At 38.4% G+C, this 72,089-nt stretch overlaps 1 protein-coding gene across 1 annotated transcript; it reads right to left on the reverse strand.

Annotated features, from left to right (window-relative positions):
- Positions 1-24,767: 24,767 nt before the first annotated feature.
- LOC134532879 (putative transcription factor SOX-14) lies at positions 24,768-55,534 on the reverse strand. Its single transcript, XM_063369884.1, has 2 exons — positions 55,081-55,534; positions 24,768-33,663 (listed from the first exon to the last, which is right to left on the reverse strand). Exons 1-2 carry the CDS (start codon positions 55,204-55,206, stop codon positions 32,554-32,556), a joined length of 1,236 nt encoding a protein of 411 aa, XP_063225954.1. The 5' UTR covers positions 55,207-55,534; the 3' UTR covers positions 24,768-32,553.
- Between the last annotated feature and the right edge of the window lie 16,555 nt (positions 55,535-72,089).

A 72,089-nucleotide genomic window follows, 5' to 3' on the forward strand; every position in this document is an offset into this window, starting at 1 on the left:
TCCAGCACATGTTCGACCAACGGCCTGCGTGAAGTTTAAAAATCGTTTTATTGTTATTTTCCGTGTTCGGTGCACCAGTTACAAAAGGAGAAAAAATGAAGAAAATTTAGTCGAGAAAATTTGAATAATTATATGGCATGTGAGATCCGAAATTCAGCAGACTTGATGGCCTTGTGACTGGCCGCAGACAGATGGTCCTCAGCAAAAGAGACGCTCAGATTTTTCTCAAGCCAGACGACTGAAGGTCCTGCAGGTGAATAACCGTAAAGACAATCACCAATGACGCAGCCCCACTATTTCAGGTCTATTCTAAGCTTATCGTTACGATAGAAGATCTCAATGCTTATTCGTTATCGTTTATTCTCGACAGTTCCATACTCTCAGTTTTTCCGAGATGTCACAATGTCGAAAATCATTGAAAAGCTGTGTTCTTCTGAACAAGAGGGCATGAAGCTAGCGAAACGAATAAAGCATAAGAATGGTATAAATTAGATGATTTATTTTATACTTAACATTTCACGTTATGTTTGAGCTCGAACTCAAGACTCAAGAGAGGAGATTAAATAGAATAATCCGAATTGCCCAAGCGCCCAAGTGTTCCCATCAAGGGCTTATTCTTAGGTCATAATTATATCCATCGAGTCATCTCGCAATCTAGTTTTATTGATGTTGTGATGTCTCGATGAGTGTAGCGGTGAACTTAGAATAAGCCTAGCGGTTTACTACACCGTTAAAAATTGTTACCTTCAATTTACGAAGAACGCTGTTTACAAAGTATCCAGGGATCCTCTTAAATTTAAGGACACTGAGTTCATTTATTTTGAACATGATTCCAAAAGAAAATTATTGGTATACTAACAAAACATTAAAAAGAATCGCTCTTCTTTGTCCACGCGTGTGTTTACACATGTTTAAGACGAAACATACATCTCGGAAGTCGAAATGCAGCGTATTTTCGACGAAGCTTCAGTAATTTGAAATTACGAAGAACTATCTGTATATCTGAGTTACATTCTTCATTGAAAAGTCCGTAAATTTACTATAATTTCTAACAGTGTAGAATGGACCAGGCTTTTGCCTATTCTGGCCACCTGTCAAAGCTGGAGAACTGGATCAACGAGTTTCTTCCTTGATGTTCGGTACATTTAAGGTGTAGAGCCACGCCATGCGGCTGTTTGCTGCCGATGATGAAACTGACTGTGATGTATGAGAATAATTTATTTTTAAACACCCCTCTCCACGCCCTAGCTCTTCCCGTTGCAGTTAGCACAGAAACACGGGATGCTTCGGCCGAGTCATTTTGAAGTGAAACTTCTTTGTGCTAAGGGGGCTAAAATATTCGAGCGTTACGAAAATTCTGATCACGTGAGGGGAAATAGTTAGGTACATGGTGGGAGAATCGGGAGAGGAGGGGAATGGTTAGGTATCTGACATTTGTTAACAGTGTTAGTTATTAACTATATTAACTACCAAATAATTATCCCGTAACAACTAATCAGCAATTTGTAAGCATAGTTTTTCAACATTTAAATAAGGGATATATATATATTTATTTATATATATATTTAGTTAACCATTCTAACCACGACACGTGTATTTTATTTACAATTTTTTGCTAGTGACGTATAAGTGATAAAATTTTTTTTTTAAAGCAGGAATTGCAAGTAAGCATTGTAATAGCTCGCCAATTTCTTGCTCCATTATGATTGATAAATATGAACAGTTCTCTAGTTCAGCCAAAATGGCTTCCTAATCTACCCTTCTATGCGTACGACCGTCCTATGCGTTATTGTGAATCAGTATGTGGGAAAAGATGGCAGTCAAATCTTGTGCGCACGAACTACTGTTACTGTTACTGTTTTTTTTTTTTTTTACGTGACAACGTTTAATAAATCGATGAACGCCGGCTGCACGCACGAAAAAGGAATACTCGTTGTCCCGTTACGCACATTGTCCCGTTACGCAGTGTCCCGTTACGCTCATTGTACGCTTGCGCCGCATCTATCTCTCTTCCACTCGATTGGAACAACCATCAATTTGACTTTCTCGAGGCACATTAAACTTAAAACACTCCCATTCGTTTCCTACTTTTCCTATCATCGTCCTATCCTTAACAGATTAACACAGATTGGAAGAAGTTAAATAGCAAACATGTATAAAAGTTATAGTTAAAATAATCTCTTCGTTAAAGTAATAAACATATTTGAATTAATGAGTGCAAATAAAAGTAAATTTATCAATTAAATTGTAGATTTCATTTCACTCCTTCTTTGTATCCATACAAAATAGTGATAATTCAATAAAAATGATTAAATTTTATTCATAAAAGTATTCAATCATTTCATCAATGTTTTGTATTGACGTTGTCACGTTAAACTATCGTCCGTAAACCGACTTTACAGGCAACCATTTTTTTTTTTTCAGTTTTGCACCCAGCTTCAGAGGTTGAATTTTTGTTTACTGCGCAGCTCGCGCGCGCAGTCTGGTTTATCCCCGTCATCAGTCTATGACTCCGCGGTCGGGGCAGGCCGGCGCGTTGGCCTCGGCGGGCGCATACGGCCAGGGGCGGCGGCTGGCCTTCGGCGGGATCTCGGCCGCATTATGCAAAGCGGCGGGCAATTAGCCGCGCGGACACGCACACGTGACGCGCTGCGGTCGTAATTGCGTGACCCCGCCTTCCGTGCCGTGAATACAGGCGTCCCGCAGCCCCCCTTCCTCCCTCCGTGTGCAAACGATCTCTCGGTTCTGGATCGCCCGTACACATGCCACTGGGTAGCCCCTACCCCCTCCCCCACACCCCACACCAAACCCGACCCCTTTTCTGATGCCGACAGGGCGAGTCTGAAAATTAGCGCTAATGTAACGATTTTGTAATCAACCTTTCAAAAAAAAAAATCCCTGTCCGTGAAAGCATGTGATTTCAATCAAGCTTGGATTACGTCCGTGATTTAAAGCTAATCAAGTGGCAAAAAAAAAAAATTGTGCTGTAGTCTGAAGTTTTGTGGTGTGGATTTAAAAGAGACAACTGGTTCTGCAAACTAATTTAAATGTTTACTTAACAGAAAATGTTTATTTTCAAGGATACGTTGAATAAAAATTTTAATTAGCGTAAGATATTCACAACTATTATAATTAGAATAAAACAGTTTATATAAATTTTAAAAATTTGTCTAGATAATGAAATTGGCTATAAAATTGTTGTCTCTCCTCACAATTGCTTAGAGTAATTAAAAACAAATATATTGTTAAAATTTTAAAATAAAATATTTAATGTAATTTCAAATCAAAAATTAAAATACTTCGAGGTAAAATTATTTCAGTAGCTATATACAGAAACGTTTTGATGTATACGTATACATTTTAAAATAATTATTGAATTATAATATGATGTAATACCCCAGTATTACAGAGTACTGAAACTGTTTACGTTTTGAATTACCGTCGCCTAGCGACAAACAACATCGTAAGTGCTTATTTTGACCGTCTGAGGATGTTTGTTTACTAACTGTGTTCGGTTTTAAACCGTATTTAAAGACTATTGAGAGACGTTGACACTGTTAATTTCATTTAAATTATTGTGTTATGAACATTTTCAGCCGTTATGTTAGGTTTCCTTTTGATTTCTCGGACGGTGCCACGTGATTGGCTGAGGCTTGCCGGGGCCTGTAGCGAAGTGACTTGGCGCGGAGGATGATGGGAAATGGAACGTTTCTACCGCTTGGTCCAGTGAGACGGCCCGTCAGGAGATACTGGCGGCCGGGATGATTTGAAGTGTAATTCGCGTGTGCGGGCGCGATCGCGGCGTTGCGTTGAACCGCGACACTACCACGGAACTTTTGTGGTAAAAATCATAACGGAATACTACCGCAAACGCCTACAGTGAACTGATCTGTAACTGGTCCAGAGACAGCACCAGGTAGGCCATGTTGGAAAGGTCCGTTGTCGCAAATGCTAGTGACGCCAACGCATTGTAGGCCCTATTGTGGTACAGTAGCAGTATTATTTATTGGTTGTTCATTACATGGCCAATTGTGCAAGTAATTAAATGTTAACGTTGTTTTATGCCCCGTGTCTTTATTATATAAATACAAATCTTTAAATCCAAGGCCAGTAGTACAGAGGGTACTGTTTTGTGTAATACCGATTTTCAACTAGTCTGAAACTTTAAAGATACATTGAGATACTTATTTATTTGAAAACTGTGAGATAAAGTGAAACATAAACTTTGGTAGCTAACTGTGCCCAATATATTCAGAGAAATTTTTAGATTTATAACCTTTTTTTTTATTTGTCTTAACCATTTAATTTTCTGAGAGAAAAAGAATTATTTTTTGATCTGTCATTAAGAGAGAAAATATTCTGAAAACAAAGATGATTTGAGAACTTATGTTTGATAGATTACTAAAACTTCCACCTTTAAATTAGTTCATCAATTAATCATGCTATTTTATGTTTTACTATAATGTTAGTGAAACATTTTACGTAATAGTTAAGCACACGTGTTGCTAAATAAATAACTGTTTAACGTTAAGGTGGGGTATCTATGTGTTGCATGTTATCCGTTGCGTAGATATAACATGCGACAGTGCAACGATGTTGGAATTCCCACCGTGTCATTCGTCCGTTACAGCGTATCCGTAATAAAAAAAAATGTTAGGTTCCGTAGACACACCAGAAGGGCTGATGATCAGTAGCCGTGAGCGCAGATTCGTTTGTATACACCTCACGTTTAAAAGAATAAAGAAGAGAAAATCACCTCGTAGGTATTTACAAAACTAGGGAGCTGTACGGCGGTTCGAGTTTGGTGACTGATTTGAATTTTCAGGCAGTGAGTAGACTGTAACCAGAACTTCACGAGAATGCATTCGGCGGAATTCGAATTTTTTTTCTGTGTTCAGTTGGGACAAAATAATAATAATAATAATAATAATAATAATAATAATAATAATAATGACACGCCACCCTTCCACGCTGGTTCTTCTGTCGACCCGAAACTTCCTTTGATGTGACGGCGAAAGACCGACAAATGACAGATCGTGCCCGATGCGTATCTTCCTGTTCAAGTTTTTTGACACGCAACTCTGCAACGAGTTCCTTCCGCACGTGTACGATGTGGTTACGCACGTGGGCTACGTTGCGAGTAGCCACCTTTAAATCAGCGCAGGATCTTGAGACGAATAATTTTGCGCGGTTTTAAGTTACGAAGACTTTAAGGGTGGATTTCCCGTTCTAGGTCATTATGTTATATTAACATTCCACATACTTAAAATTGTCGGATTTTTGAGTGGCTGAACTTTCACAAAAAAAAAAAAAAAAAATCGCATACTTTTTGCATGATTAGCTGTTAAAGAACCGTTTTTAACATTTTTGTGCAGTGAAATTGAATAAAAAAACTGGATCTTTTTAATTTTAAAGTTAATTTTACAGCCTGTTATGTGATATGGTTTAACTTCCTTCAGAAAAATAATGTCACTTTTTACCTGGCCTTTTAAAATCGACATAATTGTTATTATTTTAGAAATCTGAATAAAATAAATTTTTTTTTGTGAAATCATTTTAAACCATGCCTCGCAGTAGCCTCCAGTATTGCCTTTAAACGTAAAAATTTTCAGTTATTTATTCCATTTGGTTCTCCTTATACATACAGAACAAAAATGTTAAAATTTCAACTTTTCCAAATAATTATGCAAAAAGTGTGCGTGCGCTATAATCTATTTGTTTTCATTTTTTTGAAGTTTGGTAACTGAAATGTCTACCAGTTTAACAGTGTTATAAACGTAAAAATTGAAATAATGACCTGAATCGGGACAAACCTCCTTAGCCTTCGGCACTACAGTATGTTCCGAAATACTAGGAGGGGCAAGCCCTCGTCACCGGTGGCAGACACAGCTTCGAGTTTCAGGGAGGGCGAATGAGCAGAAAGTTTTAGCTGCTAGGATACCTTCCAGCAGGACCGTGGCCATGATTTTGTGAAGTAGGGGGTCCAGTATAACTATTATATAAGTTTATCTTTTTATTGTGTTTTAAAATAAAACTGTCACACTAACATCTCAGGGAACAGTAGAATTTTATAAACCCAACGTTTACACATAGAAATTTCAGAAATGATTTTGCTTGAGAAAAGAAAACTGAGCACTTCATAGTTCGGTTTTATTTTGACAGTTTTTAAAACTTTTTTCTTAAGTCAATTGTTCGAAGTTTTCGTTAAAATACAATGTTATTTAATACATGAAACACAAATATCAATTACGTATGAAAGACATGCTTAAACACGTTGGCAAAGAGGCATTAAATATAAACTTCTTGCAAACAATTCCTGCCGCTTGTGTGTATCAGCCATGGTAGGCTATATGTGGGAGGAATTGCACTATAAGGATTACAATAATCCTTACAAATAAAGTTCTTGTTAACCTTATGTGGCTAAGTTGCTGAAATTTTCTTATTCTGTCTTCACTAGTTTTTTTTTTTTTTTCATTTAAAACCTTGAAGGGAGGGGTTAAGACCCCGTTGACCTCCCCCCTACCCCCCTAACTCCGGCTTCCAGTTAAATGGGGAGTCAGGCATTTCGTTAATTATGATGATGATATTAGCTCCTTATAAGCCTATTTTAACGTAATTCTGAATTATTGAAAATTAATCTACCAAAACTATTGTTTTATATGATTTTTAAGAGTACCTAAGTTAAAATTAATTTACACATAGATCACTAAAACTTAAAAAAGAAATCTATTGCTCCAAAAAACGAAAAAAAAAAAAAAAAAAAAACATGAAAGCAAACAGCGGGAAATGTGGTTCTATTACCCCCTTCCCCTTCGAAATGAAATTCTGTGATGAAATTCTCTGTAGCTCACTCCGTACTGAACCGACTTCAGATTACGAGCGCGGATAGCAGAATTTAATTTTTTTTTAATATTTCCCCCAATCTATTTTCTAATCCTAAAGGGAAAAAGGAATGAATAAAAGAGGGGGGCGGAATATCGTCCACATCGCGCTCTGGCTTTGCACGCCCGTGTGTTTCCTGGAATCGTCCGGTCGACTGACGAACGAGTGACGGCCGCCCATTGGCCCGCGCGTCGACAGTCCACCAGTCACGCTTTGACTATCACACGACTGCCGGACGTGCGAGAGTACATACAGTCGTTCCCCCGTGACGTCACAGCGTGATCCGGTTTAAGCTCCCGCGCCAAGGGGTACTGAATTATTTTCACGGCATTATTTTCAAGTGGGACTCCTTCATAACCGGAAGGCTAGGTCACGGCGATCACTCAACAACAGAACAACAAAAAGCGCGCGAAGGATCAGGAGTGGAGCGCTCGATGGCGGAGAGGAGGAGAACAGAATATTGAGCGACTCCAATTCCACACCAAGGGCGGATCCAGAATGATGGCCAGGGGAGGGCCGAATGAAATTCTCCAATACAATTTCAGTTCATTTAGAATCGAAACATTTAGTACATTTTATTTGTGGTCCAAAGAGCCCTATCATCCATAGCACTTTAGAAATTTTGGTACACTATTAAAAGGAATTAGGAATTTTTTTTTTAATATTTTCAGGGTTGGGGGGTGGCATGTCGCTATACAACCCCCCCCCCCCCCCTTCCCTCCCCAACACACCAACTCTCGGATCCGTCACTGGTTCTCACTCGGGCAATCGTTAGTGACATTTTCCGTTACACTGGTAAAGGCAAAGAGTTTTCTTATTTGAAAATTTAATTAAATTTTTTCAAATTATGTATATATTTCTAATATGTTGGTAGGTTTTTTTAATTTTGGATTTAAGGTTTAGTTTTATGGTGCAAATGAATTATTGAATATTTGGTTTTATCTTTGAAGTACATTATAGGAGTGTGAAGTTTCATTTTAAGTTCCCGTAGCTGCCGACATCCCCTCCTTTTTTTGTGTGTGTTATTACAATTCCTACGGATTATTCACGACATAAGCATTACAAATCCTTTATTTGATGTGAGTATTGGGTTAATTTATATCTCGCACATTATCAGCTACAGTTAGAAAAACATTCAAGATTAAAAATTCTTCCCAACATTTTACAAATAGCAGTCGACGTGCAGTCGCAAATTTTAACACCGAAACGTAATTTGCAAACGCTAAAAAGTTTGATTCAAAAATCCTCAAATGAAATTGAAGGTTATGTCAGGACTACGGGAACATTTTTTTTATTAATATAATCTGGATTTCGCAAACTCAAAATGTCTGATGACGGGCACCCGCAAAATTTGGACAGCGTTGTCAGTACAGACAGGTGTGCTGCGCTTCACCGTAAATAAAATAGTCGTCTGCCATCTTTTGAGTGTGGATCTCCGTCCTACATCGGCAACGTTCGCGACTATTTGCGAGCGAGTGAGTTGGGACTTGTCACTGGAGGACGATCTCTTTCTCTTATTGCACTGTAATCTGTTCCCTGAATAGCTCATAATAAGCATGGTACAACAAAATGTCGAATATTCTATTATTTTTCTATGGTTTTTAAAAAAAATAATGTTTGAATGAAGCATCAAATCAAATATACAATTATGCGCAAATTTTCTTAAGACATAATCAGTATTATCTCGAGAAAAAAAACGTATTTCGTATATGCAAAAATAACCATGGCCATGTGTTGCATACAATTACAAACTATTTCTTGGAAACTGGTTTCCAAAGGAATATTTTCTAAAACTACTGATTTTTTTTTGTGCAATAAAAAGGCTATTTGTTTCCTCGTTGGTTGAGATAAGTGCGCGATGAAATCCTTTCGCCGATCAAAGCCAATAAGAAAATGAAAATGAAAATCGACACGTAGTTTCCCTCTCAGGGCAGGGTCTGCATGGATGGGACAGACCTGTCGTTCCGGCCAGCCTGGAGAATGCGCGTGGTGAGATGAGGAGGGGCGTGGAGCAGCGACGGAATGAATTGTCAAAAGGAGGGTGGGGGGAACGGGAACACCCCGAGAAAAACCACCAGGCCACGGCAACGACTGCCACGTTCCCCCACTCGCCGGTAATCGAACCCGGCTCGCCTTGCTGGGAGGACACAACTCGACCGCCTCGCCTCTTGGCCAACAAGAAAATAAGCGTTTGAAGCCTTTCAATAACTAAAAATGTTTCCCGAGATACATAACCATCCAGTGAATTTATTTATTTTTAGTTAATGCCAAGGCGAGAGAAGTGAAAATATCAGCCAAGTAAAAAAACAAGCTTGCTCATTGCCCGGATAGTTTATTAAAACTGTTGAAATAAAAGTCATGGCGAGGACTTACGGGAAAAAATATTTGCATGCACGTTGCGTATGATAAATGATAGCACATGCTGGACGTTTCTACTGCAGTGTGACATTTGGGTGGAATAAAAAGGTGAGTACGTCGAGGAGGTGAGTAGGGTTGTCCGAAGCGAGTTTTCTTGGCACACTTCGCAGTCGTTGCTGTCTCTCGCTGTGTACGAGCGCACATTTAGCGCCGTAGATGGCGCAGGGCGTACGTGCGCTGCGAGCCGTACGAGCGAGCGTGGAACTGTTATCATTGCTTATTAAACCAACTGCCTTGAAACACCACCGAGGTGGACGACCTTACCACCACCACGCTTACGTAACTGCTAAACCACAAGCAATCGCTGAACGCCCAGGAACAAAAAAAAAATCGCCTTTCACTCACTGAAATATAAATGTGATGTGTTCGGGCATCTTTCATTTTATTCTTAACCAGCCCACCTAGTCAGGGGTGTAAGCTTCGACCGGAAATTTTTTTTCTCGCTAAAGTCAGGGTATGGGAATGCATGTCAGCTGCCGGGACTGGAATTCTACGTTTCCTTGAAGGGACTATGGATTCAAAAGAGTAGGTACATGTGCACACTCTGTGAGAACATGCTGCCCTCTGGACGCAGGCTCCACCAGGGTTTATTTTGCGTATCAACAGGACAACGCACCTTTGCCACAAGTCTTCGTGCAAACCATCGCCTGGGCTCCAGGAAAATGAAATCGCTTGTTCTGCCACGGCCTGCTCGAAGCCCAGACCTCAGCCCAATAGAGGAATTGGACAGCGTCTTGCATCCTTATCAACCGACATCGGTAGCAGAACTGCACCAGCAAATATCTCGTTAAGTGTGGAATGGGAGCAGCCAGGATATGTGCCTGAAATTGGGTCAGTAGCGTATGCCATCACGTGTTCGTGAATGCATGCAACGCAATGGTGGTTCTATAGACTACTTACTAGCCACTTACAATGATGTTTTCCATACATTGTATAATTTCTGTATTGCACTGTATTCACATTCCGTAAATGTAAAATAAAGTTTTTTTTTTTTTTTAACTTTATGGGGTGGTCTTAAACTTTTGACCGGTACTGTATAGAAACGCTTACAGTTGATACTGTTGGAAATTTTACAACTGGGGAATTTTTCTTTTTTACGGACAGCTCCGTGATTTTGTTACACCTGTCGTCGCTGTCACGCTCTCGCCTGTGTCGCTGTCCGGCGTCAGTGCGTAGGTGTGGTCAGGGGCGTAGCCAGGGGGGGGGGGGGTTAGGGGTTAAAACCCCCTCCCCCCCCCCTTAGCTCCAAATATTTCATTAATTTCTTATTCATCACTCAAATAAAAATTAATAAAACATTTTTACCATTACAATATTTAAATTTAAGAACCGAAAACTGCTAAAATAGCATTATTTTACACCTTAAAATAAAAATTTTTCCCAGAACCCCCCCTGCTTTATTACGGAGGAGGGGGAGGGGGGGGAATGCTTCTTAACACCCCCCCCCCCCCCCCATACACAAATCCTGGCTACGCCATTGGGTGGTGTGTGGTGCGCGTGCGCTCGGCTCGCCCCCGGGGGGCAGTCGTGTTGCGGACGCAGCTCACACGCGCGCGCGCGCGGGTCTCTCGCCGGCGCCGGATGTCACGACCCTCCGGCCAGGCGAGGAGGAGGACTGCTTCGAGGCGCGGCCGCCAGGAGCGCGCGCCGCGCCGCGCCTGGCTGTTTACACGAGCGCCTTCCGGTGCGAGCCGCCCACACGCCTGCCCCCTCTCCCCTCCCCCCCCCCCTCACACACACCACCTAGCTCCCAACCGCCGACACGCGCGGTCGGCTCTTTTCGTTCTTATTTCGTTCCGGATTGCGGCGACCGGCTGGCTGGGTCGCCAAGCGGCGTGTAGGATCTCCGGGCGTGCATCCATTTTTTTTTAAAGCGAAACTTCTTATTGGCCGCAGATGAGACTAAAATTTCAAGGTCGAATTATTTTTTAATGCTACGTGTTCGTGAAACAATGCTTTTGAAACGTTTCCTGACGCTAAAAAGGACGGAGAATAGGTACTTGGCCGAAGATACTAAAAGGAAAAAAAAGAAGAAGAGAGAGAGCACTATGGTATACACGTTTCTGGGCTCTTTTTTCTTTCTCCTCTTTTTGCAGTGATTCGTTTCACGGCCGAGGGAAAAAAATTGAAGCCAGAGAGATAGATGAACGAAAGAATAAGACAGAGATTGTGCGCATGCTCTTGTTTCAGATAATACTTGTAGGTATCCTGTACATACAGTGAGCTGTGAAAGCCTTGAATTTTTTTTATATTTGCTACCAGCGCGCTCGCGTCCCTCCTTGTTTAACCAGCAGCGCAGAGAGCTCTGTTGAGACAGTCCCTGCATTGATAGCATTGTTACCTGTTATGAATTTCATATTTCGTTCAGAGGTACGGCATATTCCAAATGGCAGAATTGTTTGAAGAAACATGAACAAGCATAGTTTTCCTTTATGGTGTATTTCAACAGTAATATTTATTGTTAATAAATCATTGTTTGATCAATAGTTATTGTTATCCTTAACAGTTATTTTGAAGAGAGTGATGATTTTGGTAGTTCATGTTTATTCATTTAATTTTAATGGAATTTCTAATAAACACAAAAAAAAAGGCTAGGATTCTTAAATACTACAAAAATTAATGAATGGCAAAACCGCTCTGTGTTATCTTGTTTCTAATCATTGTGTAAAATGGCATTACAATATTTTTAAGTGGTTTACCAGTTTTTTTAAAGTGGTTTAACAGTTTAATGATTTGGTTAGTGTAAACGCCTGGTTACGTTAAGTAGCTTTATTAAAAATATTGTAAAAAAAATGCGTGAATGGCTGCTTACGTTATTTTAGGTCAGCTACATTAATAACATATTGAGTATTCAATACATATCTATTATATAGGTTTAATTTAGAAAAACAAAGTCTGTCTTCTTTCTCTCTGCCGTCTTTACCCTTTCACGGTATACTTTAACGAGTCGAGGTTTGAATTGCCAAAATAAGTTTCACTTCTATCAAGAGTACTGTGTTGCACGAGCTCTTTTGACGTGACAACGTCTAATAAATTGATACACGCCGGCTGCACGCTCGAAAAAATGCCACGTAACGCACATTGTCCCGTTACTCTGTGTCCCGTTACGCTCATTGTACGCTTGCGCCGCATCTATCTCTCTTCCACTCGATTGGAACAACCATCGATTTGACTTTTTCGAGGCACATTAAACTTCAAACACTCCCATTCGTTTCCTACTTTTCCTATCATCGTCCTATCCTTAACAGAATAACACAGATTGGAAGAAGTTAAATAGCAAACACATGTATAAATGTTATAGTTAAAATAATCTGTTCGTTAAAGTAATAAACATATTTGAATTAATGAGTGCAAATAAATGTAAATTTATCAATTAGTAGTATATAATAGGGGCTACTAGATCAGGATGCAGGTAGTGGATTGAAGATTGTCGGTCCGCCATCTTGGATTGTGACGTCACGGCGGCCATCTTTGACTCAAAATTCCTCAAAATTCCTCAAAAATGACTCAAAATGACTCAAAATTTCCCGTTTTCGAGGGAAAAATTCCCGTTTCGAGGGAAAATTCCCCGTTTTATTCCTTAAAAATCCCAGCGGCTGAAAATTCCTAAAACTGGCTTAAGCATCCTTAACTCAAGCCAACGTTAAGCCATTTATAGGATTATGACGTCACCGCTGCAGTTTCCGTTACGCCCGCCATCTTTAAATTTACTATCCAATTTTAATGAAATAGAATTTTTTTTAAAATTTATAAAAAAATTCAATTAATAAAATTTTAATAAAAAATATTTTAAAAACATACGTTAACGAAACGGAGCTCGGAGTCCTCGGTTCGAACCCGGTGAGGGCGAAAAAAAATAAAAATGGCGACCGATCCTTCCACCACGGAAGTCACCTACAGACTAACCTACCACCACCAATAACAAGGTCAACTAGTATGATGTCATGTCCGCCATCTTGTCTTCGTCTGCTGGTAGCCATCATCATCTTGTTATCGTCGGCGAGAGTGCGCTGACGCCATGTTAGTTTAATTCTTATCCGCTAGAGTGCAGTAATCATTTATTATTGCTGTGTCACCCGCCATCTTGTCATTTGGCCGCCATCTTGGAATCGTGTAATTATTTAGCTAGAAATTCGGGAAAAATTCCAAAATTCATTAAATAAATCACTCATTAATTTACAGATTGATTCGATCAGTTCCAGTCCTTGGTTCGATACCCGATCGATGCAATAATGTTTAATTTGATGTAAAAAAATAATAATTTCATTATTCCATGTTCAACATTCTTAAAGAGACATTAAAACCTCTACTGTCATCATCATCCTATAAGCCATCAACACCAACATATTGGTAATTCATAATTTTAATGCTAAAGATTCGGGAAAAAGTTCAGAAATCATTAAATAAATTTCCAATCAATGTACTGATTAATTAGATCGACTTAGGTCCTTGGTACGATTCTGGACGATGAAAAAAAATAACAATTTAACATAATAGTGACAGGATCGAGGAAAAAACAAAAACAACACAAGTTCTTTCACAAACATAATATTTATTACATAATATATATTCTACTACAGGATCACTTACGAAAGCCAGCAATCTTATAATCATTTAGTTCCGCAGCGGTGTGAAATGACTAATTCTTAGCTCCAATCGGTTTATACTAGACAGAGTCCAGCCAGAACCTTTACAGACATAGTCCACCTCTTCTTGACAGAGTTTCTGGATACCGTATTTAACAGTTTGCTTCACATCGTTAGAACTGTAAATTACTGCAGCCGATGTCTTGAATGCACACTTCTTCACTTTGTCATCGAACGGATATGGCTTTCCATATATACAGTCCAACCACAAGTTATATTTCAAAGGTCCGTTTGTTGCTACATCATCAGTAAGCTGATTGATTATCTTCTGTCTGATATCATCAAGAAAATTACAAATGTCCTTTGACTCACCGAACGTATTTAGATAATAGTAGTCTTTCAACGTTCCACGAAATGCAGACTGCGCCAAGTAGAAGCCATTATCGTTCACTTGTAATGCTCCGAACACAGTCTTAGGTTTAGTTCCATGTTCAGACGTCATAACAATCGGTTGCTGGGCATCGGTTTTCTTGCTTGTACGCTTTCGTGTCTCCAATCTAAAGCGAGGAGTCGAAATGTCGGCAGGTAGTTCAGCAGTAGGAGCACAGACTCCACCTTTACATTTTTTCGCATGATGTCGCAAACTGTCAATTCGATTAAACCATTTAAGGCACTCATCACATCGAAACTTCATGCGAGATGGATTCTTCGTGCATTTGCTCCGCTCATGTCTTCGTGCATCATGGGAAAATGCGAACGACGTATCACAGTAGCTGCAAGGATACCGTGGTGATGAAGACGATCCTTTCAGACCCGATCCAGATACAGGCGTTGCAACAGTAGTACCATCTCCAGGCATACTCTTATGCACATCGACGCATCGTTGTTGTGACGAAACCTTTACTTTCTGCCGCACAGCAGGACCTTTGCATGCCTTCATGTGCGTTTTCATATTATCTTTTCTGGCAAACTGCTTATGACATTTCTCACAAACAAACATTTTACGATATAGGTTCTTGGCACATTCTCTATTCTCATGTCGTCGAGCATTGCTGTTGTTTGAGAAAATCTTGTTGCAGTAACAGCACCGATGTTCGTTAGTTGTTGTCGATTCGGCATCCATTGAAGTCTCCATTGATGGTGAACCAGCGTTCGCCGAGTTTCCCTGCACATCCAGCTCAGTAGTCATTAAGCTATCTTCTGCTGGTGGTATCACATCTGTTGAAATCTCCTCCAATGTTGACGCCGTCGTTGCCAACGGGATCTGCACCTTCTCCATCGTAGCTGTCGTCAAGGTTCCCGTAGACGATGTTACAACCTCCGAGTTCGACGTTAAAGACGGTAAAGATGCCATCGAGGTCTCAAGAACAGCTAATTGACACGACTTATGCACCAGAAGAAACAAACTAGGTGATCCTTACACCGCCGACGTCAGTAACAAACTGAGCGTCCTACTGTCTAGGACTCGCTTATATACATGCACCGTATGGAATAATACGCTAGTCAAATCAAGAACCATTTACAATAATACTAGAGTCAAATCTACAAATTAAAAAAGAGGATCATTTGATCGAAAAAAATATCGATCTCTCCAATATACGCCAGGTTCCAAGAGCTACAATTCACGTCATCAGATCCATCTACATTTTGCTCCTATGCTTCAATTGACCATTAGCTGCAAGTGCTCCAACAGCTCCATCAGCTTCAACACGTAATGTACGCAATGTACGCGCAATACATGCAATTTACACGCAATAAATGTAATGATTACACAGTACACACAGGAAACGGAACGTACACACAGTACACACAGGAAACGGAATGTACACACAGTACACACAGGAAACTAAACGGACACACAGTACACACAGGAAACGGAACGTACACACAGTACACACAGGAAACGGAATGTACACACAGTACACACAGGAAACTAAACGGACACACAGTACACACAGGAAACTAAACGGACACACAGTACACACAGGAAACTGAACGTACACACAGTACACACAGGAAACGGAACGTACACACAGGAAACGGAACGTACACACAGTACACACAGGAAACTGAACGTACACACAGTACACACAGGAAACTAAACGTACACACAGTACACACAGGAAACGGAACGTACACACAGTACACACAGGAAACGGAACGTACACACAGTACACACAGGAAACGGAACGTACACACAGTACACACAGGAAACTGAACGTACACACAGTACACACAGGAAACGGAACGTACACACAGTACACACAGGAAACTAAACGTACACACAGTACACACAGGAAACGGAACGTACACACAGGAAACGGAACGTACACACAGTACACACAGAAAACGGAACGTACACACAGTGCACACAGAAAACGGAATGTACACACAGTGCACACAGGAAACTGAACGTACACACAGTACACACAGGAAACGGAACGTACACAGGGTACACACAGGAAACGTAATGATCACACATACAGTAGCGGAAACACACAGGCTTAGTTGGAAATCAGAATACAAGAAATAAAAAACATTAAATTTTTACTTTCAATAATTTATTACTTCTCAACATTACACAAATACAAGTAAAAGAAGCCATTATTGTATGTAGCCAGCTTTCCTCAGTTCTTTGAGTATGAAGGATATTTCTTTGATGCACGGATAGTTTCCTGCACAAAGCGAGCCATGTAGAAGTCTTAGCCGGTCAACCAATATGTTTGGATCTTTCCATGATGTGTAATCAATCTCTTCTACCACCATCTTACTTGCTTGTTTATTATAAATACTTTTAATATCACAATCATCCCAGTGATCATAATAAGCATTATCAGATTTATTTATTATAACACGACGTTTCCATCGTTTCGGTCTCAGGACATCGCCACATTCTTCGATCTTGTCAGCTCTAGGTGCTTCATCACAGTCTATGCCTTTGTCAACAGCCTCAGAGTCACTGTAACAATCACTGTAGAAGACATCCTCTTCACCCAGATTACCGTATGAATTCGCTATCGATGATGTCGAAGTGTCTTCATCGTCTTCATGCTTCCTTTTTAGGAGTCCATCATTTTTACAAAGAATGGAGGATCTACTGAATATAGGCTTGAATGTATTCTCACTTTTCACGGTGTTGATACTTCCATTAGTTTCAGTCTTCCCGAAGCCATTAGCATCCTTCAATTTATGTTCTTCCTCACGATCGGGTGAGCTAATACCATCACGCTCAGGACAAGGAAAATTATTGTCATAATGCAGATCACTCTTCTTTAGTCTAGTGGATCCATCGGTGTCCTCTATGCCGTAAGTAGTCTTGACTTTACATGTTCTACCATGTCTTTTTAAGCTGTCAATTCGTGTTAACAACCTGCTACAACGATTACAGCTTAACATGTTGCGAGTGGGTTTCTAGCACAATCATCCTCCTCATGACGTCTAGCATTCCTTCTCATGACAAAATCCTTGCCACAGTATCTACAGCGGCTTCCTTCCGATTCAGCTATAGATAACAAACCACGATCCATGGTAGCTTCTGTGACTAATGTTAGATACAAACTGTCAGTTTCCTCCTATTGGAACCATTTCTTAAATAGAGTTTTTGAAATATTTCATCAGCGAGAGTTAAGTTATCTAATGCAAAGCAAATTGATGCAAGTAGTTCCGGCTGTCGTCAACAGATGGCGCCACGTGTTGCTTGCAGGTAAATAATATATATTTCATTAATGTGGGATGCGGAACGCTCACTATCGATCGCAAAGGGAGGTTGGCTTCGATAGTATCCAAGGAGAAAAAAGTTCGTCCTTCCTGCTAGTGCTTCTCAGATTTCTCACGATCCACAATCTAGGATTACGACGTCACAGCGGCCATATTGGATGGGTGTGACCTTGACCTTTGACCGAAACCGCAGGAATGATCGCAAGCACACGGATAAACCATCAAAATATAGATAAGAATAATCAGGAGCACACAGAGAAAACCATCATAATATTGGCAAGAATAATCAGGAGCACACGAAGAAAACCGCTACAAGTTTTCTTTGATATCATTAAAATACAAAAAAAATTAATAAAAAATAAAAACGAAAAAAAAATTCAAACATTCTGGCTTGTACTAGAACTCTATCTTTGCTCAACAATGAGAAGTTCACCAGCTAGCAGAATGTTTGAATTTTTTTTTCGTTTTTATTTTTTATTAATTTTTTTTGTATTTTAATGATATCAAAGAAAACTTGTAGCGGTTTTCTTCGTGTGCTCCTGATTATTCTTGCCAATATTATGATGGTTTTCTCTGTGTGCTCCTGATTATTCTTATCTATATTTTGATAGTTTATCCGTGTGCTTGCGATCATTCCTGCGGTTTCGGTCAAAGGTCAAGGTCACACCCATCCAATATGGCCGCTGTGACGTCGTAATCCAAGATTGTGGACCGTGAGAAATCTGAGAAGCACTAGCAGGAAGGACGAACTTTTTTCTCCTTGGATACTATCGAAGCCAACCTCCCTTTGCGATCGATAGTGAGCGTTCCGCATCCCACATTAATGAAATATATATTATTTACCTGCAAGCAACACGTGGCGCCATCTGTTGACGACAGCCGGAACTACTTGCATCAATTTGCTTTGCATTAGATAACTTAACTCTCGCTGATGAAATATTTCAAAAACTCTATTTAAGAAATGGTTCCAATAGGAGGAAACTGACAGTTTGTATCTAACATTAGTCACAGAAGCTACCATAGATCGTGGTTTGTTATCTATAGCTGAATCGGAAGAAAGCCGCTGTAGATACTGTGGCAAGGATTTTGTCATGAGAAGGAATGCTAGACGTCATGAGGAGGATGATTGTGCTAGAAACCCACTACGCAACATGTTAAGCTGTAATCGTTGTAGCAGGTTGTTAACACGAATTGACAGCTTAAAAAGACATGGTAGAACATGTAAAGTCAAGACTACTTACGGCATAGAGGACACCGATGGATCCACTAGACTAAAGAAGAGTGTTCTGCATTATGACAATAATTTTCCTTGTCCTGAGCGTGATGGTATTAGCTCACCCGATCGTGAGGAAGAACATAAATTGAAGGATGCTAATGGCTTCGGGAAGACTGAAACTAATGGAAGTATCAACACCGTGAAAAGTGAGAATACATTCAAGCCTATATTCAGTAGATCCTCCATTCTTTGTAAAAATGATGGACTCCTAAAAAGGAAGCATGAAGACGATGAAGACACTTCGACATCATCGATAGCGAATTCATACGGTAATCTGGGTGAAGAGGATGTCTTCTACAGTGATTGTTACAGTGACTCTGAGGCTGTTGACAAAGGCATAGACTGTGATGAAGCACCTAGAGCTGACAAGATCGAAGAATGTGGCGATGTCCTGAGACCGAAACGATGGAAACGTCGTGTTATAATAAATAAATCTGATAATGCTTATTATGATCACTGGGATGATTGTGATATCAAAAGTATTTATAATAAACAAGCAAGTAAGATGGTGGTAGAAGAGATTGATTACACATCATGGAAAGATCCAAACATATTGGTTGACCGGCTAAGACTTCTACATGGCTCGCTTTGTGCAGGAAACTATCCGTGCATCAAAGAAATATCCTTCATACTCAAAGAACTGAGGAAAGCTGGCTACATACAATAATGGCTTCTTTTACTTGTATTTGTGTAATGTTGAGAAGTAATAAATTATTGAAAGTAAAAATTTAATGTTTTTTATTTCTTGTATTCTGATTTCCAACTAAGCCTGTGTGTTTCCGCTACTGTATGTGTGATCATTACGTTTCCTGTGTGTACCCTGTGTACGTTCCGTTTCCTGTGTGTACTGTGTGTACGTTCAGTTTCCTGTGTGCACTGTGTGTACATTCCGTTTTCTGTGTGCACTGTGTGTACGTTCCGTTTTCTGTGTGTACTGTGTGTACGTTCCGTTTCCTGTGTGTACGTTCCGTTTCCTGTGTGTACTGTGTGTACGTTTAGTTTCCTGTGTGTACTGTGTGTACGTTCCGTTTCCTGTGTGTACTGTGTGTACGTTCAGTTTCCTGTGTGTACTGTGTGTACGTTCCGTTTCCTGTGTGTACTGTGTGTACGTTCCGTTTCCTGTGTGTACTGTGTGTACGTTCCGTTTCCTGTGTGTACTGTGTGTACGTTTAGTTTCCTGTGTGTACTGTGTGTACGTTCAGTTTCCTGTGTGTACTGTGTGTACGTTCCGTTTCCTGTGTGTACGTTCCGTTTCCTGTGTGTACTGTGTGTACGTTCAGTTTCCTGTGTGTACTGTGTGTCCGTTTAGTTTCCTGTGTGTACTGTGTGTCCGTTTAGTTTCCTGTGTGTACTGTGTGTACATTCCGTTTCCTGTGTGTACTGTGTGTACGTTCCGTTTCCTGTGTGTACTGTGTGTCCGTTTAGTTTCCTGTGTGTACTGTGTGTACATTCCGTTTCCTGTGTGTACTGTGTGTACGTTCCGTTTCCTGTGTGTACTGTGTAATCATTACATTTATTGCGTGTAAATTGCATGTATTGCGCGTACATTGCGTACATTACGTGTTGAAGCTGATGGAGCTGTTGGAGCACTTGCAGCTAATGGTCAATTGAAGCATAGGAGCAAAATGTAGATGGATCTGATGACGTGAATTGTAGCTCTTGGAACCTGGCGTATATTGGAGAGATCGATATTTTTTTCGATCAAATGATCCTCTTTTTTAATTTGTAGATTTGACTCAAGTATTATTGTAAATGGTTCTTGATTTGACTAGCGTATTATTCCATACGGTGCATGTATATAAGCGAGTCCTAGACAGCAGGACGCTCAGTTTGTTACTGACGTCGGCGGTGTAAGGATCACCTAGTTTGTTTCTTCTGGTGCATAAGTCGTGTCAATTAGCTGTTCTTGAGACCTCGATGGCATCTTTACCGTCTTTAACGTCGAACTCGGAGGTTGTACCATCGTCTACGGGAACCTTGACGACAGCTACGATGGAGAAGATGCAGATCCCGTTGGCAACGACGGCGTCAACATTGGAGGAGATTTCAACAGATGTGATACCACCAGCAGAAGATAGCTTAATGACTACTGAGCTGGATGTGCAGGGAAACTCGGCGAACGCTGGTTCACAATCAATGGAAACTTCAATGGATGCCGAATCGACAACAACTAACGAACATCGGTGCTGTTACTGCAACAAGATTTTCTCAAACAACAGTAATGCTCGACGACATGAGAATAGAGAATGTGCCAAGAACCTATATCGTAAAATGTTTGTTTGTGAGAAATGTCATAAGCAGTTTGCCAGAAAAGATAATATGAAAACGCACATGAAGGCATGCAAAGGTCCTGCTGTGCGGCAGAAAGTAAAGGTTTCGTCACAACAACGATGCGTCGATGTGCATAAGAGTATGCCTGGAGATGGTACTACTGTTGCAACGCCTGTATCTGGATCGGGTCTGAAAGGATCGTCTTCATCACCACGGTATCCTTGCAGCTACTGTGATACGTCGTTCGCATTTTCCCATGATGCACGAAGACATGAGCGGAGCAAATGCACGAAGAATCCATCTCGCATGAAGTTTCGATGTGATGAGTGCCTTAAATGGTTTAATCGAATTGACAGTTTGCGACATCATGCGAAAAAATGTAAAGGTGGAGTCTGTGCTCCTACTGCTGAACTACCTGCCGACATTTCGACTCCTCGCTTTAGATTGGAGACACGAAAGCGTACAAGCAAGAAAACCGATGCCCAGCAACCGATTGTTATGACGTCTGAACATGGAACTAAACCTAAGACTGTGTTCGGAGCATTACAAGTGAACGATAATGGCTTCTACTTGGCGCAGTCTGCATTTCGTGGAACGTTGAAAGACTACTATTATCTAAATACGTTCGGTGAGTCAAAGGACATTTGTAATTTTCTTGATGATATCAGACAGAAGATAATCAATCAGCTTACTGATGATGTAGCAACAAACGGACCTTTGAAATATAACTTGTGGTTGGACTGTATATATGGAAAGCCATATCCGTTCGATGACAAAGTGAAGAAGTGTGCATTCAAGACATCGGCTGCAGTAATTTACAGTTCTAACGATGTGAAGCAAACTGTTAAATACGGTATCCAGAAACTCTGTCAAGAAGAGGTGGACTATGTCTGTAAAGGTTCTGGCTGGACTCTGTCTAGTATAAACCGATTGGAGCTAAGAATTAGTCATTTCACACCGCTGCGGAACTAAATGATTATAAGATTGCTGGCTTTCGTAAGTGATCCTGTAGTAGAATATATATTATGTAATAAATATTATGTTTGTGAAAGAACTTGTGTTGTTTTTGTTTTTTTTCTCGATCCTGTCACTATTATGTTAAATTGTTATTTTTTTTCATCGTCCAGAATCGTACCAAGGACCTAAGTCGATCTAATTAATCAGTACATTGATTGGAAATTTATTTAATGATTTCTGAACTTTTTCCCGAATCTCTAGCATTAAAATTATGAATTACCAATATGTTGGTGTTGATGGCTTATAGGATGATGATGACAGTAGAGGTTTTAATGTCTCTTTAAGAATGTTGAACATGGAATAATGAAATTATTATTTTTTTACATCAAATTAAACATTATTGCATCGATCGGGTATCGAACCAAGGACTGGAACTGATCGAATCAATCTGTAAATTAATGAGTGATTTATTTAATGAATTTTGGAATTTTTCCCGAATTTCTAGCTAAATAATTACACGATTCCAAGATGGCGGCCAAATGACAAGATGGCGGGTGACACAGCAATAATAAATGATTACTGCACTCTAGCGGATAAGAATTAAACTAACATGGCGTCAGCGCACTCTCGCCGACGATAACAAGATGATGATGGCTACCAGCAGACGAAGACAAGATGGCGGACATGACATCATACTAGTTGACCTTGTTATTGGTGGTGGTAGGTTAGTCTGTAGGTGACTTCCGTGGTGGAAGGATCGGTCGCCATTTTTATTTTTTTTCGCCCTCACCGGGTTCGAACCGAGGACTCCGAGCTCCGTGTCGTTAACGTATGTTTTTAAAATATTTTTTATTAAAATTTTATTAATTGAATTTTTTTATAAATTTTAAAAAAATTTCTATTTCATTAAAATTGGATAGTAAATTTAAAGATGGCGGGCGTAACGGAAACTGCAGCGGTGACGTCATAATCCTATAAATGGCTTAACGTTGGCTTGAGTTAAGGATGCTTAAGCCAGTTTTAGGAATTTTCAGCCGCTGGGATTTTTAAGGAATAAAACGGGGAATTTTCCCTCGAAACGGGAATTTTTCCCTCGAAAACGGGAAATTTTGAGTCATTTTGAGTCATTTTTGAGGAATTTTGAGGAATTTTGAGTCAAAGATGGCCGCCGTGACGTCACAATCCAAGATGGCGGACCGACAATCTTCAATCCACTACCTGCATCCTGATCTAGTAGCCCCTATTATATACTACTTCAATTAAATTGTAGATTTCATTTCACTCCTTCTTTGTATCCATACAAAATAGTGATAATGCAATAAAAATGATTCAATTTTATTCATAAAGGTATGCAATCATTTCATCAATGTTTTGTTATGACGTTGTCACGTTAAACTATCGTCCGTAAACAGACTTTACAGAAAACCAATTTTTTTCTTCCCTTCTTGTTCGCACTTTTGATATTTCGCCCTCCTCAGTTCGGCGGCGTGACGTCAGGAAGCCAGCGGGGGACCGCGGTAGCCGACTTGCTCGCGCCAGTGCGACCGGGCGGGATTCTCGGAAGAGCCACGCCATAAACGCGGAAAAGGGAAGCAAAAAAAAGAAGAAAAAAAAAGGAAAGAAAAAGAAAATGCGCGCGTGACCGTTTGCACGGGAGCCCCCCGCCACTTGCGATCCGCGTTCGAGACGCCGCGCCAGTCGTTATAGAGAAGGCTAGCTCCGCGTGATGCATTCTAAGCGGGCCCGGGCCGCCGGTTAGCCGTCTCACGAAGATCCGTTTCATAAACATAACCTTTTGCATGCTAAACGCCGCTTTAAAGCGGCCACAAACGTCGGAGGAAGAAAGGAAGGAAGGAAGGAAGGAAATAACGCCCGCTCGACAGTTGTAGCTTTGGGCTTCGCCCGCACCGTTTCCAAGGCCCGTTTTCAACAATGACGCGTAAACGTAAAAATAAAAATGATTATGGAAGGAGCAAGAAATTTTACGTTTGCCTAACGTTACGAAACATTAATTCAATAGAAAAATATTTAGGCAGGATGACTTAAACATGGTTGGTTATACACATAATTGTAATAAAAAAAAACTTAAGTAATTATAGAACTTTGACAACATACAGATATAATTGTACATGTAACAATTTTTAACGTACGTTAATAACCATTAAAACCTTTTTTTTGCGTAAGTTTTCTTTTTAATTGCGTTTTAAACGTAAATTGTCACACTAAAATCTCAGGGAACAATAGCCTTATATAAGTCCAATGTTTAAACACATAAATTTAAACAATGATTATGCTTGAGAAAAGAAAACTAAACCTTTTATCCAAGTTGGCCATCGAAAGTGACGTAATCTACGAAGGCCGCCGCGGAATCATGGATCTCCCAGCACCCGCCGGTGCATCAGAACCTACTATATATTCCTACTTACAGATATTCGTAAATTTGTACATTTACTTGAAAAACAACTGTTTCACTACAAAAGAGTGTTCGCAGTGATACTGGGTTCGGATTCTTAACGGGGAATTTAGGCTGTGTGTTATCCCAGTATTATCCGGTATTAATTGCGCACATTTATAAGCATAATAAAACAAAATAAAAGTCAAATTATGGTATATTCGATAATCTTTTTCATGGTTTAAAAAATTCCTGATAAAACATCAATTAATATACAAAATTATTCGGTATTTTTCGCAATACTCCGTATTATCTCGAAAAACTTATTCATATAATGTAAAATAATCATAGCCATGTGTTGTAAAAAGTTAGAATATCTTTATTACTATTTCTTGGCAACTGGTTTCCAAATGAGTCTTTATTAAAAGAACAGATTTTTTTTCTGTGCGGAAAAAATATCACCGTTTCGATGATCTCCATGATAGACAACACGGTCCTCTGTATACTGGCGCAAATAATGCCAGTTAATTGGCTGCTGACTTATAAATCGTCTCAACTGGTTTGCCTGTAATTCGGGACTTCTGTGGTTAAGGGTTTCTCATTGGCCCAGATTCGTCCGGATCAACAGAGAACAAATAGCAAAAGCAGATTGAAGCTATAAGTATTTGAAATTTAACCTATCGCTAAATGAATCTGCGATTTTTTTGGTCTCTAAATATGATCATTCGGCAACAGACTAGACAATTTTTTTTTTTTAAAGATATTGGTTCTATCAATGATTCGTAGGTTGACAATGACAATGTTTTTGACCAATCGCGAGCAATTACGACGAAGGGTGAAATGCGGCCTCAGCAGCCAAAAAACAAAGCACATCGTCCCGATTATGTATAGGGAATTAGAGTTCACCCTGGAGACAGAACTCGAATTTTGTAGGACTCTTGTCTTATTTATAGACACGGAAAAAATTCGAACATTGGTTTAGTTTACTTAGCTGCTTTTGCTATTGGTTCGCAGTTTGTTTGAAGGTGTCACGAAAAATTTAGGAACATTTAAATTATAATTATAGCTACGTCCATTTCTCGGATTCATTGGGTACCTAAGTAGACTGGAAACAATATACATGTTCTTTATGTCGATGATTGGACTACAGTGCTCTTCACAACCCTGAAATAGTTTAAAAAGGAAGAGGTTGTTAAGAAATCACTTAAAACCCTCTAAATATGTGAATTTTTTTCACCGACCAATGATAAGGGCCGGTAGTTTACGTGAAAAACTCTTGAACGCATACTAGACTGCACAACGGTATGTCTACAATGGATGATACTTATGATTGAATTGCCAGTAGTAGACATGAGCCTGAAGTAAACTCAGCCATCCTCAAAACACAGTCAATGCTACAAAGTTCTAACACTTAGGTGGCAAATCTTATAGCGGAAAAAAAATTGGCCCTACTTGCGTTATGCGCAGCAGGTCACGTTTCAAGTTTAGGCCATTAACGGGTTTATATAATCTTTTGGATTTTTTTACACATTTTAAGTTTTGGCCATTAACGGGTTTATATACTCTTTTGGATTTTTTTAAAGTACGATATTTGAAAAGTTGAATATTCAGGGATGGAGATGAACCCCGATAAAAGTACAGATATTTGTAAATTTGTACAATTAAATGAAAACTGTATCACTACAAAATAGTGTTCGCATTATTACACGGAAATTTATGCTTTGTGCTGCCTTAGTGCCTCCAATAATTATAAGTTATTTGTAAATCGTTCCCTGAAGAGATTTTCGGTAATAACTGCGCACATAATAAAGTATGATACAACAAAATAAAGTTAAATAATTGATTATCTTTTCTATGGTTTAAAAATATATATGCCCCAAAAGAACATCAATAATCAAAACATGCGTAAATTTTCGTAAGAAATACTCAAGTATTATCTCGAAAAACTCATTTCATACATCCAAAAAATAAAAATTGCCATGTGTTGTACTAAGTTCCAATAATTTTTTTGTAGCATTACAAACTATTCTGGGCAACTGGTTTCCAAAGGAATCTTTTTGTGAAAGTACAGAACATGTTTGGCGTGTAGTGTTTCTACAGAAAGGCCCTTCTCAGGGTTACGGGTTCTTGCCCAACCTTGCGGCTCTGACTGCTGCGTGACCGCAGTTACGGCCGATAATTCGTTCCATTCCTACGTCAGGGTGGACTCAAATTGCTTTTATAATAATCAAGCCTTTTAAGAACGCTGATTGGTCGATGACAATGATACACACTTTCGAGGGTCACACATGACTGGGTAATCTCTTCCTGTTCACAACTAGCTCAGGGCCGCCAACAGCACTGTAGTCTAATCCATCGACGTGAAGAACATGTTTATTGTTTCAAGTCTACTTTGCTAGTCAATGAATGCGCGAAAAATGTGGCTATCACCAACCATAGCTAGTTGCATTCTGTACTGTTTAAATAATTTTTGTCACCAGGCACCATTGGTCATTTGTAGAGACCTGCAAAATTTGCGGATTCATTGACCTCTAGGATAGATTCCACAGTCCTTTAAATACTCGCGGAAATGACACCTGTTCATTTGCTACCGTCTCAACTAGGCTATCCGTAATTCGGCACTATCTTGGTTTAGTGTTTCCCATTGGCTCACAGTTCCCAGGATAAAATGTGGGCTAATCGCAGAAGCGGTACGAAGGTATAGTTGTTTTGATGCTAGCCTATCGCGAAATGAATCCGCGAATTTTGCATGTCTTTAGTCATTTGTGTTACAGCAGGATAATGCACGAGCCTGGTGCAGGAGACAGATTCTTAAAAGAATGCTTGATGTGTTAGAATAAAATATTTGATTTAAACAATTTAATTAAAAAAAAAAACTATAATTCAATGTCTGCAGGCACCAAATTATATGCGGAAAAAATATCACTTGATACCGCTACACATCAACAGGATGCGCTGGTTAAAACAACATTCATCTCTTAACACTATCAGTTTCGCTGCAGTACTCGAAGGCACACACAACAGCCCTATCGTATTAAAATGTATGCATGTATTGTAATATGCAGCGGTGTTATAAAAAAATTCAATAACCACACATGATACGCAAACATTACAATAGAATGTTTTCTTACATATTTACAATATTTCATCATTACATAACCAACTATAAGCCTGGAAAAAAAACAAATATATTTGTTTGATCACAATCTAAAAGTTATATTACTGATCATGAGGCGAAATATTGTATGTTTTCTCATCTACGAAATACGTTTAAAGTTATATTCTCAAATCTTTTAAAGATGCTACAATGTAGTACATTATTTTTGACTTTACATAGTCCACAAAAATACCTCACTCCCTTATTGACACCAGCACATTTTAAATGTACCCAAGAATAATTACATTTAATACACTGGATCAATTTGAACGTGTATCTATCAGCTTTTTTTTTCTCCTTTATGTACCTAAGTCAATTTTTGTGATTTCCTTTGCACAGTACAGAATCCACTTTCATCTACGTTGTAAATTATTGTAGCACCATAGTTATCAGTTTCGTAGTTTTTTTTCTAGAAAGTCAAATAATTCACCGACATTGAGACCGTAATTACCATTTTGATATGTTGAAACTGCCATGCTAAGTTCATCTCAGTTACATTTCCAATTTTTTTTCCGCGCTAAGCCATTCTAAAAGAAACACACCTTACAAAAATATTTTAAATTAAAAAATTTGGTTAAAATATGTATTACAAAAAATAAAAAATCCAATAAGTAAATCACAAAACCTAGCCTATTCCAGTGTTCAACCATCCTAGAGTCATTTTAACTAACTTTATGTAGATTATGAAATATAAATCCATAAAAATAACTGCTCAATGGTGATTAATTGTTAATTTTGCTGAGGTAGATTATGTGCCTACTGTAACGAATAAAAAATTAGTTTATGATTAAACTTTAGGGTCATAATACTAAAGTAATTTATACTATGTTTCAAATTAAAATCCTTTTAAGGAACTCATTTATACTAACGAGTATATTTTCTCCCAAAGTAAACTAAAAAAATGTTTTATGTTATATTTTCGAATTAAAAATTTAACTTAATTGGACCGGTCCATAGTAGGAAACTGGCAATGTTTTCAGGTTATCACTGAATAAAATATGCTAATAATATTGTCGTATATAATATCGAAATTAATTGAAAATGCGTTCTGATTACGAATACAAATCAGAAGAATTTTATCCCTAAAATAGTTGTTTTTCTTAGAAAAACACATAAAATATTACTTTCAATGAACCGAAAACACTCTTTCTTCACACACTAGAGTCCACGTCCGTTTCAGCCCTCGCAAAGGTACGAATGGCTCAGTTGTGCAAGTAGTTCATGTTGATGCCACCTCACTCCACAGACTTGCTATTTAGGCCGGTGGTACAATTTAGGCATTGGTCCAATATAGGCGTCTTTCCCCTATATGTTTCAAATTGTTAGTATCCCTTATATTTAGTTATTGGTAATAAAATTTGGATAAATTATTAACAGCACATGAATTAATGATTAAAATACTTAAGATTTATTGAGAAATGTGCAAGCAGCTACTCATTCATGTTTAAAAGTGGACCAAAAAGTTGGTTATCTTAAATGAACAATTTCTGAGACATTAAGAGAACTCAACTGATCACGTAGTATTAAAGTAACACCATTCCATTCTCCTAGGGAACTTAGCCAATACTTAACCCAAATCGACCAAAGTGTACTTATTTGTCTAACCTGTAAATATTAGTTTTTTTTCATATTAACAATGTTCTTTACTTACAGACAGTATACATTTTTGTTCTGATTAAATATATCTGTGATTATTAAGAGGCGAATAAATGTTACCAACCATATCAAATTCTTCAAATATTACGAGAGTTATGGTAAAAATATTTCGTTCTTTTGGAACAACTTTTTTTTTGTAATTTGAAGTAAATTAGTTTTATGACAATAAGAAACAAAAATTTAAATTTTGTAATAACCTTTAGAATTGAAGCTATTAAATTAGTGTGAATAGGACATACCTAGAGCAGTAAAATAATATTTTTTTATAAGTGTGCAAACACAACATTCAAAAGTCCCCAACTAAAGACCTCTATGAATATGGTGATAGCAATTTAAGGTCTTTGCAAACTAGTATTTATATTGAACAAACTTTATCTGCATATGCTTATTATTAAGTCAACTTTGTGTATGTTAAACTCTTGTTTTAAAATCCGTTCAGTGTATAAATAGTTTGTAAGTCTGCATTAATTAAGTGGAGAAAAATTTTACAAGCACATAATATTAAGTGGCTATATTTATCTTGATACTTTTTTGAACGGGAATTCAATATATGACAATTCTGTAGGTGAAAACTGTTCAGAAATCAAATACAAATACAGGAAAAAATAAATATGATGTAAAAAATGAGGTGGTACATACATACCATCATGTATTTATAAACAAAGTACAATACAAAATGTACACAGGATCAACTATAATTATATAATATATATAAGAATTATCATACATTGGCTGTTTACAAAATGGTTGTTACTGTTACTTTACACTACCTTTTCACATTATATGCAAAAATATTGCCAATATGTTTCATAAATTATCTCCTTTAAATATTTTCAGATGTGAGGCCACTCACAACAACGCAACAAATAAAGAGGAAAACTAGAAACAAAGCATAGAAATAATTATTATTAACAAAGTGAATAAAAGAAACAATCAAGAAACAAATATTACACTTAATATGCTGTAATGGAATAATAAATATGATCTATTACTGTAACATTCCTGTAGAATACAAACTGACTTAGAAACAACAATGGCACATGCCATTACACAAAGATTTGCAAAATTAAAGGAAATCCCTAATAGGTTCAGCACAACTATAATACAAACAAAATTATACAGTCATTGTGGCTGCATCCATAACGGTTAATTTATCACAATATGTAGTACATACCATTAATTTTGGAACTTACTATATTGACTCTGCAAATACTTAAAATGAAGTGCTGATAAAATAAAATGATATTTTGGTACAAAAATCTGAGAGAGAATAATGGAATACATTTAATTCCAGATTAGGTTACGTGTCTACTGTGTATTTTAAAAAAAACATAACCATTCTGTAAAAACTAACAGAGTACAAAATGAAGAAAAACACCACACACTGCCCCTGTGACTGTACAAGCTGTGTAACTCCTGTCATTTAAAACCTTTCTCAACTAGACACTGCAAGATGCATCACTACACAAATTTTAGTACCAACATGTTCACTTAATTCTTGCAGACACACATGATTGACTATGAAAAGCCAAGACTTCCCAAATGTACATATTCAAAACTCAAACCTATTACAGTAAAACAAGTACAGTACATAAAAGAAGACAGCAGTAACAGTCAGTATTTTATCACATACATATTTTCCACATGAAAACAAAATGAACCACAGTTCAGTGAGCGCCTAAAATTGTGGTATATGAACGTTAAAAGTATAACCTTAAATTTTTTTGTCTACTTGTAAGTTATGAAAACTACTTGGCTAACATACAAATGACTATTAGTTTCAACTATAACAAAATTCAGTTACATAAGCGTATAATTGACTTCCTTTCCTGAAAAGGAAGTTTAAAGAAACGGAGAAAGAAACTTTTCCCGCATTCAAAAAATTTACAAAATGGTGGTAAAATAGCACTATGCTTTCATGCCATATCTTATTTGGCTGGAATAATTCACCTGAGACATTGTAACAACCTAGCACAGTTAACTAGGGAAATAATTTTATACTGACCTAAATACACAATGTCTGATAAAAAACATATTGTACAGAAGTTTTTAAAATCCCATGACCCTTTTTCCTTTGAAAAAATTAATAGCATTAATGCTAGATTACTAATAATTACAAATTTCACCGCTATATAATCTTCAAACATAGAAATATTAATTTAGATATTTATATTGGATACATGCCACACATTTTATACTTCAAACTGTTATCACACATATATTTTTAATAAAAATTAAGAATAAAATCAAATGTGCTGATATAATTTCGCAAAAAAAACTAGCACTTACTGGTAAATACGTAACATCATATTTTAAGTACATATTTAATAAAAATAATTACAAAATGTGTTCATAAAATCATTATAAGGAGTCCTGGCACCAATTCACAACAGCCGTTCAATGACTCATATGTGAGGATAGTTTCGATACATACCGCAGAACAGTAGAAATATTGTGATGTTGGACCACACTACGGCGTAGTAGTAGACAGCAGAAAATAATACACAAAGTTTTACATTGCTTTTTTGAAGGTAAACACAGTGAAAATTTGAATGAAGCAAGAAAGTCATGGAATTAGGGTCATCACAGCCTGATATATTATCCCTGGAATTTGTGCTATGGAGATAATTTAGTTTGGCCCTGTGCAGTTTACCTTCCATAATTATTTTGTACGAAAGATCCTGGATAAATGGATCCGTAGGCACTATTTAGTGGTTTAAAACTGCCTTTACTGGAACTAGGCTCGACATATTAAAACATTTACAATGTACATAATATAAGAGATCAAACTTTACTGAGTGAATTTTTCAACATGGTCAGCTATGGCAGAATATGCATGAGGCCTACAGAGTGATCACAAACTATCTATCAAAATAGGAATGACTGAACCTATTTAACACCATGCCACTTCAATTTAATTATTGGATCCACAACACACGTATTAAGAAACTGTTTGGTTTATAAGAAATTTTGTTTGCAACTTGCTGTGTCACTGAAATACTAGGTGTTTCCTGAAGCATATTATTAATAAGTGAAAAAAGAGTTATTTTAGATTTCTGGGGGTCATTTCTGGTAAAACAATTTTTTTATGTCCTTTACACACTGTCAAATTCACTGCGGCCTTGTGTGATCACTCTTAGTTATTACACTATGCAAGTATTCTGTAGTTTCCATCACTGTTGTAAAACTCAAAACTTATCAAAAGTCACACTGATTTGTAGCTCAGTAACAATTCAAAAGTTCAACAGTTAATTATACTGGCAAAAGAAGTATCCAGCCAATCATGATGACCACCAATACCGGAGAGCATGTCAGAAACCACATCAGGTGTGCATGAGAACTCAAAATGAGACCCAGAACTGGAACTCGTGGTGTCAAATGACTCGAGATCGTCAGGTGTAAACGTGTCCAAGTCAACCTTGAAATCAGGTGTTATCTGAAGAAGATCCGTTAGAGAGTCAAGGTCCGCCAAACTAGGGTTTTCTCCGGGCCTTAAATCTCTAATAGCAGTAGCTTCAGATTCACATTCAAGTGGCTCATCCTTTATTGTGATTTCATCATAGTCCATTGGTTCCAACTTTACATTCAGTTCCGCATTATCGAAACTGGAAACCTCCAGTTTTGCGCTGTAGTTCAGGATATCTCTGGGCCTCCTTTCTGAGAAGGTATGTTCGAAATCTTCATCTACTACGCCACTGACTTTCCGTGACACGGCCATTACGGCAGCATTCAACTTGGCTTCCATCAACATGCTGGCATCATCATAGAACGACGCGCTTTCTGGAGAATTGGGAGTTATACACGAGGGGCTGGACGGAACTTTAGCTGTGGCTGTTGGAGGTTGAGGCGCGTACTGTTGGTATGAAGAACGGTTGGTGCGAACATTGTCTTTGCATTTTTTATCCATGTTCAAACGAGTTTTGAACCGGTTATGACCACTGAACGAGGTATGGGTAACACGAGTGCGGGCGACAGGGTTCGGTGCACTAGCTCGATCTTTTCCAGTGGGCGAGTGATGGTTGTTGTTGGAGTCGTTCCTCTGGACAGAAGTGGAGTTTTTCCTCCCTTTCTTTGGCGATGCTTTGGCTGGAGATTTCACTGTTTTCTTCCTCGGCCTGTACTTGTAGTCTGGATACTCCTGCATGTGCAACTGCCTAAGACGTTCAGCTTCCTCGATGAAAGGTTGTCGCTCCTCTTCCGTCAGTGTCTTCCACCTGCGGCCAAGTCTCTTTGAAATCTCAGCATTGTGCATGTCCGGCTGCTGTTCACATATCTTGCGTCTCTCTATCTGCGACCACACCATGAAAGCATTCATGGGCCTCTTGATATGATTAGGATTGTTCTTCTTGGTCTGAAACACAGAAATTAAACAATTAAAAACTTAAATACTTTTCATTGTAAATCTCATTCATGAACACTAATATATTTCATGTGACACACATTTGTTATCCAATAACCCACAATTAAAAGCAAAGCCAAAAAATAAAATGGACAGCTGTAACAAAACCTAGAAATCCTATTAGGGGGAAGAACAGCATAATTTTAAAATGTTCAAATTGTTTACCTATTATTTTTGTAATATTATACATAAATATAATGAATAAATGAAAAATCTCTTGAATGCATCATCAGGAAAAAGTATTAATTCCAATTTAAAGTTTTTTACATAGAAAACGAAAAAAATATATATTTATAAATATATATAAATGTTGAAAGTAAATTCAAATGTATTGGCAAGAAATGTACTTCGTTAAAATCAAAAACATATTTTATGCAGTATGTTGATTTTAACCCACCAGGGGAATGTTCAGTGGTTCTAGATACTCAATACAAGTCTACTCATCAACAGTTGCCAACTCAGCTAGGAATTAAATTTTCACATGGAAAAACAGATAGCAATAGTAATTAAAAGTTTATAGACAGTCACAAAACTTTGATAGCAGCAAGCAATTTTTTTTTAACAGATACAAAGTATGTATGTGATGTTATGCATGAATGAAATACATATTTCTGATAAACCATTATGAAGAGGCTATCACATAAAAATATTTCCATGATGGCATTTCCTTCCTGTTGTTCAAAGCAGCTCAGAAATTTAAGACTCAGATTATTAAATTTTAATCATGTTACATCATTGGTGGAAATGGTATTTTAATTTACATTTCAATTAACTATGGTGATATTGATAATTTAATTTGTTGATTTTATTTACATTTTTATGGTGGCAGGAAACGGTAAACAGCAGAAAGTTTCTTGTTTGAACAACCTATGTTCCCGTGAAATCATGATCAAACTTTTGCTAAGTGCCTAGCTAATGACAATTAAATTAATTTGCGGCCATTTGAATTCAGTTATTTTAGCATCACAATGAACATAATTTATAGTTTGAAATTACATTTGGCATATAAGAAAAAATGAAATTAAAAAAATGAAAATTGAACTTTAAAAGTAAGCTACATCTTCTCGCCCGTAAAATTATTTATGTGTGAGCAAAACTTTAGTGTATCCGCTCTTAGAAACATAATGAAGTAAAGAGATATTTTGAACCAATGGTAACTATATAAATAGGCAGAGCACTCAGCACATCTTAAAAGCACTGAAATAAACGCACATAAATACAGGTTTGATGGTTCCGGAAAATATAATATGGGTCTAGCGTCTTAAACCATTCCAGTGCATTAACGTACGGCAATTAACTCGGAATTTATCGTTGCATGGGAGTCTGAAACAAGGACGGCTTCTTTCTCGAAATGGAACTCAACATAACCACCTTGGAAATACTTCCTGGGTTATCAGTTCATCACAAAGAGGTAGACCTTGCTTCTTCAAAAGTTTTCCTAAACCAGCTAAAGTGAGGAAAAGTTCATAAGTAATTTGAATATTTACAGAAAATTTATTTCTTAGTTTTTTTTTACTACGCACTTAGTTCAAACTTATAGTGCACTCTGTCGAGGGATGGACTAAGCAGTTGCCGGCAGGAACGGAGGAAATCCTCCCCCCCCCCCCCCCTTATGTTTTGACTTTTCTAATTTTTCAAGAACTAGCCCGTATACTGCAAGTACACAATTTACATACAAACATTTTCAAACAAAAAAATACTGAAACAAATTTAGTTTAAAAAACTTGTCCATGTGTGTATCTGTAAGTTTTTTTAAAATAGAAATCTCCTATTTTTACTTTCAGCTTGATGAAATTTTGCAAATTTGACCTACCAAACAAGAGGAAGATCACTTTCTACACGATATATCGATAACCACTCCCATTTATCTTTCTCGGCCCTTTGATCAGAACATTGGCAATTCTTCACCCTGCATTAATACTGACAATGCCGATTACTTAAGTTAGTATTTTGAGAAGTATTAAAACATATTCTATTATGCAAATTAAATTAAGCTATTATTACTTTCAACTAGCGTTGTAAGATTTTCCGTTTGGAAAATTATGGATAGATAAATATAGTCTGGTTTCAACAAATTTAGAGGACGTTTCGCACCCATCAATAAAATTGTTACAGCAAAAATACTAGAGACAGCAGCACCATAGCACAAAAAAAATAGAAACACATATGACCATTTAAGTGTACAAAACGTATTCCAGGGATAGTTTCGCTACCATAAAGTTTCATTTGGCGCACCAAAACGCTTGGTACATTCCCCGATGATCACAAAAATTACCATAATACGAATTAAATGGCACCAGACGCGGATCCGCCATTTGGACGAAATCACCGGGGGAAAAAAAGTGAGCTCCGTGCATGCGCGGAAGTTTGGGGCAACAGATGTCCCTCTCCCCAAAAAAATAAGGGAGAGAGACCGTGTCATTATCTATGGGTTTGGGAAATGGTCTCCTGCGCACTAGAAATTTTTCACTTCGTAACACGTTAGTGTTTACCCCCCCCCCCCTTCCCCCCCAGGATGTATGTTGCATAGATGAGATACTTGAGTTGCACACGCGCATGGGCTGAGGTTGACACTTGAAAAAAAGAAAGGGGGAGGGGGGGATTTTTTTGTGTGTTGCGGATCGTAGCGGCGCGACGGTCACGTAAGCGCGCCAGTGTGCCAGCTGAAGGCCAGCGGGCACGCTCCAGAGAGCAAGACGCCGCTCCAGAGACAACGTGGCAGCTGGACGGCCGGGTACACAAGGTCTGAGCTAAGAGGGTAGAGAGAGAGACCGCTCACGCAAGGCTAACCACGGAGGTATTATTAATAATAAGGCCTGGTTTACGAACTACGCAAAAAAGAACGCAAACATTTTCAGCAACCACATTCTAAAAGGCGCGACAACGCAACAAATCTTTCTCAACTTTCTCGAGTGTTAGCTTGCGCCTTGTCGAAAAAGCACATTTGGAAGAGGGAAGTGTTCCAGAAAACATTTCAAAGACTCGAGACGTTACAGGAGTATAAAAGCGTAATGTTCACATTTATTCAACTTTCACGCAGTTTCGCTTTCAAAGCAAATTATTGAAAAAAAATCTTGTTTTCATGATAAATAAGAATTATCAAAATAAGCCCGAGGTAGAACTTCCAGCCCCTAAAAACAGGCGAGAATGCAGCCGTATTAAAAAATGAGGAAATTTTTGTATTTGTAGACATCGCCTGCAATTATGAGGTGCATTTTGGTAAGGAATAGTTGCTGATTGATAATTTTTTTAATGTCGCATGTTTATTCTTGGTGACAATGCTTATGAACTAGAAATGCCAGACACACGGCTACGATTGAATCTAAAAACTTCAGCATTTCAGCTCTCGTAAGTTAGAATTCGTTCACAAATAAGAATCGTGAATTATATCTTTAATATATAATTATATTAAATTTAAAGCTGATATAATCTATTTCAGACCAATTGATGTATCTGAAGATGGCTGTTCACTTCAAAGATGTATAAATATATGTACATTAATTTATTATTGCGAAAAAACATTTTTAACCAGTGTATAGCAAAAATTAACCGGAAACAACCAGAAAGAACCAGTAATCAATTCCCAATATCATAAAACAAAAATAAATATAATGATCAGGGCTCTTTTATGATTTGCTGCAATTTATAAGGATATTATGATTTTGTTAATGCGGAAGTAATTCCTTATTCCTTTCTCATTTCGTAATGGGCGTTATTTTTGCTGATAATCTGAAAATCTATAGGAAAACTACTACATTTAATGATTGTATATTACTCCGAAACGACACCATTCGAATTGATAATTGGTGTTACCCTCAACACAAAACAAAGATAATTACCTTCACTAGAAAATTTCACTCAGTTAAATAAATAAAATATTAATTTAGACTACTTGATAACCTCTCAAACATCTTGTACCAAATATCTTGGACTATTTTTAGTTTCTAAATCATAATTCATAATAGTGTAGATTATTTACATTCTTCCTACCGTAGAATCCTTGCCCTAATAACATTCATCATTCTTTATGTTAATAATCCGACTAAATTATTTCACTTTACTTTGCTTTAATTACAACTAAATAAGAATATGCACTTCTCTATTATTTGTAATAACATTAAAACAGATTGTTATAAAATTGAAAAATTAAAATAAAAAGAATCTTCCAAAACCAACTTGACTCTTCTTTCAGATTACAGAATATTTAGCTTGACGCTCTCTTTGTTAGAATTACGAATTCAAATCCCATTATGTCCATGAAAATACTGGCCTAAGAGTCCCTCAATGTAATAGTCAATTGTTTGTCTTCAGTGTGCACCATCCAAATGAATATTAATCTTATTTATGGACTAATTAAAAATTTCAATAAAAATTAACGTGCAATTTAAATAAGTAACTTACGAATTTTATAATTTTCTTTTTAAAAATAGTCACTATTTTACACGTATTCTTTCCAAAATTACACGGCAAATATATTCTCTTATTTTATTCGTTATTGTTTTGTTACTATTTTTACAACTCTCTTCTGTTAATAGTTATAAACTTATTTATATGTTTTATAAATGTTATAAATTTATTGTTTTAATATTATGTTTATTTTTTTAGTGTAGTTTTTTTGTCTTGTGTAACTGTTGTTGGTGTTTGATTAATTTGTGTTTGTATTTTAAGCGAGTGATCCGTATGTATATGGTGTGCCTATATTTATAAGTTTCTAAACTGTTGGTAGGCATATTACAAAAAAAAAAAACTTAGTAACCTGCTTTCCCCAAGGAAACATTACTTCGTACCAACAAAACAATCTGCTGAGGTCTGATTGGTGCTTCCCATAATTCTTAAGGAAAATATAAAATACAACTATTTCTGATAATTCTTTAGGTCAACAGCTAATTTGCACAGTACTCGTCAAAACTCCTACACGACAATCATAAACAATTTTCCTAGAATACATGTCATATCTTAAGGATATGACTAATAATTTTAATTTTTAAGTTCTCAATAGTAATCTAGCCTTTAGTCTATGGAATGGGTGCTCACTGGTGAGCAAAATAAACCGTAACAGCATACAGGCCAATGCTACAAGCTGTATAATAGCTTGAAACGAATTAGAACAAAGATGTTAACGACACATCAGCAATTAATTCCCATTAACCTTCATTATGACAAAGATTGTACATACCCACGCCCTAACTTCATACCTTCCTGAGGCTGATTGCTGCTGCAGTGTAAGACGAACAATACAGAGACGGAAGTGAATTAAGGCTAGTGAGCATATTGCCAATATCGATCATGGTTGCTACAGAGTGTCAGTATCAAATTGGCCTGATTATTTTTTTATAATCACACATGCAAAAAGTAATAAATTACAGCTACGGTTTAAATTAAATACCAGCAATTTCTACTCAATGAGCACATAAAAATACCTCAAAATAATTGTTATATGTTTAAGCCAAAATGATAGTAATGCTTGTTTACTTTTCCATAGTATGACTAATAATTAATACCAAATACAATCACGATTGAAATTATTTTGACACGGATTTTAATGCTATTACAGTTTCCGTAGTTTTATAGAAAATTATTTAATTTATAATTTACAAATAAAATTAATGTTTCCACCGACTATCTTACGCTATCTTTGACATTTCAAAGTTATCTGAGACAGCATTTAAATGCAATGTTTTCCATAATTTATATTGTTTTTACAATTCATAAACTGAGAACCTTAAAAATTTTAAAAATTTGTTATCCTAAAAAAAAAAACGATATTATGTGTATGGATATCTTAAGTAAAAGAAAATATAAGTTTAAATAATTCAAGGCCAGCAATCCTTGCCGAACACAATAGAAGGGGGGAGGTGGGGGGGTTTGCAGGTCCAGCAATCCTTGTAGAAAATGGCGGCCACGTGACCTAGGAAGGGGAGCCAATGGAAGCGACTGTCAGCTGGCCGAGGCTCGGCTTCTCAAGGCCACAGTTCCAGTCGGCTGACGACACTACAGCTTCACGAAATCATGACTTCGACGGTGTCGGCGACTTACATCACTGGCGAATTTCCCCTCTCTCTCAGTCCGGTTACTGGTTAGTCACGCCACGCTACCGCGCACGAAGCGACGACCTGTTGCTGGGTAGCAATCCAAGGAAACCAAGAGTGAGTGGAAGTGTTCCGTCAGTGGCGGTTCCACAAGGATACAGTGGGTAGGAATCCACCCCAACTCAAGCACTACACCAAGCTTAGACGAAGCTGTAATTTTGTGTTATTGGTAGAGACCTGCAAAATTCGCGGTTTCGATGGCCTTCAGGATAGACTGCACATATCCCTGTACACTCTGGAAAATAACGCAAGTTCCGTCTCAGCTGGTTTGTCTGTGATTCGATCCTTCTTTGGTTGAGATTCGTCCAGATGAACAGTAAGAAATTAGCAAAATTATGTAAGAGGTATAGTGTTTGAACTCTAGCCTATCACCGAATGAATCCGCGAATTTTGCAGGTCTCTAGTTATTGGTAAATCTCTTGCTAAATGTAAGTTGATAACTTTAACCTGATAAACTGTATTACCGGTATAATGGACCCAAATGAAGAATTAGGAGCTTCGACGGAATGTATGAGGGGGAGACGGAGTAACGGCAATGTCCGTAAAGTTTACCAATTGAGAAAAATAAGTGTTTGATATAGTTTGATGAGGGTTTAGGATAATTTCTGTACAGTTGAAGAAATAAATGGTTGTCATATTGTTTGGAACGTAGAGAAAGTATGGAGACTAGGTTTTTGCAATTTCATAACAATTTCAATTTGTGTTATTTTACTACAAGTTCAGGTAAATTACAAAAATTTACATCTTAAAAATTACACTAAATAAAGGTTTTTAAATCGCACATCGAATGATTATGCGAATACATACAAAATGTAGTAAAATAATTACTGTCATGTTTTTGTCCAAATTTTATAATATTTAAAAAATACGTAATTGTCAAAGTGCAAAACTTTATTCACGGTAAGGCCGAAGTGTCTTCTAAAATACAAATTCATACTAACGAAAGCCTCATTAACTTAAGTTACATATTATTTATGTTTATTCTAACAAGTTGAACACAATATTATGCCTATCTGTGGAAATACATCACACTGGAGGAGCTGACTAGGAGTCGGAATGCATTGAATTTGATATTTTTCTTCCCTTAGTTAAATAGATGTATTTGATTAATCAATAGCAACAGTTACAAATAATAGATATATGTATACATCGAAAAAATATATATACATAAGCTACAATCAATAAAATATTATTTTAAAGTACAATTTAATGCATTTATTTCATAGTTTACTAAATGTATACAAATTAACTGGCATTAAAAGTAAATTTAAAAACGCACTGCATTTGTAAACTTAATGCCACAGAAAAAAAAAAACAAATGTATTTCGTAAATTTATAAAATCCTAGTAATTAAACTTTTACCCTTTTGATTGTATTATTTGCAAACGTTGCACGCGTCCAGAACATGTAAAATTACACAATAAAATTTACAGTGTAGGCCAGTTGCTGCGGATGTTCCACGAAAAAAAGCATTGAAGTTTGTGTTTTTTTTTCTTTTAAGTAAATGTGGTCACAAAACGTATGATGTGCTGTAAGTTATCTGTCATTTGTATAAAAAAAATCCGGCATCGATAAAAATTATATATATTTTTTTTGAAAGAAAAAAAATATGCGTCATGGTGAGACACCCGAAGTCATTTTCGAAACAGATTTCCATTAAAATGGAAATCAAGCAAAAAAAAAATGCAACCTGGCTCGTGAAAGTGAAACGAAGCGGTTGTCGCGGTACTGACGGAATCAAAGGAGACGACGTCTATGAAACAATCTGAAAAGCAAGGCCGCTCGCGCTACGGAGGGACTCGGGGCCCGGAGGGGATTGGGGGCCAAGGGGGGTGAGCGGAAGCTGTCAGTTCGCGGAACGCTGACCAGCGCGCGCAAGACACCTGCGCCGCTCGCCCGTCAGTCAGTCAGCCGAGCTGAGGCGCCAGTCAGCGCTCCTGGAAGCTCCCGGCTCCTATCGTCTTCTGTCAACAGTGTCGGAGAGGGGGGGGGGGGGGGCTCGGAACAAACACGGCTCGAGGCGTGCTGTGTGACCGTGGTTGAAGTCTCGTCTCGATTTTTTATTTCCAACTGCCAACTTTTGATCGCTCATACGTAGGGCCATGCAGATTTCGCGAAAAGATTCCGTAGAACACTGTAGCATCGCCTGTGTTTCGTGATTGGGTGAATTTCTTTCAGGCGCATGTCGATTGCTACAACACCAATCACAGTAATTCAGTGCGGAAGCAAACGCATCCTGAGTGGCTCGGTCAAAAAAAGAAACGACTTCTCTCGCAGACGGCCGCCAATCACAAGGAAGAAACCTCTGGTGCGGTTATACCTTGTTGCAATCTAATAGGCGTTCAGATTTATTCGCGAAAATTGCCTGCCCCTACTTATACGGTACTATGCTGCAAGCAGGAAATAATTAGGAGAGGAGGCAATACGATAGCCGATAGGTTCTTGATAATATTCGTTAGCTCCCACTTGTTTGTGCGAACGACAAAAAGGAAACCGTAAAATTGAAAGAAAAAAAATGTGCGGTTTCGATCAAAAAATTTACATACCGCATTTCAGAGTAAGCAATTCATCGCCATTGGTAGATCATGCCTTTACAAAAACCCGTTCATTTTTTTTCGCTCACGCTCTTAAAACAAAATGTCATTTAGATGCCTCCAAAGAATTTAAAAATGCGTTAATTATCGTAACTTTGCGTGATTAGTTTCATTATGATTATAATATTACAGTTAATTGCAGGCAGATTATCTTGGCTTACGAGGTTGAGCAGCTCGGAGTAGATTGGACCGACGTTACGCTCAACCCTGAAGATGCCTGCTGCAATGCAGGGCGAAACGTCGATACAACCTTTGAAGAGTTTTAATTTTATTGATTTTGTAGTTAAAAAGTTGGAATGTGCGAGAGTATTATTTTTCTTTGTGACGAAGCTATTGCACTGCATGCAAACTAATACAATATTAATTCTCTTGGATTTCTACTCTAATAAAACAATATAAGCAGTCCGTCCATTAACGTTTACCGCATGGTGCGTGATGAAAACCTGGTTCAATTCGAAATTCGTTTAGCAGCAGTTTTCTGTCATTTTGAAGACTGCAAGAGAATAAAGTCATCTTCTGATTTTTATGTAGCACCTTTTAATTCTTCAGGGATAATGTGCCCGAATTGGAAAGAACTAGACTGACTTGAAATGGGGAAAATAGGGGGGCGAGATAAGAATTTTAGATTGAGTTTAAGGCGAATATCGCTATACGTAGCTCCGGCAATATTCACCCTTGATTTCCGAACCTTCGCGATGTGCATAATAAAGCTATGTATATGAAAAATGTAAAAGAGAGGAGAGATCAGTCCCGTTTTTGGACGTTACGGACCAAGTTTCCAGCGTACTTACGGTAAATTTCCGTAAAATCGTCCGTGATCCTACTGATAATCCCAACAGTGTTATTTCAGGGACGCTGCAGCGAAATTAATTACTGGCCAAGCTATCTGTGCAGGAAATATCTTGGGACGCAATACGATAGTGAGCGATAAACGATAAGCAAGGTCGTCTACTTCGCAAGAAAAGTTATCTCGGGGTGTTGTTCTGTCTCTGTCCATCTCTGTGTCGCTGTCTCTCTCTCACCGCCCCCGCGCGGCGATAAACAACAGCGGCGGATCAGCTGTCGCGGCTCCAAGCCTTCTGCGACGCTCGCTTATCTTCTCGAGAAAAAAAAAAACACACACACACGCTCCGCCGACATGAACAGATAACCCAACTCAAGCAGGCGGTCTATGAACGCTCTTCTCTCCCAGCGTATCGACCGTCGTTTAGATAACCTTCCCCTTCTATCGGCTGCTTTATACACATTTATTACGAACGTCCTAGCTAACGTACCCTTTTTTTTTATCTTGCCAGCAAAACATACGACGTTACTACACGAAAGCATAAGCTACCTTCTAACGTTATTTGAACGCCTCAGATATTTCCAGTGAGTTTAATAAATACGTGAAAATAAAAAACTTAATCGCTATTCTTAAAAAAAAACCACACATCTGTTAGTTAACAACGTTTGTTTACTAATGTAATTTACGTTGTGCATCATAACGGCCTAACGCGTTTGGGCTTATTATAAAAACCAACCAAACTGTTCATTAGTCCCAGCAGTCGCACCTACGCAGGATTCGGTGTTTACCATATTTGCTCGAAAAAGAAATGGCGGCAGATCACGTTGCATAATTAGTTATATATTTTAAGGAGAAAAAAACACAGTCTTGACCAATCTCTAGAGGCACTCTTAATATAACTCAGTGACAAGCAATGATAGCAGTTATCTAGGAGTGATTCTGTCTATGAGAAAAACACGTGAATGGTGTATCAGAAACACATGACATGTTGAAACTTTCCGTATACCACGTAAATTTTCGTGATGACCAGCTGGTATTGCATAAAACTCTTCTTCGCGTGGAACATTCGGGATACCAAACAATTCACACCAGATTTGTAATATTTTAATAATTTAATATATTCGACGTATTCCAAGAACGCAAGTTTCCTGCATAAATAATGAAAATAAAATTATTAGTAACTAGTTATACTTTTTTTGCACTTATATATATATTTCAAAAAACGTTGGACTATCTCTGTTGGCAACGTACGTGCACTTTATGTACTACGTTTGTTTTTAATCAATGGATTAAAGGACGTGCTTAGTGTTCAAACATTCTAAAGACTCGTGTAGCACGAGCGATGAAGAATAAAAACGTCAAAACACGATTTTCGTGTTAATAAAATGTGTATATATGATTCAAAACAGAACGCTAATTACGTGACTTTACAGACAACATGTAAAAAAAAACAGGATGGTGGCACATCCGTCTGTTCGGGTAAAATTTGCTTAGATATTGGTAGCTCCTGTTTGGACACAAAATCATGCAAGTAATTCAACTGTATGTGCACTGTACAGTTATTCGATTTTAAACTAATATATGGGTTATGAGTGTTAACTTGTAATATACATTATTATTTTTAACTAACTATACAATTCCTAGTAATTAAAATGGTTACATCGCAAACTTAGTTCTGCAAATCGCACTATTAAAACTACTGCAGTAGGTCCTGCCAGTAATTTTCCCACTGCAGTTCTACTTAGCTATATAGTTCCTGATTAGAAAGGTGACGTCAATGTTTAACATATGTTGAGAAATTTATTAAGCGGAAATTATAAAGTCTGGTTAAACGTGAAACTGTTTTTTTTAAGTTAGTTCACCGTCATGCAAGTGTTCGGACAGGATTCTCGGTGGCTACAATCGCATAAGTTGTTTAATCGACAAACCTCGATGTTCCTAAAATTAGGAGAAACAAGATGCATTCAAATGTTTTCAAGTAATGTATAATTTCTGAAGGCCCTTCGCATTATTTCTTGTGTATAAATCAGGGTTGAAAGGTTTAAAATAATGTAATTTTTATAAAAAAAAATTTCATAATGTATTCTTAAATATATCTTAATTTTTTCATTGAAAGATCTGATTCCATCTAATAGCAACAAAAGTTAGCTCACTGTTTCTTGTGATTTACAGGAACAAAAAAATTATATAATTATCAAGAGTTTCATTAAAATTATCTGAATTATACCCAGCCAAATACTCCTGTAAAATTAAAATAATTAGTGAATTGTAGACAGAATAAAAAAAGAAATAAATACATTTATTATTTTAAAAAATCATATCATGTGGGGAATCCCCGACTGTACTGTAAATCCCTACTCTGTGGTAAACACCCATTCCATGGAGATACTTTCCCTGTGTGTAGATTTGCTGGACTTCAGTTCTTATAACTTTTCTGGTTTAACTTGAGTGGCAGAAGGCGGACTTTCATTTAAACAAAAAAAACCTGGTTTAAAAAAAAACAGGTGGTTTGGTTTTTGTTTAAATTGTTTTTTTTTGTTCAACCCTTGTATAAATGTGTGCCGTGTGGAGACACTGTTGTGGCCTGTGTAGATAATATTGCCGCCATATTGAAGAGAAAAAATGCACGGTTGTTGCCTGACATCGGTCCGATTTGTTTAGTTTCACTTTCGCACGTGTACATCTTCTTCCATTATATTTAAATTTACAGTTTAAAAAAAATCGTCAAACTAGCAACTGCACTCTACATATGAAATTTTTTTTTTTAGCTACTAAAAATCAGCGGCACTCGCTGAGAAACGGCTTAAACTAATTCAACAGGAATCAGTATTAATTTTAATGGTTAGCATTTGTTTTCAAAGGACCGACTACTCGAGAATCTACGCCGCTAAGCCTCCCAGTAGGTACCGCACGTACGCAGATAGAGCTAACTTATATCGTCGGTTTTTATTACAAGTATTGTCCGAATGGAGATGCGTCTCAGCGTACAACTTAGCTTCGGCCCTCATTGTCAAGTGTGGGCTCGAAAAATGTTTAACGAGGCTTTGTTGAGAATTACGAGTAAAATTGATAATTTTCAGGATATAAGAAATAAATCACTTTTTCAAAATCGTGGTTTTTAAAGAAAAAGCTTAAAAATATATCAGTCCTTCCACTCTCCGTACTGCGTCGTAAACATTATTTCTTCCACGCATTAACCTCGCAAACACGTCCCGGCTATCAGCGACGAGGCAGTACATACACCAGACAGGGTCAATCTATAGCCCACACATCATCAACGGCGAACCCGGTTTCAGAAATGTCGCTTCCCCGGGACCAGCTGCAGCCAAACCGGTTATTCCTGCCCCCGGGGGAAAATATAGGATTACAGAACCGGTGAAAGCCGGCCGACTACTCGAAAAGGAAGGACACGTACGGCATTATAAACGTCAAGGGCAAACCTACACGTGCTTTTTTTTTAACTACAAGTACACGAAACACACACACGCTAGACGAACGCAAGACAAAAAAAATTATGTTGGCTACACGACACACACCACAACATATACATATTTTTAGACAGCCAATATTTGCTTTCATGGTCGGAAGTCAGCTAATTCGGTAATGAATGAACATGATCTTCCTTCTTCCTACAATATTTAAAATTATTTATAATAATAGGTACTAGCTAATTCCCGGCATGTGTTGCAATGCCTCAAATATTTTTTTTTGTAATTTATATGAAGTAGTTACATATACAAAGCTCTATCTAGTTCCGTGTATATATATGTATGTGTGTATATATATACATACACAACTCTATCTCTCTCTTTATTTCTCTATGTCTACATCTAACTCTCATACGACAGTTCCGACCTAAGTTCCAACTGTCAGGTCAGTTCGGACGGATCGTGCACGGTAGAAGTGTGGAGAACTGTGTGTGTCTCGCGTGATGCGTGGGTGGGCGCGGGTGTGAACAGGCCCCCAAGCCCCCTTTCCCAACGTGTGGCCACCAGCCAGCGGGGAAAACAGCGGCGCGGCGCTAAATGACTAGTTGCGGGCGACGGGACCTTGGAACAGGCCACCAACCCAACTCCCTCCCTCCCTCACTCCACCAGTGGGGGAAGGGGGGAGGGAGGGGGGCCGGCTCCTCCCTAGCTGGAACACGACCGACGTCATTACACCTCCATCCCGCCGCCCGCTCGTGGTCGGTCTCGAACCGGCGACACGACCGCGAGCGTCCAACGAGCCCCGGTTCGCTCCGCACGGAGACCAGACTGCTGATTAACGTATCGGGCCCGTGGCCTGCCGACGTGACCGCTGCCCGTGGAAAACACCGCGCGGTGCAGGCTTGCCAACGGCTCGGGAGATAAATTTTACCTCGGAACAACCATAGCCATTGTATGTTTCCAGTCAAATTCCGTCCCATGGTTTTGTCCATAACGTGTATTTTTTTTTGACCGTAAAAAAAAAACAACTAAATTACGTGATTTCACTGACATTTTTTTAGGTAAGAAAAATTCCAACACCCAGTTTCGTAAGTGATATAGGGACGAGCTGGGAGCCTTCGTCTTTAATATTCCACCATATAATGATGCCAACGGTGCAAGTCTCATAGAAGAACTACGCGCCAGTTCTGTGCCTGGCGCGTAGAGGCGCAAGAGGCGTGTGATGCGCGAGCCAGTGTCGCCCTTAGCGAACCCGCGCTTTTATATATCGTGCACCCGAATAGCCGGCCATCTTGAGGTAGTTAGTACGCACACTGCGTTAGGAGCATCGGAATCTCAGAAAGATTGCCCCATCCTCTGTTTTCAGTCATCGGCATCGTAACGTCCATGCGGATTTCTTCTTGCCCTCTTGTCGATTCCCGTTACGTACGATGTGGATAAGTGAGCGGAGGCTAAGAACAATGTAGAGAATTCTTAAATTCGACTGCCCACCTTAACGTAATTACTTGTCCATACACTTGGAAAAAGGTCTACGAGACTATAGTCGAGAAGAATTTCGTACGGTTGATGACATGACTGCTAAAAATTCGATTCCAAAAGTTTCATTTTTTTTTTTAAATAACCAACCAAAATTACTTTATTATTTCGCTCAAAACCATTTGTTAGGATAACTTAATTACTATTGGCACATACATTGGAATAACATACTTTTAAATTATTCTGTACACATTTCGGTCTGCTATTTAGTTAAAGGGTTTACTTCGGTCTGCTTCCAACGGAAAAGAAAAATTTATAAGTGAATATATCTCATCAGCTTTCCTGACGCATAAGAACATCAACATTAACACGTAATTCAAAACAACCTGAGTTCGCTGGGTAGCGACTACGATGGCAGCACTGCCCACAAACACTCGCTGAGATCCAGAGCCGTTCGTAGACACTAGACCGATTCTTGTTTTCTGCGCACAAGGCCATCCATCATTCACTTAAGATCCTCCAACCAGAAGTGTCAAATTCAGCTTATGTAAACAAAATCCTTGTAATTGGTTGACTAACAGCACACCCAACACATGGTTTTGTTTAAATTATTTTAATTGATTAGTTTGAAACAAAACCTATCATAAATAACACCAGATTACATAACCTCAACCACGCAACAACTCCCATCCATGACACATTTTTTTTACAGTTAGACCCAGCTGCTCGTCTGCCAGCGGAAGTGTCAATACCACGTGACACGACACAACTGTCGGCACTGAAGATCCGTGAAAGGTGCTTTGAATAGTGTGCAATGAATCAAATTTCTATTTTTTTTTTTCCTGTTTTAAAATAATTTCAATAAAGTGCTAATGTGAAGCGATTCTAATTCTTCCACTGGAATGGACAAGACAGGCAACATGCGCGGTAGTTTGGTTTGTCCGCCCGTCTGACTCGTACCGCAGATCAAACGTGTTATCGCAATTATTTGTCCGCGAACGTGCCAACGTCTGTTTTCCCTTCGTTACACGAGAGATCCGAAGCACGTAATCGGTGCGTAATAGTCCCCTATCGCGTCGACCGTTCGCAAGCAAGACGCGGCCATGACGTCACTTTCTGAGTCACGCGACAATCGAGATGAACTAAGCTTAGGGGGGAAAAAAAATGTTAATGTACGGAATGACTCTCCTCGCGATGAGTTTGATGACTGGTTGACCAGTCCCGAGAACAGTTTTGGTTGAAACCACCGGAATATGGCCATGGAATTGATCCTGCGGTGGTTCCCCGCTGCCTTATGCGGAGTGTGGTCGAAGGGCACCATTAAAACCTAACACACCGTGTCATGGATCCGGAAAGGAAAATCGGAAACGAACCCGTGACCCACATGCCAGAAGCCATTGCAGAACGGGCCCGGGCTCGAATCCCCCGACGTTATACGGCACGAAGTTCACAAAAACAAAAGGGAAACGTTAGTATCGAGTCTTAAACGAATTTTAACAAGATGGGCAGTATTTGAATAAAATTCCTGGTCGAAAATCAGGTCCAAAGCCGGGGGTTCAGTATTTTTTTCTTCGATTCTTTTTCGTGTTATCGGAGCCGTTTCATTGTATTGTTTTAAAATTTATTTCTTAAACAGAAAGATTCGAAAGTCGACGTAATTGCTCTGCAACGAATTCTATCGGCTGGTGCGGAAACTACGTGTGATTCGCGTCAAGAAACGTAGTTTTAAAAGACAATTTGCAATATGTTTATCACTCCCGACATTATATTAGAGAATGCTACGTTACATTTGGTGTCCGAGCTTCGAATTAATAAGTGTATTATTTACAACATCAGAACATACAAGTTTGCTCGGTAACGAGGTTAGATATTACACATCTCTGGCGAGTACTTGAAAGACTCCTTCACTTGTTTTTTTATAAGTTCCGCTTCTGGACCGTAACATCCCAAGATCTGATAAATCAGTACGTAACAGGCACCCGTTAAGCGTACTGGAAGAAACAGCAAATAGGTCGTAGGAAAAGTACGACTTCAATTTATTCATCACTTCGAATAAGCGCATTTGCTTTACAATTTTGGTATTAAATTTGAATAGATTTAAAAAAAAAAAGCCTCAGCGATGACAACATGATGAGCTTGGAAATATGAAATGCGCATCATTTTCGGAGAAATACAGTCGATTACATTCGTTTGAATCACTTGGGTCTTGGTACTTATTAAGTGGTTGATCTCGCCCAACGTTTCTCTGAACTGTAAATGACACCGTTTGAAAAATCCACGTAGGCTGTGAGTGCTCGCTCTTCCGTAGAGAAAAGTACAATAAATAAAGAGCAACTGCAGTGAACGTAAGAACTTTCACAAGCGAATGCCACTTCGTAACGAGCAAATTCATGTGTTCTTATTATACAAATAAAATGAAAATATGAAACTCAACACGAAACTAACGTATAATTCTTTAAAATAATCCCGAGCTTTATAAATATACGCAAATTATGTTTTCAACTTAAACTTGACGCTAACCACATGTAGTTTCCACATCTGCCGCTAGAATTCGTTAGAGCAGCTATGTCGACTATAGAATCATTCTATTTCCAGAGCGAAATTTTCAACTATACAAAGAAACGGCTCCGATAAATGCGAAAAATACTAGAAAAAATATTAAACCCTGGCTTTGGACTGGATTTTCGACAAGGAAATTTATTAAAATAATGCTCATCTTGTTAAAATTCACGTAACGCTTAAAAATATAAAGTTTCCTTTTGACGTATACTTTGGTTCGCGCCATTCGCCACAGATGGTAGTACCGTGGTTACACATTTCCGTTCCTCGACTTCCGTTGGGTTCACGAAATTACACCCCACCAAATGCCGTATACAGAGAGCCAGTACATTAACACTTCAAAAATTATCTATGCTTTACACAGAAAAAAAAAATCAAGAACGTTAAACCGTCTTACGTGCGCACACGAGTTTTTAGAACTCCCCGACTTCTAATCGCCTTCGCAGACATACGGGGCAAAGGTCAAGTAACACTGCAACAGGTTAGGGCCACATCGATAACGCGCGCAGCTACGCTTTGCCTCGATTGGAATCAACAGGCGTAGTAGGAGGGGCGAAAAGGGTTGGCACGTCCAGTTTCTCAAATCTTGTTTGAAATCACCATTCGAAAAGAACGGTTTTAAGGTCCAGACGTCAGAACAGTAAAATACTTGTAGCATTAGAGATAAGTTTTCTTTAAAAGTATTTCTCTTTAAATTTTCCAGTAATTTACCGGGTACTTTCCCAACCAGTGATACTTTAAAAGAAACACACCTACGATCAAAAAAAATTCATCGAACTTTTTATACACATAAAACGTACATTTTGTCTTTCTGTGCTTGAAACAGTACCTACCAATCTACCGAAAATAAATTATTGAATAACGTATAACAAACTTTCTTAAGTTATGTAAATTATGCTGGCAATGAAACTTAAAATTTAATTACGGGAAAATAATATGAGGTAACATTTTTCCAGAAAATTTCCCGAGCTCAACAACCTGTTTTCATGGCCGAAAATCCCGTTCAACCACCTCCCCGTCACAACACGGGAATTAATAAGATTGATCTCAGAGGGCGGGTCGCCTGCCAGCACTTACAAAACCCAGACTGACACGGGGTTTGACGTCAAAACTACGTTATGCATATTATGTTTCCTGCCTATTGCATGCATGTAAGGCCAAAATGTGGGCAGTATACAACATACAAGCAACGTATCCACAGATGACGGGTCTGTTAAACCAGTCAAACAAGAGGTTGGCTACTATTTGCCAGCTAAACCTCTTCAATTTGTCTTGACGGTCGATTTCCAAAAACGTTCAGACTAGCAGAAACACACTATACAGGCTTGGGAAACAGTTGGGAGGATGGAGGATGCGTCACGATTATAGTGCTCTGCTGCTCGGATCCCGCGTGAGAAACGTCCCGCGAATGCAGGCAAATGCCCCTCCTCCCCCTCACCAATGGGTGCTGGGTTCCACGTGAACCAACGAGGAGCTTGGCCACGGGATCATCGGCCGAAAAGAGAGGGACGACGATAACAGCGCCTCGCCTATCGCCCCGCCAGCCAACACAACGACTTCCTACATTCCTCGCGTCACCAAAGCTGCGTGGCGTCGAGATTCCGACGACTCCCCGAATGGTTTAGTAATAATAATAAAAAGGCGGCGGCGACAGGAGTTTATTTTTTTTTTAAAATTAGACCTGTTTTCCCCCTTCGCAGCGCCGAAGGTAACATAATGGCCCGCGGTCGCGCAACACAACACGTCGTCGTGCATACACGCTCCTAACACGCTCGCCCTTCGGAACACAGCCCACCGATGGCGTCCCCTGCTGTTTAACATGAACCTACACAGCCGACATGACACGTTCCTAGGAGAATCCTCGTTAGGTGTACGTCTGCTTCACCCCCCCCCCCCTCCTTCTCCGGCCAATTGGCGATAAAAATCATCCAGCGCGCCTTCTTTAATAATACACACAAGAAATATATTACACCCGCTGACCACACTAAGCTGAAATAAAAAAAAATTACCTGACTTTCCCTGTCCTAAAAAATTTCCAATTTATTTTTCTTTTTTACAATTAATTTACCTTTTCACAATTTTCTGGCAGCACTTAAAGAAAAATTCAGCCTCCGCCATCCCCAAAGCTGGTCTAGTTCACTCTACATTTTTTTTTTTTCATTTTAGACCAGAACGTTGCGTGAGCATTTTTAAAAAAGCGTATATGTCTATGCAGCACCAAAACACCGTCTAGAAAAAAAACTGCTTTCGAAGTCTCGGTGATGGCGGACTGGTGCATGACATATTCTCCTCAAAGTAGGCCAATCATAAATGGGGAATTCCTATGACTTCACCACTATTTGAGGGTAAATTCCCTGAACAATTCCAAAATCCCTGACTTTCCAGAATATGGATAACTGATTACCAAAATCCCTGACTTTCCAGAATATGGACAACTGATTACCAAAACCCCTGACTTTCCAGAATATGGACAACTGATTAAAAATTTCTGATAAAAAAACACGAAATCAAAAATTATTTAATTTTTGGAACTTACACGAGAAAGTAGATTTATCTGCCCGAATAACATTTGTCTAGTTTTTTATCTCAGACTACAATCGGTAAACAGTAAATACTTTTATGATCGCACAACGAACGTAAACGCGTAAATGTACATGAAGATGGAGAAACAAAAAAATAAACAAGGAGACATCAAAAGTAAGGTGTCAACTCACAATTTTAGCCTATAGAAAACAAACGTTAACATCTAGTCCACAGCACAGACATTTGTTGTCAATTTGTTAAATAAATCTCAGAATACCCATGCGAAATGGTAAATTCGAAAATAAATTCTAAAAATTGTGTTTTATTCTACTAAGAGTCTGATTATCCCTCAAAAGCCCTTAATTCCAGTTGGATTCGAAGGGGGAAAATATCGAAGTCCCGCGAAATAATTCAACAAGGATAAAAAAATGAACGTAAGATAATATAATTTCTTTTAAGTGGCTGCTATGGAAAACCTTAAACAAATAAATAAATTTATTCCTGACAGGTAAAAACCTACTTTGTAATAATTCCAGTACCAAGTCGGAAAAACGCAAGAGCATTAATTCGAAATAGGCTACCTATTAAATTCATTTTGGCAATTTATACTAAGCTAATATCAATAAAAACATAAATGTACGCGTATTAGGCCGCGGCAACAGCTGATCCAACCATACGCGACTGGCCACGTTTGTAGCAGTGAAACGAATCACGAAACGGACTTAAGAAAAAGTTATCAGATGCATTAAGAAATATTTCACAATTCAAGAAAGGTGTTTTTTTTTACGATTAACTTTTTTAAAAGCGCGATGTTCGAGTTTTCCTGTCGTTTGCAATTTTTAATACGCGATTAACTTAAAATACAATTGTGTTTTAACGATGTTACGCTAGCTAGCGTGAAAATACTTGAGAAACTTACACCAGTGGTTCTGCATAAAACATTATTTTCCTGAAATTTCTTTTAACAAAAATTTCAAATCACCCTATCACTTTAAATAATTTACTTGTTTAAAGATTTTCAGAAATAAGTAACGTACATGAAACCATCACTATTCCCTGGCCTTAAATAAGTTATACCAAAAAATGAAACTTCTAGCAAAAATCTTGCATGCGACATTTCATAGTGTGTGCATGATTAGGCACTAAAATGCAATAAGAATAAAAAAAAATTAAAAATATTTCAGTCTGGAGACTGGCAGGACAATTATGGAATTTTCTCCTTGAATACGGACACTGAATTATTGTTCCCATGACTTTGCTAGGATTTCAAGTAAATTCCCCGACTTCTGCCAGAAGCGCGCAGATGGACGGGAGGTCCAAAAAAGCGTGGCCGGACGCGGAAACGCGCTCCCGTGCTCGCGGAGGTCTGGGGGGGGGGGGGGGGGGAGACCTTGGTGCTGGACGCGGCCATGACGCACCCGGGCGCGAATACACGATAAATCACAAAACCCCGCACACTCGCTGGCGCGCGCGAACAACACGGAAGTCGAACGGGGCGCTTGTCGCTGCGACGGCGGCGGCCAAGGAGAGCGGTGTAGAGGAAGAGAGGGGGGAGGGGGGTCCCCCAGCGAGGTCACTCGAAGGTCAGCCGCCGGGGGCTGCACGCGAAAAAAGAAACTAACTCTCACCTCGATAGGAAAATTTTCAAATGATGGGACGTGACGTAGAGAAGGGGGGGTTGCACAACGCGGCGACGGGATTCGAACCCCTCGCTCGACGCATCCGCCGTGAGCCACTTGCTACACGCGGGGGAGTCCACCTTCCTCCGACGCTAATTATTTCCCGTTGACGCTTTTTCGCAACGACCAACGGCAGCACTGTCTGCAACAACCAACTCTCACAACCCAGGACGCAAAAAAAAAAAAAAAAAAAAAAAAACTAGGCCTAGTGATGCTACCAACAAACCAGTCACTCACCTGGGTGGCATCAGTATAAGGGGTGGAAGAGTTCTTGTTCACCAACTGCGACCCAAAAAGCGGCATTACTCCACTGCCGCTGGGGCTGTTGGACCGCCCGTTATCACTCAGCTGCTGGGGTACCATTGTTGCTGGTTGAAGCGCCAGCTATCCAGAAAACTCGATACAACTACGGCTATCTGGCTCAGCTGATCACACGAATAATGTAATTTAAAAAAAAAATTAAACACTTCGGCTTTTAAAAACAAAACAAAAAATAATAAAGCGGGCGGAACTTGTTCTCTCGCCGCTGCGAAGAGAAGTTTGGCAAGGGGACAGCAATCACCCGTCGGCGCACTATCGGGGCTCGATCCCGTCCGACACGGCGACACGCGCATCCATTCCCAAACCTCTTCGTGTGTTGTCACGAGCGCGACTAAGCGCCGCGTGGCTCGCTTCGGCATTATTTAGGAACTACGCGGCTCTGCCTTCCCCTCCAACTTCCCCTCCCACCAATGGCGACCAGATGCGGGCGGGCAGGCGCGCCGCTTCAAGTGGTCGCCGGACGAACTGGGATAAGGCAGTACGCAGTCCCGTGAACGCTCAGCTTAGTATTTAATTTTATATTATAGGCAGTTAATTTACCTTTGGAAGCAACTACAAATTTGCTCATAAATTTTAAATTATAATTTTTTGAGGTTCGTGTAAATAAATTTGATAAATAAAAATAACTTTAATAAAACAATTCGTTAATACTCATTTTATTGTTATTATATTGTTATCAAAATGAGAAACAGAATAATTCTAAACAAGGTATCTACTGTCAAACCAATATGATGGTCTAATAACCCGAATGTTTATCCGAGCCTTTAATGTTGACTATTTGGAAGACGTGATGAAAATGATGCTCTATATCAGTTAGTATCCGTACCAACTGAAGCGCTTAAAGTGTCTAACTTTCGCGGTAGATGGCAGCACTAGACGACGCTATATTGGAACCGATTCAATTTTTTTTTTCTACATGAGTGATACGCTGTTGATGTTCATATTGACAGCAATAAAAAATTATGATAATATTTACTGAACGTTGCTCTTTCTGAAATAAATAATAGGGAATATTGACAAGGCATGTTTATTTTTACTTTAGAATTCAACGGCAGACATTGAACATGTATATACGCAGGGGCGAACTAGAAAAGGGTGGGGGAGATAATAAATAATGGTTATTTTCACGTTAATTTTATTACTTTTTTAATTCTTGATGCATACAAAGTGAGTCTGATTTCGACCAACCAACTTCAGCTAAATGTTCATCTCGGCAAAATAAGTTGAAAACGTTTTTACTATTTATGTTCTAATGGTCTAATGTGCTTCCCATTGAAATAATTGGGGATAACACTTGCACTTTTACTTACTTTTGTGATGTGTTACTACCCCTGATTATTTCAATTAAATAATTTGGCGACAGTGACAATATTTATGGTAGTTGTAGAACATTTAACATAATTCAGACACACATTGTCCTATCTTAAATACTTTGTTTAAATGTACACTACAAATGTTGTTCAGCCCCAACTTAAATAAACCTTGGAAAGCACTTAAGAACATAAGTGGCATAGAGCTTTTAAATTTATTTTGTTCTTTATCACTGCGCTACCTCGTTCCATTTCCAAAAATAAAATAAAAAATTAAAATCCGTGGTGGGATGAAAATAAATCCATAAAAATTGGCTCTCCCCAAGCGAACGTCGAGTCAAGAAGTGAAATAAATGATCTTTTGGAGTTTGGATATGGAGTGAAGGAAAATTCGAGAGCTCTTCTACAAGTTGGGAGAGTTCCCTGACTTACGAACTGTGCCTGCCTGACCTTGGACAGAGAGCCGGGTGTTGTTGCGAGAGGGGCGAAGTGGAGGGTGTGAGGATGGAATAGGGGAGTGACCACGGGGGGCCGCACACCGTTATCGACTGTCGAAATGTCTGCGCAGGGGTGACCAATGCCCACGAACTCAATATTATTTTTTCTTGCCCTAGATGTATCACGGTGACCGTGCTCTTCCATGGGTTTTCATGCGTACGGTCCTCTGAAATTCGCGTTGTTATTTGATAACAGACTAGAATGCAAAGAGTTCTATACACTGTAAAAAAAATTGTACTCTTTCCAAGATAAAATCTTTGTAAACCCTGTTGACAACAATTTCACTTGTAAAACTACAAGGCAGGGCTTCGTAAAATTGCATATAGTGCAAAGCCTTGGTTTAAAATTTTACAAGTGATATAGTTGGCAACAGGGATTCCAAGGTCTATCCTTGTAAAAGTACAAAAAAAAAAATTAAGTGGTTCGAAGTGTTTTTTTTCCTTCACAGTTTGGCAACTGTCCCACAGCACAGACAATCCAATAATAAACGTATAAAAATAGCGGGCGTCAGTCGTGAGAAACCAGGATAGACAGTGCACTGCGGCATCAGTCAGTCGACACATTATACTGCTCTGATAACATACTAGGATGTACCAGATGGCGTGGTTGATGGGTTTACTACAAAAATCAAGAGCATAATCATTACTAAAAAAACGTTCAGTCTACATTTACTCGTTCTGTAATCATACAATCACACAATTGACGGTTTAGAAAGAGAAAAAAATTATACCATAATTCTATAAAAATATTTATCTTCATACTTGTCCACTAAAATTTTGGTATAGTCACTTTTTGAGTACACAAACACAAGATTTAAAATGTAAACAAATATTTCTCTTCTTATCCTCTGCTTACTTCATATTGACTAACAAGCTAAATGCTTAGTTCGTAAAATAAAATTTAGCAATTTCCTACACGTCTAGATGTAGGTATTCCTATGTGACACGATTAACATCAACATTCGGTCACAACAAACACTTCTGTTTAGTTACGCACAACCCTACTTTTTATTGTTTTTCAGAGTAAACCAACTTTTGCTGTGCCTTTGCATTTGGGCCGGATTTATGAGCTACGCAAGAAACGTAAAAACGCAAGAACGCAAGAAACTCAAGATGCAAAAAGTTCAAAAACGATGTTATCTAACGGCAAGGTAAATTTATGCCCGCAATATTAAGGCTTTTTGCTTATACTATGCTCCCAGTTAACAGCCAATTCTATTTTTAAATGAAAGTATTTTTATCAGGTGTGTGTGAAATTTGGCCTAATATAAACAAAACCTTTGTTTTACTGTCTGTTTTTTTTTTTTCATTTTTTCTCGGCATCGCATATTTGGGCATATTTAAGTTTTGAGTTGCCTTTGCCTTCTAATGTGTTGTTTATCTTAATTGAAGCCATCGCCCAGCGCGTGTCGTAGCGCGTGTCGTAGCGAAAACCCACAACGCATAACAAAACTTTTACGAACAGCTTAAATGCTGCTTCAACAAATGCATAGGGTTTACCTAGTTTATCTTGCTGTACAGTATCACGTTTTACATTTTAAAAATGATTTTATTTAAATTTTTGAAGTATGTTTATCTTATGTCAACGCGTGTAAAATGAAATTTGTAAGATACAATGTTACATCACTTAAATTTTGGTTTGAAGCTAATGGCATAAAAAATATACAGTTTTTTCTATAGTAAAATGTTAATTATACATCTAAACTCCTAGTAACATCGTTTTCAAACCTCACCAGCTGCAAAAATATTCTTTACTCAAAAGAAAATTTCTTCCTGAAGAATTTACAGGAGCTATGCACTTCAGTCTTATGAAATTATAATAACTATGTCTCAATGTTAAGACAACTTATAAATTTATTTTCCCTTCAAAGAATGTTTACGTCTATTGTCAAAAAAAATCAGTACTACTTGTAACTATGGGCACTGTATATTTACCACGGTTGAAGTTCGCGATTACTGAATTTAAAAGAGTTTTTTTTTTTGTTTGCTGTCTACAGCATCAGAGCTATTAAAATATTTTTTAATATGTCCGAAGATCAGTAGCACTTTTACCTTTGTATACCACAGGCTGAATATAAATGTCCATTCATTTGCAATAACACAGTGATTTTTTTTTAAATATTTGTTTTGGAGAATATTAATGTGCCTGATTTATGCCAGTAGACTCTTTGAGGGAACGGCTTGCAAACTAATTTATTTTAAAAAAACACCCATGGCCGTAAAGGGGCTCGCACCCACAAGCCCAAGGTTATATATAAGTAGAGACCTGCCAAATTCGCGGATTCATTCGGTGATAGGCTAGAATTCAAACACATATACCTCTTAGATAATTTTGCTATGGGCTTACTGTTCATCTGGACGAATCTCAACCAGTTATAAACCCTCAACCAAAGAAGGATCGAATCACAGACAAACCAGCTGAGACGACTTACAAGTCGGCAGCCAATGAACTTGCGTTATTTGCCCGAGTGTACAGGGGTATGTGCAGTCTATCCTGAAGGCCATCGAAACCGCGAATTTTGCAGGTCTCTTTATATAAGGTAAAAAGCTCACTGCGTGTACATATATATGTAGAGACCGGAAAAATTCGCGTATTCCTTTCGAGACAGGCTGGAATCCAAACTCGTTTAGCTTAATGCTGCGTCAGTGATTGGACCGCAATTTACCTGAAGGACTCTGAGCCAATGGCAAACACTCAACAAAAGAAGTATCGAATCATAATAATCGCAGTAAACAGGTGTCCCGATTCGGTAGCGAATGACCAGGTGATAGTTGCCCGAGTACATAGAGAATCGTGGAGTCTAGCCTAGTGGTCATTGAAACCGCGAATTTTTTTCAGTCCCTACATATATGTTAAGGGTAATGCTAGTAGAAGATTTTATTCCAGGTTAAAAATCACAATACAATGTACACTCTAATCCCATATTCGTTCCTATTGTCTTATTTAACTGTAGCACCTCCCCTTCTTTTAGTGGGTTTACATGATTCTGTCAATCTACTGCTGACTGGTAGTTGACTGACTCTCAGTCATAGAGGGGAGTTGCGGAACATTTGTGATCCAATCATCAAAGAGTGCTGAGTTATAGATCTTTGCAGACTAACTGATTACCAAAAGAAATCGCGAAAAATTATGGGTCTATACCAATTATCAACGTGCAAAAAAAGTGTAACCAATGGTAAGCAACCTAGGCAAACTATAAATTAATCATACCGTCCTGTTTATATAAAAGAATGTGGAGGCTATGCTGGTGCCAGGTGATATTCGCACGTGTCTATCCAAAAGTTGGGCAGGTATATATTTTTCGCGAAAAATCCTGAACGCTCATTAGACTGCAATAAGGCATGCTCGTGCCAGCGGCGTCTTCCTTGTAATTGACGGCCGTCTACAAGAGAAGCCAATGCCATATTTGGTCGGGCCATTCAGCACGCGTTTGCTTCCGCACTGGATGGCTGTGATTGGTGTGCCGACATTTATCTGAAAGAAACTGTACCAATGACTAGAGCCGGAAAAATTCGCGCATTCATTTCGTGATACGCTAGAATCAAAATAGGTTTACCTTCATTCTGCTTCTTCGATCGGGCCCAATTCTGGCTGGAGGACTCTGAGCCAATGAAGAACCCTTAAAAAAAAGGAGTATCGAATCACTGACATCCTTTTTGGCAGGTCTCACAAGTCATTAGCCAATGAGCAGGTAGTATTCGTCCGAGTTTGTAGAGAATTGTGAGTCTAATCAAGAGGACATCTAAATCGCGAATTGTTTCCAGTCTCTACCAAAAACGAAACATAGACGATGCTACAGTGTTTTAACACAGAGTTGGTGTCGAAATCTTTGCGCGAAAAAGACATCCCCCCCCCCCCATATGCATTGTTAGAAAAAGGGCCTGGAAAAATTCGCGGATTCAGTGACGTCCAGGATAGACTCCACGATTCTCTGCATGTTTGGGTAAACACCACCTGTTCATTAGCTGCTGATATGTGAAGCTTAAGAACTGGGTTACGTGTGATTCGATACTTCTTTGCTTGAGATTCTCTAATTGGCCCATAGTTCTCCAGATTAAACGTGCACCAGTAGCAGAAGCAGCACAAAGGTACAATTATTTGACTTTTAGCATACAGCGAAATGAATACGCAAAATTTTCCGGTCACTAATTAATGATTTTTTTTGTAGAATTAATAATATTTTTCAGCGGTCAATATCTGAATGTTCCTCGCAGAAACTATCCAATAGGTGGCACCGTTTCTTGAACAGTGGGTGCCTCCGATGCGCCGTTGCAACGTGAAAGGTCGGAGTCAGTAGGCAGAAAATCACTAGACTGAAAGGCACCTGACCGAAAGTCATTTAGCCAAAAGGCACTAAACCGAAAGTCACTAGACCGAAAACTTGAATATTCATCTAGCTGGGAATATGTCTTAACCCTAGCAACATACAGTTGGTCGAAAGGCACTAGACCGAAAGTAATCTGACCGTAAGTCACTAGACTGAAAGTAATTTTATCAAACGTAATTTTAACGAAAGTCACTAGACCGAAAGTCGTTTGACCAAAATTTCTGTCAAATGAGTTTCGGTCTAGTGATTGCTACTCGAAGGATCTGTTCGCGTAGACGGGACCCACGTGTGCAGTTCCAGGACTCACAGGCGTTGGAGGATTCTCAGCGACATCAAAGAGAGCTGCTTCCAGGAAGGCAACACATTCCCCCCCACCCCTCCACCCCGCTTCTTCAAAACTCATCTCTGCGCCCGAGCCAGCCCAAAATCGACAAAAAAATATCTGGGCGAGCCGGGTGGGTTTCCCAAATTTATATTAGTATTAATTTAGCAAAAATTACAATTTTAATGGTTAGGATAGGTCAAACAATTCGATCGCGTTTATCGTTTTACGGTTGATAAGATGACTGTAAACTTTACCTGTAATGTCAATTTGTGCTGTGCTTTAATATCATAGTCGAGACTGTTTTCCACGAGAGATATCCCCGATCGATGATGTAATCACAACAGCACGACCACGACATCACATTCGAAACATCTATGACGTCAGCGCGAACAACATGGCGGATGCGACGGAATCACCGATTAGAAATTATTATTTTCCATTTCCATCGCGTCGCGAGCGTTGCGTTACCGAATTTGCACGTAAGAATTTTGGTTTCCGAAAGATGGTTAAACTGGTGCATTGGTAATTCTGTGATTGTTCTTGTAAGGTTTTGAAGGTTTAGTTTGTCCGCCCACTCGATCTAGTGGCTGGCGTGTCCAGCTGGTGAGCCGAGGAGGACGGGTTTCGATTCCCGGGCAGCGGAGGCGATACTTCAAACTTTCTGCCTGGATTCAGGACCGGGTGTTTGTGATGTTCCGTTCACTTCCATCCTACGTATATATAAACATTGTACCACAATATACGGCAACGTAAGTATGAAAAATAAACATAATTATTAATGATACGTTTTGTAATATATTTCTCAATAATTTAGTCCGTATTTTCATTTTTATTTTTTTTTCACTGGTCATAAATTAGTCAGTATTTTAATTTACATTACTTACTTAAGAATCATATCCATATTTTCTCAAATCCGAATCTCTAATTTGATTAAAATATTGTATTAAATTTAAAAATATAATTAAAAACTAACTTAAAACATTGTTTTGAATAGAAAAATATAAAAACATATTAGAAATTCTTATTATTACACTGTCATTCTCTCTCTCTAAAAACCTCCATCTCAAAATACACATTCATTCAGTATTACCTTGGTTACGTGTCTGTGAATATAGAGACATTTTTTTTTTAATAATATGATTGACATTTGGTTTATGCGAGGTGCATCTTTAGTTGAAAACTGTAATTTGTTAGAGCGTTTCTTCACAGGTTGGCCAGCACAGCGGAGCTGGAAACCCGAATAAAGAGTTCCGTGACGATTAAATGGCCCGTTTTGGTGCAGAGGGGGGAAGGACGGGCGAAGGCTCTAGGTGGGCGGCGCAGTTTCCTGTTTACAGCCGGGCGGGCAGGCAATCGAACAGATCGCCAGCCGGAAGCGCGCCTTCTGTTTACGTTTCCTCCGAGGGCGTCAGGCGTGGCGTCGGGCCGCCATCTTGTCTCGTCATGTGTCGTCTCCGGTCGAGGGCCGCGCGCTCTCTCCGGGCACGTGCGGCCCCGGGGTTTGTCGCGGTCGTGCCGTAATTGTGGCACGCGTGCCATGCACTGAACTACCTCGTCGAGCCGGTTATCGTACGCTAACGTACTTATAATTATTGTATCACAATCTACTGCAACGTAGGTATGAAAATGAAACCTACATATAAATGATACATTTTGTAATATGTATTTATAAAAAATCTAGCCAGTTTTTTTTAATTTATACTTTAAAATTGGTCTTAAATAAGTCAGTATTTTAATTTGTATTACTTGGTGATGGGTCATATCCCCATTTTCTCGAATCCGAATCTCGATTTTTAATCTCAGAGAGTACCTCGAATATACCCCTTCAATACAAATCCATGTGTCAAGAGTTAAAATTAAATATTGTAAAAAAAATAAAAAATATTAACTATGGTGTTGTAACATTCAACCATTTAAATAGCTGTTTCACAAACCAAGTTCACAGAATGAAAACATATTGTAACATTATTTACAATTACCTGTCAAGGTACAATATTTGTAAAATGGTAACAGGTTAGGAATGAATAGAAAAATTGACCTAGAAAACTTCAGAGGTTATCAGTGTTTTAATTGACTTTATTTCCTCTTATATATTTCTTAGAATTTTTTTCCTCGAATATCGAATCCTTCGAATACTAAGAATATATATTAGGATTTGAGGATTAGAGGATTTGATTGGCCCAGCCATGGTATTACTGTTCTGTTTATATTTTGTATTTACCAGTAGTATATTTATTTATAATTATTGTTTGAGAATAAAAGTAAATAACCTAGCCTTCTGAGTTTTGTCAAGCCAGAAGGTAGAGAGAGATCTCTGCCACGGAGTGACCCTGGAATAGCAAGAGGATGAACCACTGTTTGTGATGGTTGGACAGGCCTTTAAACTTCTTAAAGATCTAACTAATCTTGGAAAGAAAAGAAAACAACCAGCCGACAGGACGTCAAAGCTGTCGCAAACTGCAGCGCCTAGATTGATTTTACATTAAAGGAAAGTAAAATTGTCTTAACTACATCTAATAATTTTGTTAAATAGCCAAATATCTTAATTGGTATGTTAAATTAATTTTTTTTAATGTTTATGTTGTTCAGATAAATTAGATTTTATTACAATACATTGTATTTGAACTTCAAATAAATAAACTGTATTTATCAAGTTGATTAATAATATAATTGGAATGATAATTATAATGTAATAATATTATCAAAGTTAATTAATAGGCCTAAACTTGAAAGATTTACATATATATCGCAATTATTTCCTCTATTATATATTAGAATTATTAAAAGTGACTGTAGTTGGTGGACAATAAAATCACCTTGCTGTTTAGAATAAATTTCGGCGTGATAGACGATGTTTGTTTACGAGCACTGATAACTTGATGAAGTTCTTCACAAACGCTGTTGACGGAAGCAACTGTAGTACCGTCGGTGGTACTTTCGAGGACCGTGAAACATGAAGACAAGCTTTCGAGGGCCGTGAAACTCTAAGATAAGCTTTCGAGGATCGTTAAACATGAAGACAAGCTTTCGAGGACCGTGAAACACGAAGACAAGCTTTCGAGGATCGTGAAACACGAAGACAAGCTTTCGAGGACCGTGAAACACGAAGACAAGCTTTCGAGGACCGTGAAAAACGAAGACAAGCTTTCGAGGATCGTGAAACACGAAGACAAGCTTTCGAGGACCGTGAAACACGAAGACAAGCTTTCGAGGACCGTGAAACACGAAGACAAGCTTTCGAGGATCGTGAAACACGAAGACAAGCTTTCGAGGATCGTGAAACACGAAGACAAGCTTTCGAGGACCGTGAAACACGAAGACAAGCTTTCGAGGACCGTGAAAAACGAAGACAAGCTTTCGAGGACCGTGAAACATGAAGACAAGCTTTCGAGGACCGTGAAACATGAAGACAAACTTTCGAGGACCGTGAAACATGAAGACGACTTGCGCGACACACACACACTGCAGCTCCCGCGACGTGGCAGACAGTCCGAAGGCCTCCAGGGAACGGGAACGCGCGCGACCACACCAAAGAGACGCCGCCCGCAGTCCCGGATAGAGGTTTCCCGATAAGGAACCCACACCACGGCGCGACAACCCCCCAGACGGCAGGACTGACTGTCTGCGCTTGGAGCCTCGAACACGGCTCGGCGCGAGACTCGCCGGCGCTCTGTCGCCGTTTGCACTGTTCCTGCCCTTCGATCCACGATCCACTGATCTTAGCCCAAGAATGGATCATTCCTCTGAACATACTACGACCTTCGTTTGCGTGAACTACATATGTAGTTCATGTATTTCCAGTCTGCGACATTAGGCAACAGCAGTGTCGAAGGTGCATTTCTATTGGTGGGCTGGAAGCAGTAGCGTATCCAGAGGGGGTGCTAAGGGGCTCAAGGCCCCTCCAAAAGCATCTGGGTCCACTATCGTTTTAGTGCTTGCCTTGATAAAGCCTAGCCTCAGCTGGTTCAAGCCCCTCCCAAACCAAAATCCTGGATCCGCCACTGGCTGGAACGATATGTGTCTTCACAATCGATCGTGACACGGTAATATACATACTGTAAACGAAAACGTTATTTTTACATACAAGAATATATAGTTTTTTTTTAAATATTTTCTTTGTAGTTTATATTTGATGATGCAATGCTACGGCAAAATGTTTGTCAACTTGTGCTGGCAGAGTGTATGTGTCGAGTTACAGACCACCTGCACCCGATAAGGTGCTATAATTATCATAAACAGATGCGGCTTTATTCATTATTAATAATATTATTGTTATTTTGTTTGTTTAGTTTTCTGTTGAAAATATGGACATTAATGTAAATACGACTATTGTTGTTTTTTTTTTACATTTTGTAACATAATGTGCTGGTCAATACCTATTTCAATTCATGATTTCATATTTAAAAAAAAAATCAAAGATTTTATTTCCACGTATAATGACGCGATTACATCGGAAATTTGATCGTAAGCGTTTATAAAACTACATGAGGATAATTTATCAGGAAAGAATATCAAAATATCCTAAAAGAAGTTTAAAAAAATTGTCCGATGTTTGCGTTGCGTTTTTTTCGTGTCTAGATGAATTAAAATATATAAACGGGTATTAGAAAACACAGGTTATTTTTGCTTATTTATTATTAGCGTAGTTTATAAACAACACCTAAGGTCCGTTCTACAGTGCCACGAAAGCAGAGACGGATCACGTAAACCGAGACGAATCTTACGGAACGTAGTATCAACATTTGCACGCATGCGGACACGGACCCGTACGGAAAAGATCGGCAATGCCCGGCTATTCCGTTTACGTTGCTCCGTGCGACCAATAGAAGCCACGCATTTAGCTGCGGTGGCAGCCATGTTCGTTTACGTGTTATTAACTGTAAACGTAAACATTTTTTTAAATACAAGAATACATATATTTTTTAAATCATTTACCTGTAGTTTACTTTTAAAATATATGTTAAACCTGGCCGTGTTATGTTCTAGTTTCACAAACTTTTTTTTTCAACTACATTAATTCTTCGCAACCGTGAATTTCAATCTCATTTGTTTCCATTTGTTAAGTTGCCGTGCATTATGGAAGTGGCAGACGGATAGTGAAACGTAACTATATTGCGGGTCCGCAATCAGGTTTTTTTTTTTTTTTTCGTTCCCCGTGCCATTGGGAAACGGTCCTAGCGGTCCTAGCGGTCCTGAGCGTTCTGCCATCGAAGGGCGTCGCGCGGAGTAGGCGGCGGTTCCGACAGGCAGGGACAGGCACAAACTGTTAATATAAACACATCCCCGCCGCGGCTAGGCGGGTCGGGCACCTGCTGAGCGGACAGGGATGTGAGGGGAGAGGGTTCTGGAAGGTTGCGCCCTTGGAGAGGGGGGTAGGGGGAGGGAGAGGGAAGCAGAGGGAGGCCTAGCCCCTCGCGCGCACAAGGGCGAACTAAGGTCGCAGGGCCGGGCCCTTCCTGCAGGCTACCTGCGCGCCGCCTCTGGAGGGCCATATGGCACTGCTCGTAGAGTAAATGAAGTACCAGTAAAAGAGTGGACACTCCATGTTATTGAATCTTTGTGTTTTTTCTCCCCCTTCGTATTCGCTATACACGATCGCAAACTTGATAAACATGAAAGCAGTTTTGTCATGCTTATAATCAACGAAAAACAGATCGTTAAGTCAGTAAATGAGTTATGCTATTTAGGTATACAATAAGTATTTAAAATGTGTATCAAATCTGTACGGGAAGACTAATTTTTTTTTGTTAGCACGTATAGTTAGCAGCTATGAATTTTCATTTGAGAACTTTGTAACTTATCTATTTAGCTCATGTAAACGATGGAAGATTGAGGAAAATCATATCAACGTTGGTAGGTTTTCTGTCTTAGTGGTAGTACACACAGTGCATATAAATCTTACGCATATTTTACAAAAATAACGGGACCTCTGAATAAGATGTCTTGCAGCACCACGTCATGTTTTCTTCTTTGTTTTTTTTTACCAAAACTCAGCAGTAATTTAAAAGCAATAACAATCTGAAAGTTTCATGAAGTTAATAAATAAGTAAAGTTCTGAGTGTAAAAATATAAGTAATAAATATAAAGTGGCTTGTAAAGTTTTATTTTTTTCTAAGGTTCATTTTGACGTATAGCAACCTAAATCTGCTCAGTGCTCCCTATATAGTGTCCACCTCTTGGTACTGTATAACGTCCATGGCGGAGTGTTTTTGGGGAAAACCATAGAGTGTTATACATGTAACAGTATATCTTGACGCGAATCACAGGTAATGTCCTTAACCGCCGCTATAAAATACTGCCGAAGCAGCTAAGTCGACTATTGAATTTATTAAAATTGCAGATAAAAAATTTCAACTATACAATGAAATGGCTATGATAAAAGCTACGAAGACTTGAAAAAAACTACTAAACCCCAGTTTTGTATCTGATTTACGACAAGGAATTTTATTAAAATGCTGCCCGTCTGGTTAGAAGTCATTAAACAGCTAATAGGTACTATAAAGTTTCTCTTTGTCTTTGTGAACTTTGGTTCACGCCATCCACCACAGATGGCAGCACCGTGGTTGTTACGTTTCCGTTCCGTGACTTACGTCGCATTCACGAAATTACTTCTACCAAATGCCGTATACAGAGAGCTAAGATGTTACACATCAAAAATTAATATCTTAACAGGTTTAGAAGGAATTTCCATATTAAGTCCCGCACGACATACGTAATATTACCATAAATGGTAGCCATTTAAGCAGATTACATAGATAAGTTGTAATTAAGTGTAATTATTTACATTTTTTTAGGTTGAAAGTTTGCAAGGCTTAATTTTACATTGAATAACATATAAGTTAGCATAATAAAATGCTTAGCTAATTACCATTTAGAGAGGCATAAACGTATACACGTCCGAACTGTTCTAGCACACCGCAAGAGCAAGTTAAGTACATTGGGGCGTAAGTACGTAACTGCGAATTTGATGTCGGTATCGTTTTAAGGTGTTTTTTTATAGTTCTGATGTCGAGTTTTTTTTACACATTCTTTCTAGTGATAAAACCGGTCGGAATATAAATTAACGTATACGATAAAAAAACGCATTGGATATAACCATTAGCACCTCTGCAAATACAGTATTTTTATTAAAATTTAAAAAAATATTTATAATTTATTTGGTCACTTCACCGTCTTACTTGTGTCGATGACCTTTACGACAGAAAAGACGGTTGCAGTACTTCGAGATACCATCAGACGTTAGGCCCTAACGTTGTTAGTAACGAGTTCGCTTGTCACTGTCACGTGGGATTATCGCTAAGGGTCCCAGAATGTGCATAGCTTGCCGAGTACCGGTTCTAGTACCGTTAGGATCTAGGAAAAGTTTGGAGGGCCACCCCTTCCAGGAAAATCATTCTTTCCCCAAAGCAGCACTTAGCAAAAACAAAAAACCACAATAATTCCTGCTGTCTGTGTCAACAACGTGACAGTACTTGAAATAAGTGCCAGTGTTTAGTCCTTTTCAGCTTATAGCTAACACATGAAATTGATTTTTTTAAGGTAGGTATAGAAAAATGAAAGGAGTGAATTTTTACGATCCGCGTGCAGCATGCAACAAAAATTGACGGGATGAAAAGAGACTACATTCGAATAAAAATTATGTATGTGCTTTTAAACAATAGGTAATTAATTAATATCCATATCCTTAAAAATATTTATGTAATATGGATATTAGTGATAGAAATTGTGTTAATAAACTTTTTCAAATGTATTTTCCAGTTTAATGATATAAGTGAGGTTATGTTTCCGTATGTATATGTTATTTTTATTATAAATTATTACATTATTTAATAAATAATTATATTTAACAACACAGAATTAATATTCAGAATATTTATTGATTTTCATTATTAATTAAAATTCATCTTATTATTTTATTAAGTTAAATAGGTAATTTATGCACGTGTTTATATTAATATTGAATACTGAGTATTCAATTAGTTTTTTTAATTTGATTAAATATATACTTTACAACCCGTATTTATAATATCACTCCGGTCCTTTTATTATATTATTTCTATTAATTACTTGCATACAAAATTATAGTTAATTTTTTTTTATTACGACAAGTAATTATAACTTTTAACACGCGTACATAAGTACACGCACTTTTTTTTTTTTAAGAGTTTTATGCTTTTTTTCAAACATTGCAGAAATTCTGAAACTTACCTCTAAAATAAATACGTTTTGAACCACGAGTACACGTGTTAAGAATTTCACGTCAAATATTACGTGAAATTGTTGCTCCGTTACGTTGGATTTATACACCGACTTAATCGTGCTCTGAATACGGATTTCACCGAAACTGTGCGTGGCCGGAATGAACCGCTGTGCTCAAATGAATATCCCCTAGCTACGCGCAAGTGTTGAAGGTGATTACAGTAAAATAGTAGGGGGTGGTGGTGTGAAATCATTGAGCGAAGGCGAAATCCCTGGATTTCCCGGTTAACGCTGCGCTAGAAACTTGCCGAAAGAGCGTATCAGAAAAGATGTGAAAGTCGGGATTTTGGTTATTTAGGAGAAGAATAAAAGAGATAAAAGTGGCAAAATCATGATTTTTTGTGCGGTTTTTTCGTACAGCAAAAACAAAAGCTAGCCTCGTCGAAACATTGCGTACAGAAGTTTTGTTCATTTTTTTTTAAATGGAAGGGATAAATGACGCCAACAAGATGGAAACTCAGTTTACGTAATGAAAAACGTGCAACATGCAGCAATGTATTAAAATGTAATGACGAGCCTAGTTACATATTATGTAAATGAAATCTACTTTATATGACTCTTACAGATCCTAAAAAAATACCTGTATAATTTAAATTGATTGCTGTAAAAAGTATTTTGATCGGTCCAATAACAGCGGAACGATTTAACATTGGTGGAAATTCAAAAGAAGAGACGGATGGAGAAAAAACAGATTGTGATAACAACCACACAGACTATTTATAGGATTTTATTCTACAGTATTTATTACACATATATCACCTTTGTTTTTAACTAAACATAAATACATTAGAAATTTAAATTCGGTTGATATACTTTGGTATTTCTGAGTGAAAGTGTATCTGTGAAATGAGTACAATTGCAATCTCAATTTTGGTTTACATTCAATGGCTGAAATCCATGAATGACTTAGTTCATTAATATCACATACGAAAACGTAGTCATGAAGCTTTTACATATTATAAATGAAAAAAAAACGTAAATGTAATATTAATTTAATATCATTTACTTTCGATTATGTACGGTTTCGACATTCTAAATTCCACAAAAAGAAAATGTGACAATGATCTTTTTTTTAACTTACGCTTGATAGTAATTGATAAATTGATTTCTCACAAAATGTACCATAATACACAACAAGGCATTAAAAGAACATATTCTGCTATTAATTTGTAAATTTTTTGTTTATTTTTTTATGAATGAAGAGAATTTGAATGATTTTTAATGTTTCCTAATTAATTGTAAATAACACTAGCATAACATTTTTGTAGATGATTGCTTATTTATGATACAGCCTAACTTACAACTAGTAAGTTGCAAGGCGCCTAAGAGGCGCTTTGAAAAATCATGAATAAAAAAACACTTCAATTCAAATACACGAAATATTCATTAATAAATGAAAAAAAAAGTGTTATTTTTGTGCAGTTGTGTAGTACTGTGGCTAAGGGTAAGAGAAAGCTTAACGCGCTAACTTCGCCGTTAAGTCAAAAGTAAATTAAATACATAAATGTATTCGGAACAGGGAGATTCGGACCACTGTCCACACCATCCATTACGTCAGAGTGTCACGTGGATCAACTAAGTAGCAATGTCTGTCGGACACAATTTGGGGCATTGTTATTGAAGACGGGGCTTAACGCGCGCCATGATGTTTACGGGCTAGGAGTAAAAAAAATCGACACCTTTATAAGCAAAGGAAGTGACAAAATAGCATGTGCAAGACGTCGACACTTCTATTGGCTATAGTCGTGCTGAGTGCAGATGTATAATCGTCCTGTTTTCATCACGATAAAACCAGTTATACATTCAGCAGCTTGTCTAACCACGTCTCAAACTGTTTCTTTTTTTATTGCGACGTTTTGTGATAATCGTGCTGATAAACAGAGGTAATTACCTTGCCTTTTGAAAGGTAAGTTAAAAAAAAAACGCTGGCACTCGCAGGTACGGACACGAAGGACAAGGCAGTCTGAGGTTTCGAGTTGAAATAATTGTTACAGGCGCGGCGGAATCAGTGACGTGTGAAGTGTTCGTAGTAGTTTGGGGAGAGGGAGAATGTTTTGGGGAGGGGGGAGGGGAGGTACAGCCGTGTTCAAGGGCAGGTGCGGACAGGCCACACCTCAGCCGGCCGTAGTCAAGCGACGTGCGTGCTGCGCAGTGCCAACATTCGCGGTCCATACATCGAACTGCTCGTCTGCCAACGTAACTGCCT

This window comes from Bacillus rossius, chromosome 6, assembly GCF_032445375.1.
Source record: "Bacillus rossius redtenbacheri isolate Brsri chromosome 6, Brsri_v3, whole genome shotgun sequence".
Classification (NCBI taxonomy): domain Eukaryota; kingdom Metazoa; phylum Arthropoda; class Insecta; order Phasmatodea; family Bacillidae; genus Bacillus; species Bacillus rossius.

Bases quoted from the DNA above. Each gene is read 5' to 3' on its own strand.
- LOC134532879 (XM_063369884.1), bottom strand. From the start codon at position 55,206: ATGGTACCCCAGCAGCTGAGTGATAACGGGCGGTCCAACAGCCCCAGC. The intron at 33,664-55,080 runs GTGAGTGACTGG...TCTGTGTTTCAG, and splicing joins CTTATACTGATGCCACCCAG to ACCAAGAAGAACAATCCTAA.